This window comes from Macaca mulatta, chromosome 6, assembly GCF_049350105.2.
Source record: "Macaca mulatta isolate MMU2019108-1 chromosome 6, T2T-MMU8v2.0, whole genome shotgun sequence".
Classification (NCBI taxonomy): Eukaryota; Metazoa; Chordata; class Mammalia; order Primates; family Cercopithecidae; genus Macaca; species Macaca mulatta.
In genome coordinates this window covers 175,715,330-175,787,418 of record NC_133411.1, presented here as the reverse complement: position 1 = coordinate 175,787,418, position 72,089 = coordinate 175,715,330, and positions in this window count along the sequence as shown.

Genomic DNA, 72,089 nt, shown 5'->3' with positions numbered 1-72,089 from the left:
CTCCTTCCTTCCTCCCTCTCATTCTAACTTCCTTCCTCCCTCTCATTCTTCCTTCCTCCCTCATCTTTCCCTCCCTCCCTCATCTTTCCCTCCCTTCTTCTTTCCCTCCCTCCCTTCTTTCCTTCCTTCCTTCTTTCCTTCCTTCCTTCCTCCCTCCCTCCCTCCCTCCCTTCCTTCCTCCCTACCTTCCCTCCTTCCTTCTTTTCTACCAAGTACAAGTAGACATCTGTGCTCTCTGTCTTATAATGTGTACTTTATGATATTGATATTTGCTACATTTTAAAAGTAAGACCAGACTAATAAAAGAAATACCAAGCATTGTCCTATGATGTTATGTCAAACACTGTCTTGACACCAAGAATGGGATCATGTTGGAAGGGGTATTTCACTGAACTGGGCTGTGAACTGTTCTCCAGCTCACTGAAGTTGCCTCAAGTAGGTTCATGGACATTGCTGAGGACCTGCCTACTGTTTTCAGAGTTGCTTCCCAATGCCTCTCTTGTCACCATGCCCCTGGCTTCAGTAACTGCTGTTATGGAGCTGTGATTGCATCATTACAATAAACAGATCACATCCACGCAAAATGAAAAAATAGTTCAGATGCTGCCATTGTAAAGGGGATTTAATTTATGAAGGTGGCATTCAAGATTTAGTGCTTAACTAAAATGTTATTTTCTCAGGAAGTCTTTTCTCAATTCCCCCAACCAGGTTTTTCCTACAATTTGCTCCCCTCAAATGCTGTAAAACCTCCACTTTTTGCTGGGTGCGGTGGCTCATGCCTATAATCCCAGCACTCTGGGAGGCTGAGGTGGGAGGATCAAGAGGTCAGAAGATCGAGACCATCCCGGCTAACACGGTGAAACCCGGGCTCCACTAAACATACAATAAAATAAAATAAAATAAAAAATTAGCCAGGTGTGGTTGTGGGCGCCTGTAGTCCCAGCTACTCGGGAGGCTGAGGCAGGAGAATGGCGTGAACCCCGGAGGCAGAGCTTGCAGTGAGCCGAGATCGCGCCACTGCACTCCAGCCTGGGCAAGGGAGCGAGACTCCATCTCAAAACAACAACAACAACAACAAAAACTTCCACTTCTCTCCCTTAGTGCTGATCACAATTGTAAAATTTTTACAATTAATACCAATCTATAATTGGATTTAGAGATTTTGATTGCAAACTAGCTTGTCATACTTGCTGGGTGGTCTTGAGCAAGACACTTACATTCTCTGAGGCACAGCATCTTGATTGGACAAATAGGCATAAGAATACCTAATTTACAATAGGCCACTGGGATGATTGAGGAAAATACTGTTGGTTGCTCATCCCACAACCATTCCTTACTTTTTCCCAATCTTGATTTTGTTCACTCTCTTTTAAAGTGTTCTATTCTTCAGGGAGGCTAGACCTTCCTCAGTTTGGGGTGGAGAGCAAGGGGTGTAGAAAATGTTAAGTTTTTTAATTAAGTCATATCTCATTTCCTTTGCCAAGTGGTCTTTGATTTGACTTTAGCGTGCAATACAGTTCTGTCCAGTAAATTATGAAGGGAAGTCTGCCTGGGCTGGTATGAATTAGATAGGTTTCTTTATCCTTAAAAGAAAAATAAGATATTGACACGAATTTTTCTTCCCTCTGTACTTGATTTCTGGAATTTCTATAGCCATCTTATACAAATGTGGGGCAAGTCTTGCTGAGAATATCAAAACCTTGACATGATTAAGCAGGTAGATTATTCCTGCAACCACCTTCCCTCTGGGCTTCTTCTTACGTGAGATAATGGCTTCTTCATGTTGCTTAAGCCAGATTGAATTGAGTTTCCTATTACTTGCATCCAGATGCAAGAGATAATAAAGATAACATAAGATAATGTATGTGAATGTTCTCCAGAATATAGTGGGAGCTCATTAAATCTGTATTTTAAACTTAACCTGAACTTTATAAAAGGGTAGGTTAAAATAGCCAATGAAAATATTTTAAAATTCTACCTTTCAAAGTAAAATGAGGTATGACTTTCATGTATTTAATTAGCCAAAATTAAATAAATGATAACATTCAGTGTTGCTAAGAGTGTAGGGAAATTGGACTTTCATGTGTCACTATGAGTAGTAAAAGAACACAAGTTTCTTAGAAGAATTTACCAACAGATAAGATCCTCTGTTAATTAGTAAGTTCATATGCACAAATATTTACAATGGACCTTAATTATATAATTGTTTATAATAGTAAAAATCAGAAATAACTGATTGTTCATAAGATAGGATTGTTTAAATGCATTAGCTATGCAAAGAATCAGTATACAGCCATTTAAATATTTAGAAGAATAACTTTTAAATAAACTCTGTTTTTAAAAAGTTTTAGATTTACCAAAAAATAAAAAAATAAAAATAAAAAAAGGGAAGACAGTCCAGAGCGTTTCCCAGATATCCACATCCCGTTTTTCGTATTATCAACATCTTTTCATATTATCAACATCAACATTGGTAGGGTACATTTGTTACAATTAATAAACCAGTATTGACAAATTATTATTAACTAGTCTATACATTATTCAGTTTTCTTAGTTTTTAAAAGAAAATAATTACTGAGAGGATAGAAATACCTCATGACAAAGCCTCCTAGATACAATACTCCCAGTTATGAGTTGTGCAGTTAGATATATATTAAAAAATTTTTCCCAGAATAATGCTTATGTTTTGTATAGCTAATTATTGTAAGTCTGTAACTAAAACCAAGATTATAGAAGCTCAATGCATAGAAGTTAAAGATAAGTCAGTTTTGTAACCTCATCACTGGCTTTTTGTTTGTTGGCATTTTACTTAAAAAAAAAAAAAAATATATATATATATATATATATGTATATATGGGTTAATGAATGGTTGTCCACATCCATTTCTATCTGGCCTAGAACATTTAGTTTTCTATTAGTCTTTTGATTCTAAGTCCCTTGGCCCCAGGGAGTTTCACTGAGGAACAGGATGGACCCAGGGCAGGCAGCCCTGCCACCCCAACGGTGCTATGGGAAAAAATAAAAATCTGGTGGTCATTCATGTTGCCTCTAGAAAATCTTGGCCAGAAGGGGGAGAATGTAAATGAAAAATAAAATTCTAAGGTCCCCAACCATCTGAATGGACTCCTCCTCTCAGCCAAGGGCATTACAGAGTTACTTAAGAATCCAGTTCAGGTCATGATGGAGGAGAGGCTTGAACGTGCCTCATTCTACCCCACCATCATTAACATCAAGACAGACCTTAAGTCTGATAATAAACATCTACAGTCACTGGCACGGCATGGTGGCTCATGCCTGTAATGCCAGCACTTTGAGAAATCGAGATGGGAGGATCACTTGAGGTCAGGAGTTTGAGACCAGCCTGGCCAACATGGTGAAACCCAGTGTCTACTAAAAATACAAAAATTAGCTGGGTGTGGTGGTACGCGCCTGTAATCCCAGATGATACTCAAGACACTGAGGCAGGAGAATCACTTGAGCCTGGGAGGCAGAGGTTGCAATGAGCCGAGATCATGCCACTACACTCCAGCCTGGGTGACAGAGAGAGACTCCATCTCAAAAGAAAAAAAAAAAAAAAGAAAAGAAAAAAAAAGAAAAATATGCAGTATATTCTCTCTAAAGTGTACAACTTGGAGACTTAATCTGCATAATAAAACCTAGGTCTCCACAACCCCTTATCATAACTCAGACATTTCTTTCTACTGACATTAACTCAGTTGCCAATCAGAAAAATTTTTAATCTACCTATAACCTGGAAGCCCCTGCTTCAAGTTGTCCCATCCTTCCAGATCAAACCAATGTAAATCTTACATATATTGATTGATGTGCTATGTCTCCCTAAAATGTATAAAAGCAAGTTGTACCCCGACCACCTTGGGTACATATCCTCGGGACCTCCTGAGGCCGTGTTACAGGGAAATCCTTAACCTTGGCCAAATAAACTTTCTAAATTAACTGAGACCTGTCTCAGATATTTCAGGTCCACAAAGTCATAATTCAATTTATACATTATTTTATTTTACTGCTCAAGTTGTTTGAGCTTTGGCCATTGGGTGTTCTTTTAGTTGACTCCTGTGTCCCTTCAACATATCCCCATCACCGTGTCTGTTTGTTTGGGGCTTATCTGTTTGTTGGGCTGCTTTAGCGCTATACTTACTCTCTGACAATATAAGATGCTCCAAGTTCATCTTGCATATTTCCTTCCCCAGTCTTAGAACAAGTCCTTTCTCAAAGAGGTCTGGTTCCTTTTTACTGAAGAATGGTATTATAAACCAAAATATGTGGGCACTAGATTTGCTCATTGCTACCGACTGTCATTGCTACTGGGCCTGACAGAGTAATGAAATATGAGTATACTAAATACAGTGTATACATATACCTGTAAATATTTCCATATTTAACTGTCTATAACTACATTAATCTAAACATGAGTTTACACTGATGTCTCCAACTCTAACCCATTACTACGTGGATCATTCTATACCTCTCCCCTTGCTTGTCTCTAAACCCCCACTTCAACAGTAAGATTCCTGCCTCCTGCCATCTTACATCAATTTACTTAATGTTCCATTCCAGGATCCACATATAGTAATTCAGAATTGCTAACTTATACTCCTGTGAGTATCAGTTTTATCAGCTAGAGTACAGTGCTTAGGTGCAATCTGTTGTGACTTCAGTCTTATAGACCCTATTCCTTTCACATTCTTTAATCAGTTCCTTTTCTCCCACAGCCTTCTGTAAGGTTGTTTCATAGACTTGGAATACACTTATGTTGTTTAATCACAATGTATTCTGTCTTGGAATCCTTGGATTTCCTAAGTGATTTTTTTTAAAGTTGCACACATGAAGTTTGCTCTTTGTACTGTAAAGTTCTTTGGGTTTTCACTAATGTATAATGTCATCTGTCCATAATTACAGTACCTTACAAAATAATTACAAAATTGTCCTGAAAATGCCCCTGTGCTTCCCCTATTCAACACATTCCCACACCCAGAATTCTTAGCAAACACTGACCTTTATGTTGTTGCTCTAGTTTTGCCCATTACAAAATGTCATATGATTGGAGTCATATAATCTGTAGCCTTTTGAGACTGACTTCTTTCCCTTAGATCAAATAAGAAAATGGAAAATGGCTGGGCACAGTGGCTCATGCCAGTAATCCTAGTACTTTGGGAGATCAAGACAGGCAAATTGCCTGAGCTCAGAATTTTGAGACCAGCCTGGGCAAGATGGTGAAATCCCGTCTCTACTAAAAATACGAAAAGTCAGCTGGGCATGGTGGGGGGCACCTGTAATTCCAGCTACTCAGGAGATTGAGGCACGAGAATTACATGAACCCGGGAAGCAGAGGTTGCAGTGAGCCAAGATCATGCCACTGCACATCCAGCCTGGACAATAAAGCAAAACTCTATCTCAAAAAAAAAAAAAAAAAGAAAGAAAGAAAGAAAGAAAAAGAAAATGAAAAACAAGATATATTATTTTACCATCATTGGTTTGGTTTTTCCTTCAACACTCTTTCTTTCTTTATGTAGATCTGAGTTTCGGACCTATAACATACTTCTTCTACCCGAAAAACTCTTTTAACATTTCTTACAGAGAAGATCTCCTAGAGATGGACTCCCTCAATTTTTGTTTGACTGAGAAAACCTTTACTTCTCTTTCACTTTTGAAGACTATTTTGCTGGATATGGAATTTCATGTTGGTGATTTATTTCTTTCAGCACTTTAAATACTTCACCCTTGTCCATGTGTGGTGGCTCATGCCTGTAATCCCAGCACTTTGGGAGGCCGAGGCTGGCAGACCAGCTGAGGTCAGGGGTTTGAGACCAGCCTGGTCAACGTGGTGAAACCCCATCCCTACTAAAAATACAAAAACTAGCCGGGTGTGGTGGCAGGCACCTGTAATTCCAGCTTCTCAGGAGGCTGAGACAGGAGAATCACTTGAATCCGGGAGGCGGAGGTTGCAATGAGCCGAGATCATACCACTGCACCCCAGCCTGGGTGACAGAGCAAGACTCCATCTTAAATAAATAAATAGGCCAGGCACTGTGGGACACGCCTGTAGTCCCAGAAATTTGGGAGGCTGAGGCGGGCAGATCATCTGAGGTCAGGAGTTCGAGACTAGCCTGGCCAATATGGTGAAACCCTGTCTCTACTAAAAATCAAAAAAAAAAAAAAAAAAGTAGCCGGGCTTGGTGGTGTGCACCTATAATCCCAGCTACTCGGGGGCCTGAGACAGGATAATCGCTTGAACACAGGAGGCGGAGGTTGCAATAAAGCAAGATCACACCACTGCACTCCAGCCTGGGCAACAGAGTGAGATTCCATCTCAAAATAAATAAATAAATAAATAAAGGCTGGGCACGGAGGCTCATGCCTGTAATCCCAGCACTTTGGGAGGCCAAGGAGGGCGGATCATGAGGTCAGGAGATTGATACCATCCAGGCTAACACGCTGAAACCCCATCTATACTAAAAATACAAAAAATTAGCTGGGCATGGAGGTGGGCACCTGTAGTCCCAGCTACTCGGGAGGCTGAGGCAGGAGAGTTGCTTGAACCCGGGAGGCAGAGGTTGTCTCTAAACCCCCACTTCAACAGTAAGATTCCTGCCTCCTGCCATCTTACATCAATTTACTTAATGTTCCATTCCAGGATCCACATATAGTAATTCAGAATTGCTAACTTATACTCCTGTGAGTATCAGTTTTATCAGCTAGAGTACAGTGCTTAGGTGCAATCTGTTGTAACTTCAGTCTTTTTTTTTTTTTTTTTTTTTTTTTTTTTGAGACGGAGTCTCGCTCTGTCGCCCAGGCTGGAGTGCAGTGGCGCAATCTCGGCTCACTGCAAGCTCCGCCTCCCGGGTTCACGCCATTCGCCTGCCTCAGCCTCCCGAGTAGCTGGGACTACAGGCGCCCGCCCCTGCGCCCGGCTAATTTTTTCTATTTTTAGTAGAGACGGGGTTTCACCATGGTCTCGATCTCCTGACCTTGTGATCCGCCCACCTCGGCCTCCCAAAGTGCTGGGATTACAGGCGTGAGCCACCACGCCCGGCCTGTGACTTCAGTTTTATAGACCCTATTCCGAGATTGCACCACTGCACTCCAGCCTGGGTGACAGAGTGAAACTCCGTCTCAAAAGAATAAAAAATAAATAAAAATAGAAAAGTACTTCATCTTACTCTTTTCTTTCTTGGTGGCTCTGATAGAAAGTCCACTGAATTCTTATTGTCATAGGAAAGGTGTCTTTGTACTTCCCCCGTCCCCGAGGATCTTTCAAGATCTCTCTGTCTTTGACTTTCTGCAGTTTGAATATGATATGCCTAAATGTAGATTTTAGGTATTTATCTTGTCTGATGTCCTGAACTTTCTGCAACTGTGGTATGATGTCTTTTCTTAGTTTTGGAAAATTGCTGACCACTGTTAGCTCAAATATTTCTTGATCCATTTTCTCTGTCTTCTCTTTGGGTATTCTCATTATGCATATAAGCATCTTCAGAAGCTGTCCCAGTTTTGTGGTTTCTGTTCTGTTTTATTGTTTCAATATTTTTTCTCTTTCCATTTCAATTTGGAAACTTTCTGTTAACCTGCTTTTGAACTTACTGATTCTTTATTATTATTATATTTTTTTAAGGCCAGGTCTTGCCCTGTTGCCCTGACTGGAGGGCAGTGCCATGATCTCAGCTCACTGCAGCCTCTGCCTCCCTGGCTCAAGCAGTCCTCCCACCTCAGCCTCCCAAGTAGCTGAGACCACAGGCATAAGCCACCACGCCCAGATAATTTTTGTATTTTTTTGTAGAGATGGGGTTTCGCCATGTTGCCCAGGCTTGCCTCCAATTCCTGAGCTCAAGCAATCCACCTGCGTTGGCCTCCTAAAGTGCTGGGATTACAAGTATGAGCCACTGCACTCAGCCTAGCTTCCTGCTTGTTTCACTGGCCATGTTCAGCCACTGATGAGACTTTCAAATGCATCCTTCATTTCTTTACTATGGTGTTTTGTTTTTTTTTTAATTTCTAGCATTTTCTTTGGATACTTTCTTAGATTTTCTGTCTCTCTTAGTACATTGACCATCTGTTCTTGCATGTTGTCCACTTTTTCCATTAGAGCTCTTAACATAATGAACATAGTTACTTTATATGCCTTGTTTAGTAACTCCAAAATCTGTGTCATATCTGAGTCTGGTTTGGATGCTTTCTTTGTCTCTTCAAGCTGTATTTTTTCTCTTGCCTTTTAGTATGTTTTGTAATTTCTTGTTAAAAGCTGGGCATGATGTATAGTATAACAGGAACTGGGGTAAAACAGGCTTAAATAGTAAACTGGGGCAAAATAGGCCTAAAATAGTTTGGGGTTTTATGTTAAACTGGCTGGGAGTTGATCTTTGCTTAAGGTTTGCCATAGCTATAGGTACCAGAGCTTCAATTTTCTCTAGAATCATTATTTTAGACTCCCATGCTACCTTTAGACTTCCCTAAAAACTTCTCAGGTAAAAGCTGTGTCTTGTGGCTTTTTTTCTTCACCTTTAATACATTGTTATTATACTGGAGTCTTGTTCATGTGGTGATAAAGTATCAGACAGGGGGAGTATGCTATAATTACAGGATTAAATCTTAGTCTTTTAGTGGCCATGTATCCCTGGACTGTGACCTTCACAATGTATTCCTTAGAATCTTACCCTCTCACTCCTCCAAGGGCCTTAATTTGGGGAAGTTCTCTTTCCTCATGTGAGAGAAGTTTCTGATGAAATCTTTTCCCCTGAAGGGTAGACCTTCATAATGGAGAATGCACTGGGCATATTTCACAATGGTCACTCCTCCCCTCCCCTGCCAGAGCCATGAGAGACTCTTGTTTCTGCACTGTAAGAAGCTAGTAGGGTCCGTGGGGGTGAGTTTGTGTAGAGAGCCCCTAAGCCTATGGTCTCCAGGAGTTTCACTCTCTGGAGCTCATCTACATTAAATCTATAACAATTTGTTACAATTACCATTTATGTGTTCCTAGCACTTTATGGCTGCAGTAGGGTCTGCTCCAGTATATAGATCAGGCTATGACTCTCTGGATTTTGCACTAGGGTGTTTGCCCTGCAACACCAGTTCTCCGATGAATCCAAGAAAAGTCGGTGGGTTTTAGTTCATTCTGCTTTTGTCTGTTTTAAGGATGGAAGTGATAACCTCTGAGGTTTTTACATGTTGAAACTGAAACCCAAAGTTTAATAACATTTTATTGTTAAGTAAAATAGAAGTGCATCTTAAAACATGATATAAAATATAATCTATTTATATTTATATATGTGTTGGAAAACATACCAAAATATTAATAGTTCTTATTCAGGGTATTGAAATGGAAGGTTATTTTTATTTTCATCTACCAGTTTCATTGGGCCTTCTAAACTTTTTACAATGAACAATATCATTTTGAAAAGATACTATTTTAATCTTTTATTATGAAATATGTCATACTTATGACATATGTAAATAAAAGAATAAACACCTATTATTATTATTTTTGGAGTCTCGTTCTGTCACCCAGGCTGAAGTGCAATGGCATGATCTTGGCTCACTGCCACCTTTGCCTCCCAAGTTCAAGTGATTCTCTTGCCTCAGCCTCCTGAGTAGCTGGAATTACAGGCACATGCCACTGTGCCCAGCTAATTTTTGTATTTTTAGTAGAAACAGGGTTTCACGATGTTGCCTAGGCTGGTCTTGAACTCCTGACCTCAGGTGATCTACCCACATCGGCCTCCCAAAGTGCTGGGATTACAGGAGTGAGCTCCTGCTCCTGGCCTAATTCTCCTTCTTTAGAGTAACCATTGTCCTTGTATTTATTCTTGTACTTCCTGATCAAATTTTGTATCTTTAGTTGATATGCGAGTAATATGGTTTAGATGTTGTCCTCCCCAAATCTCATGTTAAAACATGATCTTCACTGTTGGAGGGGGACCTGGTGGGAGGCATTGGAGTAATGGGGCTGGATCCCTCATTAATGGCTCGGTGCCCTCCCCAGAGCACTGAGTTCATGTGAGATCTAATATTAAAAAGTCTGGGATTTCCCCCATCTCTCTCTTGTTCTCTTTCCTGCCATCTGGTATGCTAGTTCCCTGTTTGCCTGCCACCATGATTAAAAGCTTCCTGAGGCCTTACCAGAAGCAGATGCTAGTGCAGTGCTTCTTGTACAGTCTGCAGAACCATGAACCAAATAAACCTCTTTTCTTTACAAATTGCCAAAGTCTCAGGCATTTCTTTATAGCAATGCAAAATGGACCAACACAGAATGTATATAAAGTTTACATATTTTAAAAATTTACAAAAATGTCATTTACTCTATATATCATTCTGTAGCGTGCATATGCAAGTTGAAGATATATATGCCTCGAGCCTAGAATTTCCCTTTCACATAAATGCCCTAGAGATCTTTCCTCGTGTGTGCATACTATCATAAAACATGCTTTAAAATAAAATGTATATTTGCATTATTTTGTCAGAACAAAAAAATTGAAAACAACCATTAGTTAGAGAGTGGATAATAAATGAGAGCATTCATACAAATGAATACTGTAAAAATTTCAAATAAATAGATTATATCTACATGCTATCACTATCAACAAATCTCAAATAACATTGAGTAAACTAATTGTAAAAATTTAAATAAAAGTAACATTCACTGTTTACCCTTGTTCTTAAAATAATAGCAATATACTCTTTTTAATAAATTAACAGCTATCTGTGTGTCCTTTCTACCTCATCGCTTCCATCATCCTCTGTTATTTCAACATTTAAACTTATATCATCCAGTATTTGAGTTTCTTATGACTCACCCACATTTTAATGATAATTTTCACTCAATTTTTTACATCTTTAAGCACTTCTTGATTTTATCTTGAAGTAATATCAAAGATGACAATCTGCAAATTTCTGGAGTGCCAACTTCTTCCCTCTTTCATTCTTCTTGTCATTGTAGTCTTGCTAAAAATGTTCTTTTGTCCTCATTGTAACTTCAACTTCTTCATGTTTTCAACTTCTTACTATTTCTCCATTCTATGAGATTTTGGAGGGTCTCACTTGCCACTGTTCGTAGCCTTGATCTTAGGCTTAGCTATTTAATCGATGCTCTCCTGAACGCCATAGATTCATGGATTCACTATTCTTTTTGCTTTTATAATTCTGGTGATTTTCAATTCTAAATAAGCCCCTCTATCCATTTCCTATATTATTTGGCTACTGAGCACTTCTGGAAGAAGTTTAAAAATCAAGTACAGCATGAAAATCGGGTATAGTTAAAAACTCACTAATTTCTAACACAGTTGGGTTTATAAGGCTTGGGTTGCTGGTAACTCTCTTACTTACTTACTATAGACCTGCAGTGGTTTCTTATTACATACATACCTGCAGAGATTTCAAACTTTCTCTGGTCTCCTCAAATTATCAACTCTTTATTACCTTACTGGCTGAAAATAACCTTGATATCCCATTGTCTTCAACTTGACTGAGAATATTTAAATTTGCTAGAGTGCCCTTTATCTTTCTGTTCTGTATTTCAATATAACTCTGTACCTCCAACTAGTGTTTCCTTTTCTCTCCTCCTGTAGAAGAAATATGACTCTGTCTTGTCAAAACTAACAGCTACTTATGTGCCTTAGTTTTGACATCCTACACATGACATCAATATTTTACACTTTTACCTTTTCTCTTATATTGTCTTCGCTCACTGCAAGCTCCGCCTCCTGGGTTCGCGCCATCAGCCTCCCGAGTAGCTGCGACTACAGGCGCCCTTAGTCGAGATGGGGTTTCAGCCTGTTAGCGGGGATGATCTCAATCTCCTGACCTCGTGATCCACCCGCCTCGGCCTCCTAAAGTGCTGGGATTACAGGCGTGAGCCACCGTGCCCGGCCAGCTTCCCCCTTTTTCAAAGTCCCTTCTGCCCTGCCTACAAATATACTCAGATCTCACCTCTCCCAATAGCATTTTATATTTTCCTTGCTGCCCCCTTATGCTATCACCCAATCCTTCTTTGTATCTCCTTTTTACTCTTATTTGCCAAAATATTCATTTAAAATTTAAAAATTTTAAAATTTGGTATTACATCACAGAAAATACCATGATAGACTTCCACACTGAAATTGAACACATGGTGTTATCATATTTACCTTAAAAATCTTAACAGAAATTAATAAATCATAGTGCAAGAGCCCCATTGTCTAAACTCTTCCTTGTTTTCTCCCAAAAGTTATCACTGTCCTCAAGTACGTATTACCATTCCCATGCATTTTTTGCATTTTCATAAACACACATAAAGCCATATAGAACACAGATACTATTGTTGTGTCTTTAAAAAGTTCCAGGCTAGGCGCAGCGGCTCACTCTTGCAATTCCAGCACTCTGGGAGGCCAAGGCGGGCGGATTGTCTGAGGTCGGGAGTTCAAGACTAGCCTGGCCAGCATGGTGAAACCCCATCTCTACTAAAAATACAAAAATTAGCCGGGTGTGGTGGCAGGCGCCTGTAATCCCAGCTACTCAGGAAGCTGAGGTAGGAGAATCGCTTGAATCAGGGAGGCAGAAGTTACAGTGAGCTGAGATCGTGCCATTGCACTCCAGCCTGGGTGACAGAGTGAGACTCTGTCTCAAAAAAAAAAAAAAAAAAAAAAAATTCCAGTGGGGTTGCATATTGTACTAATTCTACTCCAAATTCTGTTTTAAATATGAATTCATGTTAATATATGTAGTTTTGGCTTATTAATTTTAAATTTGTATACAACTGCATTGTAGGAATAAACCAGTTTGTTCATATTTTTCCTATTGAAGGATTTGAGTAGCTTTTTCATTTTCTACTATTACAAAAGTGCTGCTAACCTCTTTTGTCCATGTAGGAGAGTTACCTGGGGAAATGTATCTAGAAGTGAGGTCGCTAGGCAGAAGAATATGGATAAATTTATTCAGAATTATAAAATGAACTTCAAAATATTCTTTCTAATTTATATTAAAAGCAGACAACGTATCACTACTTGCTTCTACAAACTCTTACCAACACTTCGTGTTATTAAACTTAATTTGTTTTGCCATTCAGATGAGAATAAGTGTTATCTTGAGTTAGTTTTTCATTATATTGATTATTACTAGATCGAGCAGCTTTTTCTGTGTTTAGTCATTTGGTTGTTCTGTTCAATGAATTGTCTGTTTATATATTACTTACCCACATTCTCTTTTTCTACCTTCTTATTGATTTTCCTTCATTCATTTGTTCATTCATTTAATCAACAAGTACTATTGAGCACCCACTATTTCTAGGCACTCTTTTATATGCTCAAAAAATGTCAATGAACAGCAGCAATGAAATACTGCTCTTGTGGAGCTCACTATCTTGCAAATTAAGAATATGAAAAATAAGTAAAATATATAGTGTTTTGCAAGGTGACATGCAAAATAAAAAAACAAGGGCCAGGCACGATGGCTCATGCCTGTAATCCCAGCACTTTGGGAGGCCGAGGCAGGCAGATCACGAGGTCAGGAGATCGAGACCATCCTGGGTAACACGGTGAAACCCTGTCTCTACTAAAAATACAAAAAAGAAAAAAAAATTAGCTGGGCGTGGTGGTGGGCGCCTATGGTCCCAGCTACTCGGGAGGCTGAGGCAAGAGAATGGCATGAACCTGGGAGGCGGAGCTTGCAGTGAGCCAAGTTTGCACCACTGCACTCCAGCCTGGGCCACAGAGCGAGACTCTGTCTCAAAAACAAATAATAATAATAAAAAATAAAATAAAATAAGAAAGGGCACAGTAAGGAGTATGGTACAAGTTGTATCATAAAACACTGTGGTGGCCAGGCATGGTGGCTCATGCCTGTAGTCCCAGCACTTTGGGAGGTTGAGGCTGGCGGATCACGAGATCAGGAGTTCGAGACTGTCTGGCCAGCATGGTGAAACCCCGTCTCTACTAAAAATACAAAAATTAGCTGGGCGTGGTGGTGCACACCTGTAATCCCAGCTACTCAAGAGGGAGGCTGAGGCAGGAGAATTGCTTGAACCCGGGAGTTGGAGGTTGCAGTGAGCCGAGATCGCACCATTGCACTCCAGCCTGGACGTCAGAGTGAGACTCCTTCTCAAAAAAAAAAAAAAAAAAAAAAAAAATTGTGGTCAGACTAGTCCTCATTAAGGGGAGATTTGATAGGACTTGAAATTGCCACGGGACTCAGCCAAGTAGTTTCTGGCAGTACAAAGCATTTCAGACAAAGGAAACAGCTAGAACCACGACTGTAAAGTGGGATCATGCCTTTCGTGTCTTAAGAACAGCAAGAAGGCTAGTGTGTGGCTGCACCCGAAAGAGCAAGGGAGAAAGAAGTTGGAGTGAAGATCAGAGAGTCACTTCAGGCTTCTGGGCTGTGATCTGACTTAAAATTTTAAAAGATCACTGAGGCTCCTATGAAAGATACACATAGAATAGAAGCACGGATGGATATTTAGTTGCTTCCATGTCTTGGTTATTATGAATAATGCTGTGATGAACAGGGAGTACAGAAAGATCTGTACCTTTTATAATTGACTCTGCCTTCAATTCCTTGGGACATGTACCCAGATGTGCTATTGCTAGGTGATTTGGTCTTTCTATTTTTAGTTTTTTGTAGAACTTCTATGCTGGTTCCTATAATGGCTGTATGAATTTACACTACACTAACAGTGTATAAGTGTTCCCTTTTCTCCACATCTTCACCAATATTTATCTTTTGTTTTTTTGATACTAGTCATTCTAACAGGTATGAGGTGATATCTCATGTGGTTTTGATTTGCATTTCCCTGATCATTAGTGGTTTTGAGTAAAAACGAGTTACATATATCCAATGAAATACTATTCAACCAAAGGGAATTTTGCCAGTTGTGACAATATGGATGAATCTAGAGGTCACTATGCTAGGTGAAATGAGACACAGAAGGACAAATACTACAAGATACACTATATGTGATAAATTTAAAATAATCAAATTCATAGAAGCAGAGAGTGAAATGGTGGTTTCTACAGGATGAGGAGAGAGAAAAATGTGATGTTCATCAGAGTACAAAGTTTTGGTTATAAATGAGAAATAAATCCTAGAGATCTATTGTATAGCATAGTGAATATAGTTAACAGTACTGTATTGTATACTTGACATTTTTCTAAGAGGGTAGAACTCATGTTAAGCATGCTTATCACAAAAATTTGTAATCATAACGTACAATAGATTGGGAGGAAGCTTTTAACAGTGATGAATAGGTCTATGGCACAGATAGTGGTGGTGGCTTCATGGCTGTATACTTATCTCCAAATTGATTAAGTTGTATACATTAATTATGCACAGGTTTTTATATGTTAAAAAATCAATTCTACCTCCCCACAAAAAAAAAAAAAAAAATAGAAGCAGGGAAACTTGGTAGAAAGCTATTGCTATAATACTGGCAATATACATGATGAAGAGTGGTTAGATTCTGGCTGGGCATGGTGGCTCACGCCTGTAATTCCAGTACTTTGGGAGGCCAAGGTGGGCAGATCACCTGAGGTCAGGAGTTCAAGACCAGCCTGGTCAACATGGTGAAATCCCGTCTCTACTAAAAAAAAAAAAAAAAGAAAAAATTAGCCAGACATGGCACACACCTGTAATCTCAACTACTCAGGAGGCTGAGGCACGAGGATTGCTTGAACCTGAGAGGTGAAGGTTGCAATGAGCCGAGATCGTGCCACTGCACTCTAGGCTGGGCGACAGAGCAAGACTGTTTCAAAAGAATAAAAATAAAAAAAGAAAGAGAAGAAAGAAATAGAGTGGACAAAAAAGAAAAAGTTAACCTTTTGTTTACTTCAAAATGAGTATTTCTAACTTTTATTATTAAGAGATTTGTTGCAAGTTTTTGCTAGAAACCTTCATCATATTAGCAATGTTTTCTTAGGTTCCCTGGATTCTTTTTTTTAAAAATCAGGAATGGACTTTAATTTTATCCAATTATTTTGTATCTTTTGGGATGACCATTTATTTCTTCCTCCTTTAACCTGTTTACATATTTAATTACATTAGTAGCTTTTTCTAATGTTAAACCATCCATGAATTCTTGAGGGAAACCTTTTCTGGTTCCAAAGTATTTTTAACACATTGCTTTATGTGGCATGCTAATATTTTAAATAGGATTTTTGCATGTGAAACTTTAATTGAGATTGGCTATAACTGTCTTATACTTTCCTTTGTTGGTTTGAGTATCAAGTTTATATTAGCTTTTAATAAAAGGTACAGAATATTCCATCTTTTCATCTCATCTTGAACTGTGTGTAAAAGCCAAAGATGTTATATCATGAATGATTTGGCTAAATTCACCTCTGAAATGATCATGATCCATTGTGGTCCGTACTGTCACTCACAGACTCTATATTTTTGCAGTGTACATGCTGAACCACTGCAGTAGCTTGTAATTGGTCACTTCCCATCCTCTGTTGCCTTTGATCTTTGCAAACTTGACACTGTATCATGTTCCTCTCTGAGTTTCTCATGGCCTGTAAAGTCCTGAGTGGTTTGACTCTGCCTGCCTTTCTGATCTCATCCACCACCATTCTCTTTCTAACCCAATATGTTTCTTTCTTCTTTTCTTTTTTTTTTTTTTTTTTTTTGGAGATGGAGTCTCTCGCCCAGGCTGGAGTGCAATGGTGCAATCTCAACTCATTGTAACCTCTGCATCCCAGGTTCAAGCGATTCTCCTGCCCCAGCCTCCCAAGTAGCTGAGATTACAGGCACATGCCACTATGCCCAGCTGATTTTTTTGTATATTTAGTAGACATGGGGTTTCACCATGTTGGCCAAACTGGTCTCGGACTCCTGACCTCATGATCCACCTGCCTCAGCCTCCCAAAGTGCTGGGATTACAGGTGTGAGCCACCGCGCCCGGCCAGTATGTTTCAAGAGTTGTGATCCTCATTCTGTTCTTCCAGCTCACCAAACTCAGTCCAACATCAGGGCCTTGCACTTTGCTGTTCTTTCTGCTTGAAATGGGCTTTCCTTAGATCTGAGTTTGGCAGACTTAATTGTGTCATTTATGTCTCAGTTCAAACATCAACTTTCAGAAAGGCTGTACCTGATTTCTGTATGTAAAAGATCAACTCCTCCTGTAGTCCCTCTCTATTCATTACCTTGTTGTGGTCTTAGTGTTTTACAAGCATTCCCAGTATCTAAACTTATTTTTTCTAACATATCAATATCTGAACTTACAGGTTTTATCTTTTGTGTTTGTTTGTTTTAGTTCACTGTTTTTCTCTCCTCTATTAAAATGTAAGCTCCATGAAGGTAAGGACTTTTCTCTTCTGTTTATTAAAATGTCTCCGACCGGATGTGGTGGTGCGCGCCTGTACTCCCAGCTGCTCAGGAGGCTGAGGCAGGAGAATCGCTTGAACCTGGGTGGTAGAGGCTGCAGTGAGTCGAGATCACGTCACTGCACTCCAGCCTGGGTGACAGAGCAAGACTCTGTCTCAATAATAATAATAATAATAATAATAATATAAAAGTCTCCAAGTCCTAGAACAGTGTGAGCACCTAGTACATATTTATTGAATGTCAAAATTAGTGAATGGATGAAAAGGCCAATCTCATCTTTCCCAAAAATTAACTGCCATAAAATCTTAATTTTTGAAATACTCATCAGTCATTCATTCGACATAAATATGTTAATCAACTGTGTCAGACTCTGTACAGGACACTAGATAAACAGTAGTGAACAAAACAGACTGTTTGCACTTGTTGAGCTTATACACTAGTGTTGACCAACAGTGTATATATAAGCACATAAATATTATGTCTTGTCATGTTCTAGTAAACCAGCTCTCCAAATAAAAGTCCTGACTGGTAGTATTGCCAGTTGCCACGGTGTAAATATTTGCAACATGACAAATTTCAAGTTTTAATATTTTTTAAAAAATCACCTGGCAAATTTTTGAGAAATTTAGTAATTGACTTCCATGAGCAGGTATGGCTATGTCAGATAGTGTTCAGTGCCATGGAGAAATATAAAGCAGGTGTGGATAAAGTGTGAAGAGACTTTTAAGGAAACCATGTTAGTTTGCGAATGACATGTGAGCAGATATTTGAAGGAACTGGGACACCAATTTTGTGAGTATCTTGAAGAAAATAATTTAAGACAAAATGAAGGTTGGGTGCGGTGGCTCACGCCTGTAATCCCAGCACTTTGGGAGGCCAAGGCGGGCAGATCACGAGGGCAGGAGTTTGAGACAAGCCTGACCAACATGGTGAAACCCCATCTCTAATAAAAATACAAAAATTAGCCTGGCCTGGTGGCAGACGCCTGTAATCCCAGCTACTCAGGAGGCTGAAGCAGCAGAATCGCTTGAACCCAGGAGGTGGAGGCTGCAGTGAGCCAAGATCGTGCCATTGCACTCCAACCTGGCAACAGAATGAGACTCTGTCTCAGGATAAAAAAAAAAAAAAAAAAGAAACAGAAATGCATAGGCCTGAGGTAGGAGCATGCCTGGAACAAGAAGAAGGGTGTGGTTATGGCAGAGTGAGCAAGTGGGGAGGAGAGGTGAGGTTGGATGAGATCGGAGAGCCTAGCAACCCCTTTCAAGAACTGCCATTGTTACTCTGAATGAGACGGAGCACCTATGGATTGGGGCAGAGGAATAAAAAGATTGATAATTATGGACACCCTAACACAATAACTGTTGTCATGTTCTGACTCCAAAACTAATAATAAACCTAATATATAGTATAGAAATCCTACTGCAGTCATTACGAACGCAAGTGCAAAATCTTTTTATAAGCCTACAGTGGGAATTTTCCTTTATAAATGTCAGTTACAGATGTACGAGCAGCAAATGTCTTTGTGGATAACTTAAAGTCCTTGTTTGTAGTTCCACCAACAACTCGCATATCTGGCAAACACAAATGTTTGTCTGGCAGTTGCTGGTCTATACTTATGGTAAACATCATTCCAGGTTGTTGTACTATAAATTTCCTTTGGGGATGATTTTATGAGACCCATTTTGGATTTTAAGGGGACATCCCTGCACAGGTTTAATAATAGCATAAGAGATATTCACAGATTTTTATAAAAAACTGATTTTTAATGTTAAGACTAGTTTTAATATAAGTGATTTTTGTGCTAATAGCTTTTCAAAGTGCCACTTAACTGCATATTATAGCTAAAGAAGAATGTGGGTAACATTGCAAGAAATAATTCTACATTCCTTCTCCATAAAACTCTGGTCTTGGTTTGTGAATTGCACTAATGAGGTCTATATATGAGGTAGTTAATACCCACTTGGCCTTCTTACAAATGCATGCCCTGACAAGAAGAGGGCTCTATAAGAGAATGTGAATGATTCTACAAAAACCCATGAGAAGCATCAGACAAAAAGAGAAAAATATAAAACAGGTGCCTCTTATTAAGCACTTAGTATTTGCCCAGCACAATGCTAAGCACTTTGTTTACATTAGCTCCATAATTTCCTTTGAGCTAAGTACTGTTTATAGGTCAGGTTCAAAGAATTTAAGTGTCATACAAAGTCACATGAGCGGTAAGTGGCAATGGTAGGACTTGACTCTGCAGCCTGTGCTCCTTCATGCCTGCCATGTGTTGCTGCCTACAGGTAGAGTCAGATGTAACTTTATCATATATAAGAGTAGCACACGGCTGGGTGCGGTGGCTCACGCCTGTAATCCCAACACTTTAGGGCAGATCCCCTGAGGTTAGGAGTTTGAGACCAACCTGGCCAACATGGTGAAATCCTGTCTCTACTAAAAATACAAGAATTAACCAGTCGTGGTGGTGGACATCTGTAATCCCAGCTACTCGGGAGGCTGAGAAAGGAGAATCACTTGAACCCAGGAGGCGGTGATTGCAGTGAGCCAAAATTGCGCCACTGCACTCCAGCCTGGGCAGCAGAGCGAAAAAAAAAAAAAAAGTAGCAGACATTACCCTAAAGATGTTTCCCATTTAAAATCTTACAAATTATCCCACAAGTCCCCACAAGTCCCTAGGGATTATGACAGCTATAGCCACACAGAAAATTTTGCTTTTCTACCCGTCATGAACCATTTAAATTTCCTAAGTCAGCATTTCCCAAAAGATATTCAGTGGACCACTAATCAATTACATGTCCTTTTTATGGTATACTGTGGCCAGATTGGTATGGGATATATTGGGTAAACAAAGTTATATAGATTATTGTTATTTATTTATTTGGTTTTTAGGACCTCTTCGATTCTTTAATAATGTTCTTTGAAAATTGCTAAGAGGTCAGATAATTCACTTTGTTTCCTAAACATATTTGATTGAAGAACATTTTCTTTCAATACAGTAACACGGGGAATGCTTTGCAAGAGCACTTTTTGGAGAGCTTCCTCTCACTTATGCTTAAGTTCAGGTTTATAACACAAATAGAAGCATCATCTCTTCAGGAGAGTACCCATCCAGGAGTTCAGTGTGATTTCAGAAGAGGATGAATCAGAGCCACACACTTACTTGTTTCTGTTTTAAAGACTCTGGCACTAGTTCAACTTCTGACAGAGATGTGTAGATCTCACTAAAATCAAAGAATGAAATTGTATTCCTTGAAGATAACTCTTATCACATTCTTAGACACCTTGGGGTTTTTATTTTATTTTTATGTTTTGGAAGGGGTAAGATAGTGAACATCACCCCCAAACAAGCTTGCTTAGTTATAGACACTGACTACAGGCAAGAGCTGAATCCTTGGATCCTTCCGTCTTCATGTGGCATTTTCTCACTCACAGAAAGTGTCTATGTATCTGTGTGTATGCCTGTGTGTGTACACATATGTATGTGTTCCTTGCAACGCCTTAGGGGAAATTTTTGGTCTTATCAAAATAACATTACTATCAGAATTTAGTCATTTAATCAGCCTGAATTCCTGAGTAGACATAGCAAATTGCTCCCCAGAACCAGAAAAATTAAGGGAGGAGATCCTCTGACAGAAATCCTCTAACTGCCTCATTGGACATGTTCCTTTTGCCTTTGAATAAACTATGCTCTGAACTGTATATCAGAATATCAAAATCATCATGTACTAAATGAGGAAGGCATTATTATATAGAATAGCATGGGCTTCTATGTCCATGAGGGCTGAATCCAATCATAGCTCTATCCACTAACTCCCAGGCTGTGTGACTTATTTACTTATGTATTCATTCACTTATTCCAATCATGCATGTATTAAGCAAATTCTTATGGATTGCCTTTTATATTTCTAAACTTGTTTTCATCACAAGTTCACAGTGCAAGGCAGATAAGCCTTTGAGCCTCACTTTCTTCATCTATAAATTGGGAATTTATGGGACTGGTAGTGAGAATTAAATGAAACTATGTATATAAAATATCTAGTGTAGTGCCTGGTGCACAACAGGGGCTTAATAAATCCTAGTGATCGTTAAACCAAGGGTGATAATAATACTTCCTGATTTCTAACCAGCTGAACTGAACAGTTCACACAAGTATATTCCTTTGCATGGGAGGGGAAAAAAGCAGCTGCTTATATTGTGGGTTTGTTTGGTATTTTTTTCCGTTAAATAGCTATAATTTCCAAAGTATTTACTCCTTGCAGTCTAGATAATAAAGGCTGTTTTATAGGAAAGATGCTATCTTAGGGGAATATCATTTTAAGTGACATTACCTATGAATGCTTTAATTCTTATTGGTTTATCAGATTAGTTTACAAATTGCCTGGCAAGTCCCTAAGAGAGTGGGAAGCTGGAAGGCATATTACATGAGAAAAGACCAAAAGAGATCTTTGGACAAGGGACTGACGGGAGAGCTGCAATATTAGGAGGCTCTCAGAAGCAAGGGAATGGAAGTTCTAAGACAGAAAGGAGAAAGAGGATAGATACTTACTAAAATTTTGCAATATTTTCTTCAGATTAAAACTACAGTTTTTATCATTGCCTATGAGAACTTACATGAGCCAAAAACCCATGCATCACTCTTTTCCTCATCTTATACTATTCTTTCTTTGTTAATTGCACTTTGGTCTCACAGAGCTTCTTTCTGGCCATCAAACTCCCAGCATTCCCCTGGTCTCAGTTCAACGGAATTGAGGTTTTTGTATTTGTCAAGGTTCTACTATTTGTAATGATTCCTTCCACATTTTCCACCATTTTGTAATAGTAATGGTTGGCTCCAAGGTCTCAGCTCATTGAAGAGGTCTTCTCTGACCACCACACCAAAGAAAGCCTCAGATAGGCCAGGCACAGTGGCTCACGCCTGAAATCCCAGCCCTCTGAGAGGCTGAGGTGGGTGGATCACGAGGTCAGGAGTTCGAGACCATCCTGACCAACATGGTGAAACCCTGTCTCTACTAAAAATACAAAAATTAGCCAGGTGTGGTGGCACATGCCTGTAATCCCAACTACTGGGAGGCCAAGGCAGGAGAATCTCTTGAACCTGGAAGGCGGAGGTTGCAGTGAGCCGAGATCACCACTGCACTCCAGCCTGGGCGACAAAGCGAGACTCTGGGTCAAAAAAGAAGAAAAAAAAAAAAACAGAAAGCCTCAGATAATCTCCAACATATCATTCTATTATTGTTATTACATTTACCATAATCTAAAAACTTCTTTTTAAGCTTAATTAGGCTTTGTTTTTTTTTTCGTTTTTCTTTTCTTCTTCTTCTTTTTTTTTTTTTTAAGATGATATCTTGCTCTGTTGCCCCAGCTGGAGTGCGATGGCGTGATCTGGGCTCACTGCAACCTCCACCTCCCGGGCTCAAGCAATTCTCCTGCCTCAGTCTCCTGAGTAGCTGGGGATTACAGGCATGCGCCACCACGTCTGGCTAATTTTTGTATTTTTAGTAGAGACGGGGTGTCACGATATTGGTCAGGCTGGTCTTGAACTCCTGACCTCATGATCCGCCCACCTCAGCCTCCCAAAGTGCTAGGATTACAGGCATGAGCCACCATGCCGAGCCTTAATTAGGTTTTTAATTATCTGATTCTACTCTGGTTTTCAGAATACAAGCTCTAGATACACAAAGTGTTTGTCTTTTTTGTTGCTGTATCTCTAGCACTAGGAATTATGACTACCATCTAGTAGAGTCTCAATAAAAAAACTGTTGAATGAATAAATGATTTAATACCAGCATAAATAAAATCCTTCAAAGGTATGTTGAGAAGTGGCAAAGAGTAACTTCACCAAATTGATAATTTTGCCTAGGGCCAAAGCTGAATGTAACATTAATAATGTTCATTGATATTTTCTGGACTAATTTTGACATCTCTAATGAAAGAATTATTCCTTCATGCATGCAATTCAGGGAAATCAGTTATTATTCTAATCAATGTCTTGCTACTTTGAGCAATGGTTATTTAAAATCACCATAACGGTGTGTTTGACCATGTGTCTTGAGAACAATTTTCCATCTTTACATTTTTATTTAGTATAGGGGAGAGGTGATTTTTTAATATGTGTATGGAGGATTAATAATTATGTAGATATTTGTTATGTAATAACATCATCAGAAAGAACAATAACAGCTTTTATTTTAACGGATTCTAGGCAAAATATCATTACCTTTATTCTCCCCTCAAAATAAATAACCAAATAATTACTTATCTTGTTTCATTTTCTTAGTGACAAGTTTCATTAGTTTAAGACATTTTTAGAATCTCACAATTTCCATATTTGCTATCATATTACTTCTAAGGATGTCAAATTCCTGCTAACCCACAAATAAGAGACTCAATGCCTGTATGTCAAACACAAGGTTTCTTCCAGAGCTCAAAAACATCTTGTGCTACAAACAGAATGGCAATTACTGATGCAAAAAACGTATAGCTCCCTCAAGGCTTTCAGAAATCTTGATTATTTAATCAGTGTTCTTGATTTGTAAGGCTAGGTAGTTGATGGCTCCCAAAATGTGTCACGTTGGACATTAGCCAGATGGAATGCCAGTTTTCATTTGAGATTAAAGAGGTAAAATCCAACAAGAAAGGTTTTCCACCACCTCGGACTATAGCTCAACTTATATCAGATGACAAAACTTGGCAGTCTGCTTTGCCCATGATTTTAAAACAGATACTTCATTGAACTGTCAGTTACCAAATGAGGTGATTAACTCTGATGTTGATTAAAATTTTATTCTATGTTTTTATAACTGACAAATCTCTCTTTTCTTTTTGGGGGGAATCTAGTTCTTTCCATTTAATTCTCACCTCTTGTTTAAGGTTTCATTATGCCATTTAGGTTTTGATATATACACTTACTGGTGCTATTTTCAAGGCTTTTCTATTGTATACTTGCAAAATTAATGTACAGTATGCATTACATGGCAGGAACCTAATTAATGTACAGTATGCATTACATAGCAGGAACCTAAATCACATGCATTTCTTTCATAGTTATACATAGGAATACCATAGTGATGTTTTACTTAACTGCTTGCAGATATGCTTCTTTCTCTCTTTTAGTTGTTTCATTTTATCTGTACAGAGTTTTGGTTTTTAGAACGTTGGGGCCCTAATTTACACCAACAGCATACTTGAGATTGACAGCTCTACTAAAAAAATAGGTGATAGCTACAAGGAAAGGGACGGGACAGCAGCAAGTAGTCAGACAAAAAGTGTTTACTAATATCAACACTAAGAAAATAAAGGGGCTGGGCACAGTAGCTCACACCTGTAATCTCAGCACTTTGGGAGGCCGAGGCGGGAGGATCACTTGAGGTCAGGAGTTCAAGACCAGCCTGGTCAACATGGTGAAACTCTGTCTCTACTAAAAATAAAAAAAAAATTAGCCTGGCATGGTGGCACGTGCCTATAATCCCAGCTGCTCGGGAGGCTAAAGCATGAGAATTGCTTGAACCTGGGAAGTGGAGGTTGCAGTGAGCTGAGGTGGTGCCACTACACTCCAGCCTGGGTGACAGTGAGACTCTGTCTCAAAAAAAAGAAAAAAAAAGAAAAGAAAGAAAGAAAGTAAAGGAAGGCCTGGGAGTCTGAAGTTCAAGAGTTCAGGAAGAAGTAGTCAGTTCAGATGTCCAGGCTGGAGAGAAGCCAGCATTCCAGGCCTGGAGGTACATTAAATAAAGGACACCAGTGACCAGGTCACTAGGCTGCGCCTGACCAACAGACACAATTATATTTGTTGGGAGTATCATTTCATATGACACTTTCCCTTTCTTTGGCTTCAATCCTATGAAACTTCTTTCAATTTTCTTACCAGACCTTACCCTCTCTCATTTTGGGGCTTGGATAATAAGTTCCCTCTCTGTAGGTCACTCTTTCCTGTTTCTCTACCCTTCCCCCAATATTTCCCTGGCTATAAGTTGCTTCCCTCCCAATTTTCAGTTCCATATCACCTCTGGCAGGAAGATGTTTCTGACTACATATGTGCAGGTGGAGCCCTAGGATTCTGTTATTCTGTATAGTAGGTGATATGTACCTTGAAGGTAAGGATTGTATTGATCCTCATCCATTCCTGTATCTCTAGCATCCAGCGTAGCACCATCCAATTGCTTAATAAATATTTGTTGAAGTAAAAAAGCATTGCCTATGGGTGTGGGTGGCTATGGGCACTTGAGTATAAGCAGGAAATTGATTGCAGCCTGTTGAAGAGCAAGCATTAAGGTGGTAGAAAAACTGATATCCGGAGGGCCAGGGCTAAAGGAACTGAGGTTCTTGACAGTGATATAGGATGAGGGTCTAACTCCATAGAACTCCGTTCAGCAGTCCCCAGAATGTTGGTTTAGTTATTAAGAAAGCAGCTAATACTAATAATGCTTTCCAATCTCACTGCACTTCATACTCAAAGGATTTATTGAGCTTTATAAACACTGATTAATCATCCTTGCCCCAGTGAGGGGGGTAAGAGTTATTATGCTCATATTATGGAGAGGAAAACCAAGGCAGAGAGAGAGAGATTAAGTGGTTAACCCAAGGTCAGGCAGTGAGTCATGGAGAGCTGGCACTTAGACATGCAGTTTTAAACTTGCAGCTCTGGCCTTAGTCTATTAAGCACAGAACTGGAAGTTGGATGGCTTCCCTGACCCCCTAGAAGGGATGAGCAGCTCCCTCTTCCATGCTTCCCCATCTCCATTGGCCCTACCATTGCCATTATCTTACTATCTGCCAGGTATTGTGCCTGGCATTTTTCATATATTTTCATGGAATCCTGAAGAGAAAAGGAACTACTGTTTTCTTTTTCTTTTCCTTCTTTCCTTCTCCCTCCTTCTTTCCTTCTCCTTCCTTCCTTCCTTCCTTCCTTCCTTCCTTCCTTCCTTCCTTCCTTCCTTCCTTCCTTCCTTCCTTCCTTCCTTCTTTCCTTCTCTCTCTCTCTCTCTCTCTCTTTCTTTCTTTTTTATGGAATCTTGCTCTGTCGCCCAGGCTGGAATGGAGTGGTGTGATCTCAGCTCACTGCAACCTCTGCCTCCTGGGTTCAAGTGATTCTCCTGCCTCAGCCTCCCGAGTAGCTGGGACTACAGGCATGCACCACCACACCTGGCTAATTTTTGTATATTTATTAGAGATGGGATTTTGCCATGCTGGCCAGGCTGGTCTCAAACTCCTGGCCTCAGGTGATCTGCACATGTCGGCCTCCCAAAGTGCTGGGATTACAAGTGTGAGCCACCGTGCCTAGCCTATTTCTACCATTTTCAAGATGAGAAAACTTTGTCTCAAAAATATTAATTAACTGTTAAGTAGAAGACTTGGGATTCAGGCCTGTGATTCTCAGAAGTGAAAGCCCATGCTGTTTTACATCCTGTCACTTAAACATTTTTGTACATGATAGTGCATGATGGGTAGGTAGTATAATTCACAGAGGATAGCAGAGTACTAGGATATAATTGATCTTCAATAAATATTTGTTAAAAAATAAAAGAAAGATCTAAAATCCCTCGCAAGATCCTAGGAAGCTGATGCTGGAGTCTAACATGTGAATGGCTCCAGGCCATAGAAGACAAGCTGACATGGAGTTCACGGCTATAATTGTGAGATGTGGACACCATGCGGGGATTCTCTGGGTCTCCTCCCATGAAGGGAGGCAGAGGTTTACTAGAGAGCTACCTTAACCATCCTTCACCTTCCTTTAATCTCAGCAAGATGCAAGAAATCTAGCTTTATCCTTTCTTATTTACATGTATCTGAAAAGCAGATGAAGAGGTTAACAAACAGAAATTCAATACAATTCTCCCTCAATTAGGGAAAATCTAATAACTACCTAAATATTCAGTGAATGAATATTAATTCAAATTATCACTATTTTACAACTTTGCAGCCATTCAACATAGTGCATCAGAAGTGATCTTCCAACACATCAGCAGTTCCGGTACATGAATAAATGAAAAAAGCAAGTTACAAAACGTTACAGAGGTAAGTCTTATTTTGTAAAATAAAATATATGTATCAACACAAGAAACTCTGGAAGGATATCTGTTACCAGATAGCAATGATGGTTATCTCTAGGAAGTAGGATTATGGGTGTCTTTATTTTATTGCTCTATATTTTCTGACTCTTTTGAAAAAATCATGTAGTGTTCTTATAATGAGAACCAAACTTTGTTTTAATTTTGAAAAAAAAAAAATAAACAGATGCCTCTTGAGAAAGAATGGATTTTGATCCACTGGAATCATAAACCAAGCACCAGCTGCCACCTGAAAATCTCAGCATTAAAGTAAGCCACAGACTCCTGAACATACTCAAGCTTGTGTTCGCCCTCTCCCTTCCTGACATGAGAAATCGAATGATTCATTCTGTTCTCCTCCACCTTACCCTGACATAGCAAAGATGGAATGTGCACTATTTCCAAATCAAAATAGGCACGGTGCAACAAGAAGCACTTCCAAATGATGAAATTAGATTAGAAGTTAAGACAAAATATGTTTAACTGGCTTTTAAAGAAATTTGGTGGAACACATTACTATAAACAGTACATTTGGGCAGCCAAACAAACTTTGCCCAGAGAAAATCAATTTTACTCCTCAAACAATGAGAAAAATTACTTTTGATTCGACATTAAATATTGTTGTAAGTATTTTTAAGAAGGATTTCTATAATTCTGTGTAGAAATAGGAGTCAAAGGATGCCTTTGTTTCCATGGTAACAGTCTCCCTTGGCAGAGCCAAGGATGAAGTAGCATACATTCGCCCTGCATATATTTGGCCAATCAATAAACAAAGGACTTAATCTGCATGCATCACATTAGGAAAGTGGTCAAGGTGTTGATGATTAGGAAAAGGGTGCAGAGGGGGTGTTTGAGAATTCTGGGTTCAATCATCCAGCCTAATTTTCAACTGAGTGTTGTTAACACTTTCTTCATTAGAAGCCCATTATGAAGATAAACTATTGCTGAAATGCCTGTAGATCCTTGAAAAATGGAAATCATCATTACAAAATGTTAACATGCCAGTGTGTATAAAGGTGATAAACTAGGATAGGAGTATGAAGACAATGTGTAATACCACGAAAAAAAGACACATACCTTGGAGTCCCAGAAATAATGATAATAATAACAGCTAATATTTCCTAAGCATTCACTATAGGACAAGCATAAGCTAAGTGCATTATGTGAATTATTTCATTGAATCTTTCAAACAACCTCAAGAATTACAACTATGAGTTTTGATTACCATTTTGCAAATGATGTGAGAACTATTATTACTCTAGTTTTGCTGATAAGAAACTTGCACTTAGATTCCAGTAAGTAGCCCAAGGTCTTCTGTCTTGGGAGTGTTGGAGGCAGTGGTCAAATCCAAGTTGGTGGGCAGACCCAGTGTTACAGTCAAACCCAAGCTTTGAGCTACAGGGGCATGTTCTATTCACCACCCCACATGGCCAGCTTTGCCAGCAATCAACAAGGTGACCAGGTGAAAAAGCTATTTTACCCCTTTGAGCCCCAGACTCTTCATGAGCACCTAAAAGCTTATAGGAGGTTACAACGAGATAATGCATGTATACTCTTTTCTTCCTCTTGAAAGCTGTCAATTCCTCAGAACTTACTTTAGTTATTGTGAATATTGACAGTTTTTAACTTATTTGGCATGAGAGAGAGCTAAGAATTAATTATTAGCATGCTAAAATACCATTTTACTTTTGAATGCAACTTCCTTCCCCTTGAACATTTGAACAAAATTACCAATAAATAACATGCACACATGTGTACTTGTACACACACACACACCCCCATGAGTTTTTTCACTTATTTTCTTGCCCTTGTCACATGAAATGGCCACAAGACATAGGGTTTCAGAAATGTCAGCAGAGGGAAATGTGATAAAGAAAACAGTCATCAGAAAACTAGCTCTGTGACTTTGGGGACATTTGTGGCATTACTTCCCTGGGCCTCAAATTCCTCTGCTGTAGCAGGAAAGAGTTGAAGCTTACTTCTTCCGAAGAACATTCCAGGGGTAACTATCCATGATACGACTGTGTCTGTGAACTGAGTGGCCTTGCTCATATGAGCCCTCTCTATTCCTTGTGTTTATTTATTTATTTTGGACTTTTATACCTGGCTAAAGAAAATGATCCTTTTCAAACCTCCTGAACCTGCCCTCCCTTCCAAGTGGCTTTCTGCACCTCCTAGAATCATCTTCATAACTGAGGCTTCTACGACGTAGCCCTGTGATGAAAACTTGATAAAATTCTTTTTCCAGTTTTTTCAATGAAATGTTTGTCCCTCAATCATGTCATTAGACAAATTATTACTCTGGGATAGAGACCGTAAAACGGGGAATGGGACAGCAAATAAGTGCCCCAAATAAGTATAAATAAGTGATCCAAATATCACCCAATATTCTGAAACATCAACCGAGGTATCAATAATAAGCAAAAATAGAGGCATTTTAGTAGATCGCTTATTGAGCAATCGAATTATGTAAGTGTTTCACTTGTCCAGTCTTTATCATCAAATAAAGTGTTTCTGTCACCTTTTGCCGGGTTCATTTTAAATGATTTCATAAGGCATTTTAATTAGCAACATCTACTCAGAAAAGCAGTATTGAGCATTTGTGTTTTACTTGGTGCATTTCCTTGGATAAAATCATAAATATAGTCCCTGAATTTCATAGCCACCTGAGCTTAACATGAAGCTTATATTAATGCCATCTATAGAGCATGTTTTCCTGAAAACTTGACAAGTGAGTACACAGAACCTCTCTTTCTTTGATCACGTGGAGATAGGAGTTTTGTGCCATAAAAGGCATAGCCCAAAGTGTCAATTGTTTAACTCCCTAAGAGGCAGGCCCATGGTTGTCTTAAATGCCAGCTTCAGGTTGAAGTCACCTGGAATGGTGTTTCAGAGAAATCCTCTTTAGTATAGGGGAGGCTTGTAGTCTCAGAAATCATTTCATGTTGGAATTGGGAATAAAGACAGTCCTCTCACCATCCTTCTAAAGTGGAATTTGCCAACTGCTGGCCCACAGGTTATCCCCAGAAGGGATTATATAGGCTGCAGTGGTAGCTAAATAGTGTTTTACATTTGAATTAATTGCCAATGTTTAAAAATCATTAGATTTCACTGCTTCTCTCAAAAAATCTGGCAACTCTCGAGCTGCGTTCCCACATGGCGACCATCTGCTGGGGCTGAGTAGGGGCTGCTCGCACTCACAGGGGCGTGTAGTATCAAGCGCCCTCTTCCCCCCTCGCCTGCGGTGTTTGCTCTTAAGTATGGCTCACCATCACCATCCGAATAGTTCTTTACAGCTGGGCCACTTCACCCAGGTTTACTTTACCCAGACTGTTAAGCACGTAGTAGTAAGCGTGGCTTGGACACCAACCAATAGTAATTATTACAGGCCCCACTTTGACAACCTAGGAGAAGGGTTCCTGGGCTCCCTGCTATGTTGTCAACCCCTTGGTTATAGGACTGTTCCCAGAGAGACTAGGAAATCACTCAGGGCACCTGGGGCAGTTTCGGGGTGCCTGGGGTGTTTGAGGCGGCAGGTATCTTCCAACTGATGTGGGAGTGACTGTAGCTAGTGCTGAATGCCAGCCTTGCCTTAGGCATTTAAATTTGTGATCCTAGGTCTAAAGTGAAGTTCTCTGTCCTTAGCAGATATAAATGGACCAAGTTAGAGGGTACCACTCCCAAGGTGAAAACTGTTCCAAACCTGCATTTAGTATTCCCTGTTATTACAACTTCACCCAGGTTGTTTTTTTTTTTTAAGTCAGTTTCTCAGAGAAAATGTTAAATGGCACGTGAATGACTTCAAATAGAATCGGTCCTATGAGCAGGGAAAAGCATGCTCATTGATAGAGAATCTGAAGCAACATAGTTTTTATATTTCTGTCTTCCATTTGAATTTCATGCAGCGTTTAATTCATGAATTGCTACACTTGATTATGTTTTAATTTAAAGTATTAAATGACTTTCTGTACATTGTAACTGCAAGTTTCAGAATCTCCTAAGAAGCTTCATATGTGGTCCATATAGACATTTCTCAGTATCTTCATTACTGCATTTTACACCAGAGACTTTTCTTTTTCTTTTTTCTTTTTTTTTTGAAACCAAGTCTTGCTCTGTCACCAGGCTGGAGTGTAGTGGTGTGATCTCAGCTCACTGCAACCTCTGCCTCCTGGGTTCAAGCAATTCCCCTGCCTCAGCCTCCCAAGTAGCTGGGATTACAGGCACGTGCCACCACGCCTGGCTAATTTTTTTGTCTTAGTAGAGGTGAGGTTTCACCATGTTGGCCAGGATGGTCTCAATCTCCTGACCTCGTGATCTGCCCACCTCAGCTTCCCAAAGTGCTGGGATTATAGGCATCATAGACCAGATACTTTTTTATTGGAGGTGAGCTGGGGCTGTCCTGTGCATGTAACATGTTTGCAGCATCCCTGGTCTCTACCTTGTTAATGCAAACAAGAATCCTCAGTTGTGACAACTAAAAATGGCCAAATGTCTCCTGGAAAGCAAATGCCTCTCAAGGAAGAGCCACTGAATTATGTATCCCACAATTCAAAAGATTCAAGTGGCCAATAATGGTTCTGTTTACAGTCCAAAGTGTAATAACATAGTGTATCAATAGGAACATAATTATGACATTTTTATATGACTACTATTAATAATACTAATTTGACGATTTGTGACTTTGTCTAAACTGACCTTCTAATTCCCTTTTTTCTTTTGGGAAGATTTGAAAAAGGATAGTTTTAGATAGTCATTTGGTTTCTCCAAACTTTTTGTTTTTTGGGAGTGTAAGAGAAAGTACATACAGCTTTGCTTTATGTCCCCCCATCTTATTAAAGTCCTAGCTAACTTTCATATTTTGGGAAACATTTGGTATGATTTCAAGGTCTTTCCTCAAGAATACTTCCTTTGACTGATTTTGAAAACACACATGTGCTTAATTAACTACTTTGTCTGCAAATAGCAGACTATAAAGAAGAATCAGAGAAGTTATGTTTTTTTTCCACAGCCAAAGGTTGTTTATGGCTTTAATCCTTACTGAGTTCTTCAGAGCTAAGGATTTTTGTGCCCGATTTGTAGAGGCAGTCTGTGAAATAGTTTTTCTTACTCTCTGTTCGGGGTGTTTTCCACAACATTACAATAAACTACTGCTCAAATAATTGACAGGGAACATTGCTAAACTCTGAAAGTGCTTTTGAAACCAGCAAAAATGATTACATTAAGTCCAGTGTTGTTTTAATATTTAATAAAACCAGCATTCACCTAGTTAGAGCTTTTATAGCTGTACTTGTCTCCTTTCTCCCATCACCTGCCTGTAATAAGCCCTGTAGAATCAGCCTCAGGAATAGCTTTGAAATCCTTTCCTCCTCCTCACCTACCCTTCAACATTTGCATGGACACTCATTTTGTCTCCCCTCATTTATTTGCAGTGGCCTCCAATTAGAGTCTGGCTTTCTCAAATCGTTCACCATTTTCATGCCACAATTATGGTGTGTAAAACCGAAATCTGACTTTGAATTTACCTAAAAACTTCCAATCATTTTCCATTGCTAACAAGACAAATGTCAAATTTTATAAGATATATACATATGTGTCATCCCCCATAAAGCTCCCAAGCATCTTTCTACCCACAGGTCCTGCCAATTCCCACTATGCACTAATTCTTAAGCTCACAGGCTACTAACAAAAGAGCCCACCCTATTTTTTCCTGTTTTGGGTCCCCTTGGTTTGTGACACCCCCTGCTATGCTACCTAGAAATGTTCTACTACTTCTGGCTGGGTGCAGTGGCTCACGCGTGTAATCCCAGCACTCTGGGAGGCAGAGGCAGGCAGATTACCTGAGACCAGGAGTTCGAGACCAGCCTGGGTAACATGGTGAAACCCTGTCTCTACTGAAAATACAAAAATTAGTCAGGTGTGGTGGTGAGCACCTGTAGTCACAGCTACTTGGGAGGCTGGGGCAGGATAATTGCCTGACCCCAGGAGGCGGATGTTGCAGTGAGCTGACATCATGCCACTGCACTCCAGCCTGGGAGACAGAGCAAGACACTGTCTAAAGAAGGGAGGGAGGGAGGGAGGAAGGGAAGGAAGGAAGGAAGGAAGGAAGGAAGGAAGGAAGGAAGGGAGGGAGGGAGGGAGGGAGGGAGGGAGGGAAAGGAAGGAGGAAAATGTTCTACTATGAAAAAGGAAGGAAGGAAGGAAGGAAAGAAGGAAGGAAGGAGGAAAATGTTCTACTACGAAACCCTTCTGTAGTATCCCCATTCCTGTATGTTCTACTGTCTCCTGGGGAACTGAGCCTGTTCTTGCCAGCTTTTCTGAATCTTCTACAGTTGCATTTTATAATGTGGTCTTAGAACAATCGATTTGAACATCTGTCTCCAACACTAGACTATGAGTCTCTACAAGACAAAGAACTGTGTGTGATTATTTTTTAATATGTATACTCTTCAATTGGTAAAGGTCTGTCATATAGAAAGACAGTTTTTTAAAATATTTATTTCATTTACTATAAAAAGGATCTGTCACATGGAATGTCGATATTTACTGAGTAAATGCCTTATTTGAAAACTTATAGTCTATTTAAATAGTTTCTTCAACAAATATTCATTGAATGATTTCTGTGCTGAAGCTCCTATTCTAGGTAATTAACGTATATTCATAGATATAGAAAATAATGGTATCAATAAACTTCCATAGAGTTTATAAATGAGAGATATTTCTTTGAATTAGAGAGGTTGCTTTTCAATGAGTTTTTTAATTCAGGCAGACCTAAGTTAGATACTATTATATAAAATATACAACACTGCACAGTGCCTAACACTTATAAAAAGCTAAATATAGTTTGGTTAACATTATCATTATTGTTGATAAGAGAGGAAATATCTCAAATTGAAAACATCCAGGTAATGTGAGATGACAAAGAATTGTAATTTAAAAAACCTATCATCTCTAACCAAAATATTTTTCTACAGTTCAATTTATTTTTTAAGTTCATAACTATATTTGTTGAGTCCAGGTAGACAAGAAAAATGCATAAGTAGAATCAGCTGGAGTGAAATGTGCCAAGTATGAAAATATGGACCTGCCACTATCCCTGAAACGCTAAGATTCCCACTTAATATGTAAAAATGTAAATGAAGCTAAGAAATAAAAGTAAATTATGAAATAAAAGATTCATTTTAAATGGTATATTTCTTCTTTCTTTCTCCTTCCTTCCTTCTTTCCTTCCTCTCTTTTTCTTTCCCTCCCTCCCTCCCTTCCCTCCCTCCGTTTTTCCCTTCCCTTCCCTCCCTCTTTTCCTTCCCTTCTCTCCCCTTCCCTTCCCTCCCTCCCTTCCTTCCTCCCTTCCTTTCTTCCTCCCTTCTTCTCTTCCTTTCTCCCTTCCTCTCTTCCTTCCTTCTTCCCTTCCTTCCTCCCTCCCTTCTCCTTCCTTCCTTCCTTCCTTCCTTCCCTCCTTCCTTCTTTCCTTCTTTCCTTCTTTTTTAGGGATAGGGTCTTGCTTTGTTGCCCAAGCTAGTCTTGTACTTTCAGCTTCAAGGGATCCTCCCACCTTAGTCTACCAAAGTTCTGGGATTACAGGCATGAGCCACTGCACCCAGCCATTAAATAGTATATTTCTTTTTTTTTTTTTTTTGAGACAGAGTCTTGCTCTGTTGCCCAGGCTGGAGTGCAGTGGCGCCATCTCGGCTCACTGCAAACTCCGCCTCCCAGGTTCATGCCATTCTTCTGCCTCAACCTCCCGAGTAGCTGGGACTACAGGCGCCCACCAACACGCCCAAATATAATCTTTTATATTTTTAGTAGAGATGGGATTTCACCGTGTTAGCCAAGATGTTCTCGATCTCCTGACCTCATGATCTGTCTGCTTCGGCCTCCCAAAGTGGTAGGATTACAGGCGTGAGCCACCGTGCCCGGCCTTAAATAGTATATTTCTTTATGGTATAGATAGCACCTTTCTATTTATCATAACATCTAATTCATTAGATGGTAGGTATCATTAACCACATATCTGAGTATCTTTTAAGCAAAGAATAGACAGTGGCCCTCATTTATGGTGGGGTATAAATAGGATATTGTCTCTGTAGCTGAACTTTTTTCATTTTATGCCACATAGTGGTAAAAAAATTTGTGTAATAGTGATTTTTTTATAAGATCATATTTATTCAGGTAAATTATATTGCCTATGGACAATCCGAGGTTATTTGTTTTTGAAATGGGGCAGCTAGCTATCTTGGGTTTAAAAATTGGTGAAAACATACATTTGATGACCAGGCATGGTGGGTCACACCTCTCATCCTAGCACTTTGGGAGGCCAAGATGGTTGGATCACCTGAAGTCAGGAGTTTGAGACCAGCCTGGCAAACACAGTGAAACCCCATCTCTACTAAAAATACAAAAAAATTAGCTGGCCGTGGTGGTGCATCCCTGTAATCCCGGCTACTTGGGAGGCTGAGGCACATGGATCGCTTGAGGGCAGGAGGCAGAGGTTGCAGTGAGCCAAGATTGTACCACTGCACTTCAGTCTTGGAGACAGATCTTAGAGCACTTAAGTCTTGGAGCCACTTGTGACTTTTGATCACTCAAAATGAGACTAGTCTAAATTGAAGTGTGCACTGCGATCTCAAAGACGTAGTACAGCAAATATTATAAAATAGGTAATATATATAAAATAGATCATATAACTACATATAATTACTTGTTGGAATGACATTTTAGATATGTTGAATGAAATGTTAAAATGTTAAAATTAATTCCACCTTTAAAAATGTGACTATTAGAGAATTTTAAATTATATATATGAATCATACAGATCATCTTATATTTCTTTTTTTTTTTTTTTTGAGATAGAGTCTCGCTGTCACCCAGCCTGGAGTGCAGTGGTTTGATCTCGGCTCACTGAAAGCTCCGTCTCCCGGGTTCAAGCGATTCTCCTGCCTCAGCCTCCCGAGTAGCTGGGACTATAGGTGCCTGCTACCATGCCCGGCTAATTTTTTTTTTTTGCATTTTTAGTAGAGACGGGGTTTCACCACGTTAGCCGGGATGGCCTCGATCTCCTGACCTCGTTGTCTGCCTGCCTCGGCCTCCCAAAGTGCTGGGATTACAGACGTGAGCCACCGCGCCCGGCCCTTATGTTTCTCTTAAGACAATGTTGGTTTCGACGCTTTGTTCCTAGAATGATTCATACCATTGTTGTCCGTTTGTACTGTGTTAAATACTATTGAAAAAGAATTAAGAGATCAACTGTTCCAGCAACCAGATTTTACAATGAGAAAACAGAGGTTCAGAGACATTTTTGCATAGGGTCAAGAGACTGACTAATTTGAGACACAGCAGAACTCAAGTATATAGCTCTAGATTTCCAGTCTTGAAATAAGTTACTGGCAAAGTAGTGGATATCAATGGACAGTTGTTAGTAGAACAAATGGATAAATACTGTCTTCATGCTGTGTTGCATTCATCTTTTTTCTACGAGATTTTGACATGAATCTTCTTTGTGTACACTGGGGAGAAAGGCAAAGCAATTGTGTTCAATAACAATAGTGGTAAAGTTAGCTTCATAAAACACCTAATACATTCCAATATGGAGCCTTTCGTAGTAAGAGATGTGACTGATCAAAGGAACATGTTAAAATATCTCTGACCATCCCAATACTCCAGTGACTTTGTTTACAAAGTAGGAAGAATGAGACTGTGTCGATGAATGAAAAATAAAACCTACATTTCTTGGGAAGGAGGCATCTATCTTTTTCTATTTGTAAATGCTGACGAGCAGAGTTTAAGGAGGGCTAATGTCACCCATTCATCTTAATTAAAGAGTTAATTGCTCGTGTATCCTGATTTAGTCGAGCCTGGGAGCATGGGAAGCCCTTGCCTCTATGTATTTTATTGACCAGTATAATGACATCATCAGTAAGTCTCAGGATTTATTCATGCTTCAGCCTATCCTCATAATGTTAATAGCCTTGTACATGATAAAACTTTCAACAGGAAGAGTCCTTGCGCCTGGCACGGAATACAAAGAGGACAGTGGCAGACGTTGCTAAATGTCTCGCCTCAGCTGTCATTGAAGCATTCCTTCAAAGTCTAGAGTCACAAAAATAGTAAAAAGTAATTTCAAATGCTAGTTTTTAGAAAATACTTGTGTGTGGAATCATGTAGCAAGTTTTTATGACATAGTAAATATCTGAAAGTTAGCAATTTTCATTGAATCTTACCTAACCAGGTAAGCATGTGTTACAGCGAGAATGAGAGTCTACTGTTAGTGTGTTCAAAACAAGTGTCTTAGAAATAGAGTTGGCTGGGCGGGCACGGTGGCTCACACCTGAAATCCCAGCACTTTGGGAGGCCAAGGCAGGTGGATCACCTCAGGTCAGGAGTGCGAGACCAGCCTGACCAATATGGTGAAACCCCATCTCTACTAAAAATACAAAAATTAGCCAAGCATGGTGGTCCGTGACTGTAATCCCAGCTACTTGGGAGACTGAGACAGGAGAATTGCTTGAACCCAGGAGGCGGAGATTGCAGTGAGCCAAGATCATGCCAACGCACTCCAGCCTGGGCAACAAAGTGAGACTCTGTCTGAAAAAAACAAAACAAACAAACAAAAAATGAGATAGAGTTGGCTAAGGAGAATGTCTTTAAAACACACACACACACACATACACACACACACACCCAGATTCAGAAAAAATTGAGACCGAATAATTTAGCCATGAATTAGATGAAGGGATTCCTAAAAAGAAAGGTTTTTAACCATTATAAAAGAATATTCCTCAAAGTTATCTACCATTTTCTCAGAAATAATGTGTTTAGGTGAACTAAAAGGCTATAGTAAATACATGACTAATTTTGCACTAACACCCTTTGCTAATACATTTTAAAAAATGAAAAAAAGAGGCAAAATCAAGGAACAGCAGGGAAAAAGTACTATCTTGAGGGCATACAGAGCAGAAACACGGAAATGATGTTCAGAGTTAATGGGCCTTTTTGTGTCTCTTTTCACATGGAGCTACAAGCGGTTCTAGTTAAAGTTAATTAAAGTTAGTGCCCTGCTTCTGCAAACAAAACTGGCTCAAGAATCATCCCAAATTTGAGTTGCTGATTACATATTAAATATCATGTTACAGCCAAGGTAAGTACACTGTGGTTATAAAAGGTACAAAGACAGAAGGTGAGAAGGTGGAAGTTAAATATACATCATTGTCCTACATAGATAAGTGTGTTCTTTTGTAGGCGGAGGCATCACAATAGCCTTGTGACCTTGGGCAGGTCACTTCCCTTGTCTGTTTCTCAGTTTGCACATTTGTAAAATAGTGACAGGTATAGGACTTTTCCCACAAAGTTATTGTGAAGGCTACATGAGTTAGTGAACTCAAAACACTGCCTAGCAGGTGGTAAGCATCATATATATATGTAAACCATAATCATTATTCTTTTTTTTGGAGATAGAGTCTCACTCTGTCACTCAGGCAGGAGTGCAGTGGCGGGATCTTGGCTCACTGCAACCTCTGCCTTCTGGGTTCAAGGGATTCTCCTGCCTCAGCCTCCCAAGTAGCTGAGATTACAGGTACCTGCCACCACATCTGGCTAATTTTGTATTTTTAGTAGAGATGGGGTTTCACCATGTTGGCAGGCTGATCTCAAACTCCTGACCTAAGGTGATCTGCCCGCCTTGGCCTCCCAAAGTGCTGGGATTACAGGCGTGAGCCACTGTACCTGGCCCATAATCGTTATTCTTGTGAATAATTTTGAGTCTGTCCTTTTAGAGGGGCACTTTACTATAGAATTTGGCTTTCAGTCTTAGAGATTTCATTTTTCCATTGTCTTCTTGAAGTTTTTATTTTTTTTATATATGAGAAAAAATAATTTTGTTGTAATTCTACCTAATAGCATACACATGCACACAAACACCCACACAGAGACACACATATAGGCAGCATTGTGTTGCAGTTAAGGCCCAGGACTAGGAAGTAAAACAAACGTGGACTCAACTGGTTTCTAGCTCTGTAGGTTTGTTTGTTACCTTGGGAAACTAGCCTAACATTCTAAGCTCGAGGTTTCTTTTCTTTTTCTTTCTTTCGTTTTTTTTTTTTTTCTTTTAAGACAGAGTCTCACTATGTTGCCCAGGCTGGAGTGCAGTGGCGTGATCTTGGCTCACTGCAACCTCTGCCTACCAGGTTCAAGCGATTCTCCGGCCTCAGCCTCCCAAGTAGCTGGGATTACAGGCGTGTGCCACCATGCACGGCTAATTTTTTTGTATTTTTAGTAGAGATGGGGTTTCATCATGTTGGTCAGGCTGGTCTTGAGTTTCTGACCTCAAATGATACGCTCACCTCTGCCTCCCAAAGTGCCGGGATTACAAGTGTGAGCCACCTCACTTGGCCTCTGGGTTTCTTTTTCTATCAAATGAAGATAAAAATAGGATACTCATATAGTAGTTGTGAATATAATGGTTGTGAAATCTTAACATAGTATCTGGCACCTAAGAAAATAATGATAACATTTTCTACTTTTCCTCTTTTAATTACGACAAGGAAGACAATGATGTATATAAAAAGAGGAAAAATCAAGAAAGGCATATTCTTGAACATTCATGGTGGTTGTCTCTGGGGGTGAGATAATGAGTCTTTTTTTTCTCTTTTTTATCCCTACCTTTCTTGTTTCTCTGCATTGCTCATTTTTCTACGGTGAACATGGTGGGGATAAGGGATAAAAGTGTGCTAGAAACCAAGTGTTACAGTTCAGAGGAAAGAGAGCCTATTTCCAGCTGTGGGTGATTAACTGAAAGTTACTAGATAGGTAGGATTTCTCTAGGTGGAAATGGAGGGAGATGATTGCAGATAAAGGGGATGGGGCCAAGTTTCAAAGCAGAAACACTGTCTGTAACACAGGAAAGTGAGCAGGCCCGATGCGCTGCACTTGAGGGTCCACGGAGAGATAAAAGATGAGGTTGAAGAATTGCATAAGAGATTTAGAAACTTGAGATTTATTCTTTAGTTAGTAAATGGCCACCTAAGTGGTTGAGAAATGGGACTATGGAGTCCCAAATTAAACAGTGCTTACCTTGTAAAGTAGCATGTAAGGCAGAAATCAAAGATAGGTGAAATTACCCACAAAAATCATTTAAATCTCTCATAATCTACCGAATGGGGGAGATGTATCTCATGTGATTGTTATATATACAAACCTGCAGAATAACTTTTTTTTTTTTTTGAGATGGAATCTCTCTCTCACCCAGGCTGGCATGCAGTGGTGTGATCTCAGCTCACTGCAACCTCCACCACCGGATTCAAACAATTCTCCTGCCTCAGCCTCCCGAGTACCTGAGATTACAGGCGCACGCCACCACACCTGGCTAATTTTTGTATTTTTAGTAGAGATGGGGTTTTACCACGTTGACCAGGCTGGTCTTGAACTCCTGACCTCAGGTGATCCACCTGCCTTGGCCTCCCAAAGTGCTAGGATTACAAAAATACAAATATTAGCCAGGCCTGGTGGCATGCGCCTGTAGTTCCAGCTACTTGGGAGTCTGAGGCGAGAGAATCACCTGAACCCGGGAGGCGGAGGTTGCAGTGAGCTGAGATCATGCCACTGCACTCAAGCCTGGGTGACATGGTGAGACTCTGTCTCAAAAAAAAAAAAGAAAAGAAAAAAAGAAACCAAGGCCAGAGACTGAATGATAGAACTCATGACTGAATAAATGATTGCATGATAGGGTATAGGATGGCTTGGGGACTTAGGAAAATAATGGGATCCATTGACATATATCAGGAAATGTAGTCGAGCATTGCTTTGGCTGGTGACTGACCTGAGATGTTTTGATGTGTGGAAGTTGAAGTCACTGCCTATGTAAAATTTCAGTTATCCAGAAAAACAGCAACTCTCAAGAGGGAGGCCAGGCTGAAAAATAAAGTTTTCGGATGTAGATGGAATTGACTAGGTGGGCAGATACTTCCAGAGTTAGAGTTCAATTTTCCTGAAGCCTTGATTTATGGTACTCTTGCTTGTGTAGTACTCTTAACTAGCTAATTTTAGCTAAAATTATTGAGGATGTCATCTGCAGAGGGCTCATATAAGGAATAAGGAATTGTGTCTTATCTCCATTAAATACTCCATGAAGTTAAGTAAACTCTTGGTCCAAATTAAAAACAAAAACAAAACTAGAAATAGTGACATTCTATATAAAATAGTAAAAACAATAGTTACGAGCTATCAAGAATGTACAGTGCGTTAGCTGCTGAATACAAATATTTATAGATGGTGTTATGGATTGAATTGTGTCCTCTCAAGTTCATATGTTGAAATCCTAACTCTCAGTACCTCATAATGTGATTGTGTTAGGAAACAGGGCCTTTAAAGAGGTGATGACTCTAAAATTAAAGTGTATTAGGGCGGGGCCTCATTCAATATGACCACGTCCGTATAAGTACAGGAGATTAGGATACAGATACACAGTCAGCGGGACTACCATGTGAAGACACTGGGAAAAGGTAGTTCTCTGCAAGTCAAAGAGAGAGGGAGGCCTCAGGAGAAAGCAAAGCTGTCCACATGTTGATCTTGGACTTTTGGCCTCTGGAACGGTGAGAGAATAAATTTCTATTGTTTAAGGCATCCAGCTTAAACACTTTATTATGGCAGCCCTAGAAGACTAATATAAGCTACTTAATTCTCCAACTATATCATAAAACAGATATAATTATCCCTATTTTTAAATTTTATTTTATTTTTTGCAATGGACTGTTGCTCTATCGCCCAGGCTGGAGTGCAATGGTGCGATCATGGCTCACTGCAACCTCCATCTCCCGGGTTCAAGTGATTCTCCTGCCTCAGCCTCCCTAGTAGCTGGAACTACAGGCACGCACCACCACACCCAGCTAATTTTTGTATTTTTAGTACAGACGGGATTTCACCATGTTGGCCAGGATGGTCTTGATCTCTTGACCTCATGATCCACCTGCCTCAGCCTCCCAAAGTGCTAGGGTTACAGGCGTAAGCCACTACACCCAACCCATTATCACGATTTTTAAGGAAAGAGGAACCTGAGACTGAAGAAAGTAAATTAATGTATCCGAAGATCACATGCTGGAAAAAGGTGAAACCAGGATTCAAACTCATTTCTACCTCAAAAGCTCAACTCTGCACACCATAGACAACTACTGCGCTAATTTTCTTGATACTATTAAGATGTTTACTGGATTCACTTATTATACTTTTAATTTTTAAAATATTAGTCAAAAGTTAAGGCCAGAGCAGTAGCTCATGCTTGTAATCCCAGCACTTTGGGAGGCCGAGGCAGGCAGATCACGAGGTCAGGGGATTGAGACCATCCTGGCTATCATGGTGAAACCCTGTCTCTACGAAAAATACAAAAAATTAGCCGGGCATGGTGGTGGGCGCCTGTAGTCCCCGCTACTCGGGAGGCTGAGGCAGGAGAATGGTGTGAACCCGGGAGGCGTAGCTTGCAGTGAGCCAAGGTCACGCCATTGCACTCCAGCTTGGGCAACAGAGGGAGACACCACCTCAAAAAAAAAAAAAAAAAAAAAAAAAAAGTGAAAACAGCTCTGTACAAAGCAATTACTCAGAAAAATATGGGTATGGGTTGTGGGTTGCAAACACCACTTGAATAGCAGCGAATAAACCTGCATCTTATTTTGAGATATAGTTTCTTTTAGATTGAAGTACTTTTCAAAAATAAATATAAGCTCTAGACAAGCAGAGTGTAAGACTGGAATCTCTTCCAATACTATCCGCTTACTAATAAACATGTGCAGAGAGCGGAACAGACCAGAGGAGTTGTAATTCTTTGCCTGTACCTGGTAGCAAAGATTTTTGATATTATCATGTAAAAAAATTGATGAATAAAACCTCCTAGGAAGCTGATGTAGGAAAACAGGGCAAACGAAAAGGTAGGTGGAGAGCAGGCCATGAAGAACTTTTAACAACATAGAGCCACAAAAACAAGAAAGAAAATAAAAATGACTGGGAGAGAATGTTCAACAGTCTTCAGAGCCAAAAAATAATGACGTTAATCTCATGATAAACATAACATGTTGAGGGAGAAAAAGCAAGTAAAATCTCATTCCTGGGAACTGAAAAGATTCAGTTGGGAGAAATAAATTTTTAAAGATTCAAAAGAAAAAGGACCAGAGAAATAAAGTGAAAGACAATCCAATACAACAATAAATGACAAAGCGGACAGAGAAATATGGTATTGACAAGAGAGATTGATTGTCTACATTAGAATGAGAGAACCTGAGTGAGGGGAGATAGTTCCTTGTTTCCAAACAAGAGTGGTTTCAGGGAAGGGAGAAAGCAATTAAGGGAAAAAAAGTCAAATAAAAATCAAGTGAAAAGTGAAAATTATTAGCAATTATGTGTTACTTGGGGAAAATGCTATCACAATTAGGATTTAAGTCAGGCAGAAATACATAAAGAGATACCATTAGATTGTCAAAGAAATCCAAATGTACAATCAATCAATATAGGTGTTTAGTACATTCACATATTTTCGTGATTGAAGGCAATCAATAAACTATAGAGACCCTTTCCAAAAGAATAAAGTCAAGATGTTTTCATTAAGACCAGCATTAGTTTTGCTAAACTCAGTTCCAAGTGGTGGCGAGAGCACTAAGTCACACTGAAACAGTGAGTTAAATCTCATCTACTTTTAGAGATTGTCCAGGTGGCAGAAAAAAAAAAAATAACCTTATTTAGCTTTAGTTTTCTCTCTCTCTTTTTTTTTTTTTTTTTTCTTGTTTTGAGACGGAGCCTCGCTCTGTCACCCAGGCTAGAGTGCAGTGGCCGGATCTCGGCTCACTGAAAGCTCCGCCTCCCAGGTTCACGCAATTCTCCTGCCTCAGCCTCCCGAGTAGCTGGGACTACAGGCACCCGCCACCTCGCCTGGCTAGTTTTTTTGTATGTTTAGTAGAGACGGGTTTTCACCATGTTAGCCAGGATGGTCTCCATCTCCTGACCTCGTGATTCGCCCACCTCGGCCTCCCAAAGTGCTGGGGATTCCAGGTGTGAGCCACCGCGCCCAGCCTCGTTTTCCTTTTTATTAAACAGGAATAAACCATCAGCCCTGCCTACTTAACAATGTTCCAGAAAAAAAAAAAAAAAATGAGGCTTTTTATGGAATGCTGAGCCTATTTTTGCTTTGGGAAGGCAATCTGGTAAAATGGAATGAAGCAAATCTGGTGCTCACCGTCTGTGTGACCTGGAAGAATGACTTTTCCCCTCTGACCCTGTTTCTTTATCTATAAAGTGAGAGCAGTAATACCACAGCTGAGCACGGTGGCTCACACCTGTAATCCTGCACTTTTAGAGGCCGAGGAGGGAAGATTGCTTGAGCTCAGAAGTTCAAGACAAGCCTTGGCAACATAGTGAGACCCCCATCTGTACAAACATTTTTTTGAAAACATTAGCCAGGCATGGTGGCACACGGCTGTAGTCCCAGCTACTCAGGAGGCTGAGGTTGAAAGATAACCTGAGCCTGGGAAGTGGAGGCTGCAGTGAGCCATAATTGTGCCATTACACTCCATCCTGGGTGACAGAGCAAGACCCTATCTCAAAATAATAATGATAAAATACACATTTCACAAAATGGTGTGAGAATTAAATGAGCTAACATAGTAAGCATTCATTAAAATGAATTATCCATTGTGACTACAAATCACTATTTGGCCCAGCACGGTGGCTCACGCCTGTAATCCGAGCACTTTAAGAGGCCGAGGTGGGCAGATCACAAGGTCAAGAGATCGAGACCATCCTGGCCAACACAGTGAAACCCTGTTTCTACTAAAAATAAAAAAATTAGCTGGGCACCGTGGCGCATGCCTGTAATCCCAGCTGCTTGGGAGGCTGAGGCAGGAGAATCGCTTGAGGCAGGAGAATCGCTTGAGCCAGGGAGTCCCAGGTTGCAGTGAGCCGAGGTCGCACCACTGCACTCCAGCCTGGCGACAGAGGAAGACTCCATCTCAAAAACAAAACAAAACAAAAAAAAACATTATCTGTCACATAGTAGGTGTCTGTTAAAAATGATCCCCTTTTCCTTCATTTGAAGTATTGTGATGAACATCATCATTCTCATTCTGTGGCTAAAGCTGACATACTGCTATTTTTCAAAATGGCTGTGTAATAATTGTAGGTCTTGTTTCTGATTATGTAGCATTTAAGCCTGGTTTCTAGTTTTCAAAAGAATATTCTAAGAGTTCCTCAATATATTTTTAAAATAATTTTTTTTTGCTGTTTTTCAGGGGGGTTGTTTGAAATAACCAGGGAGGGCCGGGCGCGGTGGCTCAAGCCTGTAATCCCAGCACTTTGGGAGGCCGAGACGGGCGGATCACGAGGTCAGGAGATCGAGACCATCCTGGCTAACATGTGAAACCCCATCTCTACTAAAAAATACAAAAAAAAAAAAAAACTAGCCGGGCGAGGTGGCGGGCGCCTGTACTCCCAGCTACTCAGGAGGCTGAGGCAGGAGAATGGCTAAACCCAGGAGGCGGAGCTTGCAGTGAGCTGAGATCCAGCCACTGCACTCCAGCCTGGGCGACAGAGCGAGACTCCGTCTCAAAAAAAAAAAAAAAAAAAAAAAAAAAAAAAAAAAAAAGAAATAACCAGGGAGACTTTCTGTTGATGACAAGTAAAAACTTTGATCTACAACACGGCTCTGGTGTTAAACAAACTAGGTTTCTTCCAATCTTACCTTTCTTGCATGTATTCATTTCTTAATTTACAGATCATTTAAAAGTGTCCACTAGGAATTAGACCTTCGCTCATTCCTGTGGAGGTTTCACCCAGGCCCGTGCTTTGGATACTGTCTTTTCACTAATGACACCATATTTATATCCCAAGCTCCAAACTAGAAGGCTCTGCTGTCTAATTACCAACCTAGGATCTCAGGTAGGGGTCTAATAGGCATCTCAAATGTGTCATACCCCAAACTCAACATTAGATGTTTCCCCCAAAACATATTGTGTTGCAGTTGATGGTGCCTCCATCTTTCCACTTTCTTAGGCCAAAAATCTCAGGTCGCCCCTGACTTGCCTAGCACACCCATGTCCTGCTTCAAACACCATGTTGTGAGCTTTATTTTCAGAATATATCCAGAAGCTCATTACTTCTTTCTTTCTTTTTTTTTTTTTTTTTGAGACATAGTCTCGCTCTGTTGCCAGGCTGGAGTGCAGTGGTGCAATCTCGGCTACTGCAACCTCTGCCTCCCGGGTTCAAGTGATTCTCCTGCCTCACCCTCCGGAGTAGCTGGGATTACAGGTGTGCACCACCACACCCAGTTAGTTTTTGTATTTTTAGTAGAGGCGGGGTTTCACCATGTTGGCCTTGATCTCTTGACCTCATGATTCACCCTCCTTGGCCTCCCAAAGTGCTGGGATTACAGGCGTGAGTCCAGCTCACTGCTTCCTACCACCTTCACTGTTTCTCCACCTCATTTAAGCTTAATATGATTATGTGTGTCTGAATTCTTTCAATACTTTCCAAACTTCCCTCCTCCTGCTTCTGTTTTTGACCTCTTTACATTTCTTCTCAATGTGGTGATGTGATCATCTTACAAAGATGTAAATCAAGTCATGTCATCGGTTTGTTCAAACTTCATTGGCTTCTCATCCCCCAAAGCCAGAGTCATATATTAGCCTATAAGGGCCTAGAAGGTCTTCTTCCCTCTCTTCCACCCACTACTTGTCTGATTGCAGACCCTACTACTCTCCTCTAATTCATTCCTCCCCAGCCACACCGGCTTCCTTGCTATACTTACACATGCCAGGTTCATTTCCACCTCATGCCTACAAACTGGCTGTGCCCTCTGCCTGGGTTGCTTTTCCCTTTGATCTATCCTCATAGCTCCCCACTTTACCTCCTTCTGCCAGGTCTTGGTTCCACTGCCACTTTCTCAGCAAGGACTCCCCTAGCCACTCTCTCCTTACCCCTTCCCTACTTTATTGTTTTCCACAGTGCCTTTCTCCATCTAACATTCTATACATTTTTACATTGTTTTTATCTTATTATTTGTCTTTCTCCACTACAGTATTGTTTGCTTTTAGTTTTTTTTTTTTTTTTTTTTTTTTTTTTTTTTTTTTTTTAGTGTTCAGCATATATTGTGCACTCAATAAATATTTGTTGAATAGATGTAATGAATGTACCAAGCTTTGGAAATAGAATAATTAATAATATAAACAAATTCCCAGTCCTCATGGAGCTTAAGTTCGAGGAGCGGGGATACAGTAAACCAGTGATTATATTACAGGGATACTCATCTCCAACTCTGATGGTGAAAGAAAGGCTTCCTAGCAGTAAATGTATTGGCAAGTCACTGAATCACTCTGAATTTTAGTTTCCTTGCCTGGAAACACGAGACAACCAGTTTACCTCAAAGGATGACTATAAGAGTTAAAGGACCTGAAAGATATAACATACCTAGGACCTGAAAGATATAACATACCTGCTAGAGGAATCAGCACTTCAAAGATACACAAAAGTGGGCCAGCCATGGTCCCTCATGCCTGTAATCCCAGCGCTTTGGGAGGCCGAGGCAGGTGGATCACGAGGTGAGGCATTCGAGACCAGCCTGGTCAACATAATGAAACCCCGTCTCTACTAAAAATACAAAAAAATTTGCCGGACGTGGTGGTGGGTGCCTGTAATGGCAGCTACTTGGGTGGCTGAGTCAGGAGAATTGTTTGAACCTGGAAGGCGGAGGTTGCAGCGAGCTGAGGTAGTGCCATTGTACTCCAACCTGGGCAACAGTGTGAGGCTCAATTTCAAAAAAAATAAAATAAAGATACACAAAATGTGTTCAGCATCATCGCCATCCTGCCTGAAGTGCCTTGATTGTGGGTCTTCATCTAATCCTACCTGTGAAATGTTCCACCTTTCATTCTTGATATTAAATTTTGAATGCAATAAGCAGGAGAATTCTGTGGACTACTGCAGGTCCAAGTAAACAATCACACTTCGTGGAATCTGTTGAAGAATCCCTGCCTGTATATTTCTCCTAATCATCTGATTACTGAAACCTAACCAAAATTAAAGCAAAATGGCCTAGTGGTTTACAATTTGTCTGTCTCACAAGTGTTATTAAAAAGATATTACTAGGATCCTGTCACCTCTTTAAAACTCTCAATTGCAGTGGGCTTTAAAAAACACCTTCTGGGGCACTGTTAGTGGAGGCCAGTGGCCATCTAACTTTTGGAATTACTGTTAGCTTTGCACTCAGATGATATCGAAATCCAGGAAGCCCAGCTGAGATGTGGTTATTGCTCATACCTAGATGTGTTTTTCTCCTCTGCCGTATATATATCCTCAGAAAAAGGTTAGAGCTAAGTTATCCATGCTTCCTGATGCCACAAGTGTTATTTGCACACATACACACACACACACACACACACACACACATCCTTTTAGTAAATGGAATACATACACGTGCTACATCTATCTACCTAATTGGAGTATGATATATGAGTACAATAATAAACATATGAATATGTGATAATGTCTTGACCAAGTAAGTCATTTTGTGCTAGCTTAAACATATATAATTGTAAATCTAAGCGCTCTTCCTATATTACTTATGTAGTATATATTAGTTGTTTATGATCAAAATATGAATATGTATCTTTAGTCATCCTATAAATACCTGCTTAGAATTTTTTATGTTGAGACGTTAAAAATTTTATGATAAGAGACATAAAAAATGTATTATGACACAATTTCCCATGGAAAACTTTCCAAGAATAAAAACAGTGAAGTTGCAAGTTAGCATTCCCTCCAAATGCTTCCTTACTAGCCACCTTCTTCCCCTTCTATGATTCACCTTTACCCTTAAGGAGGCAACTCAGGACTGTTTCTGTTTCTTAAACAGCATTAAGGTAATCTTACTTCAATTTGAAAAAGAGTTATCGAGTGTTTTTATGTATAGCCAATAAATTGAGAATAAAAAGAATAGGAAACATCTGCCCCAAGGAATCTGATCAACTAGGATATCATAAACTATTATTCACACCAGGTAAAATTAAAAGCCATAAGAAATATGCATGATTATGAAGAACAAAATGTGAAAACACAGTCAAAATTCAGTGAGGCATATACGCAACATATTGATGTAATTTGATTAGGAAAAAATTTCCATTTAATTATATTTATGTATATTATATATATTTTTTGAGATAGAGTCTTTTTTTTTTTTTTTGAGATGGAGTCTCGCACTGTCACCCAGGCTGGAGTGCAGTGGTGCGATTACTGCTCACTGCAGCCTCTGCCTCCCGGGTTCAAGTGATTCTCGTGCATCAGCCTCTTGAGTGGCTGGGACTACAGGCACGTGCCACCATGCCCAGCTTTTTTTTTTTTCTTTTTTGTATTTTTAGTAGAGATGAGGTTTTACCGTGTGAGCCAGGATGTCTTGATCTCTTGACCTCGTGATCCGCCCACCTCAGCCTCCCAAAGTGCTGGGATTACAGGCGTGAGCCACTGCAGCCAGCCTTATGTATACTTTTTAAATGCCCAGTGGACCAAAACATTACACTTAGACCTACACATCTAATTTTTGGAAAGTTCTAGAGTCAACTATAGCATTGTAATGTTAGAATCAAATGTGGGTTTGAAATGGATGAAATGAAGAAGAGTGGAACTCTAGGCCCTTCTTTAGGTAGAACATATGGTATCCACTTACAGGGCAGGAAAAACTTAGGCTTTCTCTTCACATGTTTGACAAGTGACAGAAACACTGAATGAAATCCTATGAAACAATTTTCACTTGAGGCCTCTTTTTATTTCTAGAAGTAGAGACTATTTTGTTAATGCTTCATTTTTAGATCTGTGAGGCTAATTTTCAGAAATTTCATTCTCTCACAGTAGCCCAATATATGTTTAGGGTCATAGCCTTCTGCAAAAAGTATTATGTAGAAAACAAAATCTATTAAGGTGAGGAAACTAACAAACAGAGTCTCAAGCTTGGGGACAAGAATAATTTATTTGTGGATGTGGGACAATGAGTTATTTGGTCCTTCTTCACAAATGAGATAACTGTCAAATCCCATCATATCCCACTACATGAATTATATATAACAACATTTGGTGAAATATGAAATTCTAAAAATACACTGAAATGCTAGAGTCATCTTAATGGTTTATTATGATAGGTGTTCCTGGTTTTGAAATATCTTCTTTCATAGAAGACAAATGGGGGCGACATTATTTTAGAAAGTCCACATCTTTTAAAAAGATGGATTAAAAGCTCTTTGAGACAGCTGTGCTGTTTTATTAGAAGAACAACATTTTCTTTCTAAATAGTTCTTGAGGGCAATTTCAAAATCAGAGGGTGCTTTGGGCTCCATTCAAAACTGAAGGAAAGGAAATGGTGCATTGGAGAAGATGGAGACATTAACTGTTTTTGTTGTGAATGTCAACATGTGAATAAGGACAATTTAAAAAATCACACTTAAAGCAATGATGCTATATTTTCATATCCAAAAGACATATCCTTTCTGTAGCACTGCTTCATTGTGATTAAGACCTGGGCTTTGGAGTCAGAGAAAACTAGATTTGAGAACCTTCTCTGTTCTGTAGTAGCATGTAACCTTGGTCAAGTTCATCATACTCTTATAGCATCTGTGTCTTGTTCTGTGAAATGGGGAAAGTAATTTGTAACTCTGTTGGTGGTTGTAAGAATTAAATGAGATAATACAAGTAATGGACTTATCAAAGTGACTGTGGCTCAGAGAGGTGAACAAATCTGCTCTTTTGGAGACTATATAGCTTAGTAGATAAGGCCCACGAGCTCTGATATTAGAGCCTCAAGACCTACTCTCTTACTTTCTGTGTAATTGTGACAGGTTGACTCTGTCTCTCTGAACATCAGTTGATGCATCTAAAAAACAGAGATGATGTAAGAAACCACCTCTAAAATTGCTTAATGCAGTGTTTGGCACATAAACATAGTAAGAGCTAACAGTGACAGGAATAGATGTAACCTAAAATAATAATACAATTAATATAGGCATAATATAATATTCACAACTTCCAAGCTATTTTTCTATCTTAAGAGTCTTTTGGTTTTGTTCCTTGTCTATTTTCGTATTGCTGAAGTGCCTCAGGGGAAAAATCCTAAATATATAACAGATACACAAGGGCACCGTGGAACATGGGCGCTGCACCTGTCAGCATGTCACTCATAATCACTTTTCTCTGCTCAAATGTGCACACCTGGGGAAGGTTGAAAACTCAGTCTCCTACATTATCCCCCATTACAGTTGGGTAGGGAACATCTGGCCAATTAATTTTCAGTAGTCTAGGAGGTTGGATCACCAATTACAGCATTCAAGGGTTCTTATTTTCATTACTTTCCTATCGTCGGCACACACTACACTCGGGTAGCTGCTTGCTGTGAGAGCTTGCATTGCTAACATTCTAGAGAAGAATATAAAAGACCACAAATCATACAAGGCAGGACTGTAATTGGATATGATATTCTCTTCAGGTTTCTCTTACAAATATCCAAAGTGCCTATACGTAAGCCAAGTTACCCAATTTATGAATTTAAATATTATGCCCAAGACAGAAATGCATTTCCACCAGAAAACACTAAGATTAACCATAAGGTCGGGCAATAGTTTTTCAAAACATTCTCACTCTTCTTTTTCCTAATAAAAAAAAACAAATGTAGTTTTCAAGATAAGTATTAAGAATCCCCGAAACTTATCCTGAAGAGGGTGGCTCATTCTTAAATAATACATTATCCTTTCCTAACACAAACAAAGAACGACTCTCTATTGGAATAATACTAAGTGTCTCAGTTTGGGCCCATCATGAAAGCAGAAATTTAGGGGTAGGAGATGTTGATGTAGCCTGTTTCTCTCTTAGGACTCTGTGTTCCATGTAACTACCATTTGTCTAATAAATACAGGTCTCTAACAGTTCTATGGTGAACTCAGCAGGATCCAGGCTATTATTTAAGGCTTTTTAAAGAATAAATATCAAATAATCTGAAAAGGCATCTTAAAGGGTGAAAGTGCAGCCATTTTTTTTTTAATGGTTCCTCGCTGCAGGGAGTTGAATGAGAATTTTCTTCCTCTGGAACACAGACTTCCACTCTGGCTGATGGAGAATCTGCACTTTAACAGTGCTTGGGTGCACAGAGCTTCACCGTGCCCATTCAACACCTGTAATCACGCTACAACAGGCAGGGAGCATGGGTGCTGGAATAGTGGAGGAAAATTTGATAACTACAATTTTGTAATGAAGTATACCTACATATCCATGTATAGGTTATATGTTATATGCATGTGTTTATACACATATATACTGCTTTAAAGCAGATCAAAATGTGCATCAGCCTCCTGAATTTTTTTACTTAAACCATTTCTCCCCCACTAAATATTGGTATGACTGAAGAATGTTACCTCCCTTGTCAATGAATGGTTGTATGAATCAAGCTAGACCAATCAGATCTGGGAGTTGGGGATTTCCATCTAAATAACAATAGGAAATAAAATGGTAAGTGCTGAGTCATTCTAGTGGCTGATGCCTCACGGGGATTCTCTACTGGTTTCTGCTTTCTAGATTTCAGAGCTGCGTTAATTCTTACCTTTATGTGAGGCCTGATTATTCAGCCATTCATGTGATTGTGAGGATAGCCAATATGTATTAAATTTATTCTTTTGGTTTTCTGATTTCCTTAGTATTTTTCTCTATGGCATGCAACCAATGGTTTTCTGATTCATGATGTATATACCTTCATATGGTTCCTGCAAGCACTCATTTTACAAAATTGGACACAGAATATGCACCTTCTCTTCCCCCGACAAGAAAGCAGACTATTTTGGATGAAACTTTTAAAACCTCTTTGTGAGTTAAAAATCACCATTTAGGTACATTAATGAAGCACTCCCCCTTTAAGATCAATAACAGTGATTTTAATATGTATTTCTTTAACTTTTCTGCAGACTAAGTTTTTTTAAAAAAAATTAACTTCATTGGTTTTGAAACATGACTCTTTTCTCAGCACTTGGACAGAACCTGACTGTATGCAAATAGGTTAGTTTCTGTATTTGGACGTTGGTAGCAATATTTTTCCAAGTTCTAAATCATCCACCTAGCATGTTAAATTATAGTGCCTCTGTTCTTGTCTGACAGATTCCAACCTTTTGATTCTCTGCCTTCTTTCTTTGCTACAGTAAATTGATCCTTTAAAACATCCAGGTGCAAATGAAGTAATGGTCCTTCTATTGTGAGTGAGAGTGATGGAGTTTCCTTCTCCCTCCTTTTCCACACTGAAGTCCTTTCCCCTTCTGAGAAATCCACATATCAATTAAACTCACCTGCTAATTAAAAGCTTGTTTGGAAAAATCCTTGCTAGTTAGAAGCAAAGGAAAGTGTAAAGGTGTCTAAAAATAGAGGCTTTGAATGTCAATTACTTCCTTCTTCCTCAGTTCCTGGTTCCTTCCTTTGAATTGGCTGGAAAGAGCTAGGGGAGGGGGGAGAAAATAAAGAAAAAATAGTAAGTATCTTTTCACGTACATTTCCCTGAGAGTATATCATTGGTTTAGTAACTTCAGCTCTTTGTCAGCAACATCAGGATACATAGTTTTTATTCATGAGAGGAAACACCATTTCTCACCCCTTCTCATACAGCCACGCTGATTTTCTGTATAAAGGCAGTAGAAACCACAGTTCTCACTCGTTGACTGTCAACAATCAAGCTAGAGCTTTTGCGAGCGGGAATATCAGAGGAATGAAAGTGAATGTGGAAATGATGCCCTGTTCTCGTTTTTATAATGACACCGCCTGCTCTTAGATCCTCAACCACTACTCATTCCTGTCTGCTTTTCCTGAGAAATAGGTCCTAAGGGCAGATTTATAACAATACTAGATTGTCTTCTCTTTCTTTTCTATCACAGACTTAAAAGCTATGTTGTTCTGAAGTAACATGCTAAGTATCAAACTATATAAAATAAAAGGGAGTCACAAAAATAGAACTCAGGAGACTGAGAAAGTCACAAATTATGAACAAAGCCCCCTTTTTAATATGCCAGATGATAAGAACAAATTACAATCTGCCTTGGAAAAATGACAGCTAATTTATTCATTTATTCATTCATTCAGTGTATTTTTATTAAGGGTCTATTATTGGGTAGTCATTGGGTTAAGAGGTAGGGTTGGAACTGTCCCAACTAGTCCCAGCCCTCAGGGAGTTGATAGTCTATAAAAGAAGTGGAGAATAAATAGAGAAATTACAATGGCATGTGATAATGCTGCTAATAGGAAAAACATAAGCAACTAACCAGATATGGGAGGTCAAAAAGAATTTTTAGAGATAAAGTTTAGTTGAGGTCTGAAAGTTGAAGACAAATTATCTAGGAGGGAAAAGAAGAAGATAGAAAAGACATTCCAATGTTGAATGGGTACCATGAAACAGACCATGGCACTTTCGGGGAACTCTTCATAGTTCTCCTGACCTGGAGAACAGAGAGTGAAGGAAAAGGCCAGCAAAAGATCAAATTACAACAGCATTTTAAACTGCCTTCTGCAATAACTGAAAAATAGTTTTATTTTTTCTTATAGGACATATAGCTGAAAATGGGAAAGGACAAAGGTTATCCATTTCATGACTTTCTGTATGATGTGCAAAAACAAAATAGGGCATACTTAGGTGACCGTGAAAATAAATTGTTTAGAAAAAAATTGTGGGTTTAACTGACTTCATATAATTTAAGTCCAAAATAGATACACGCCATAGAGAATTAAATTCTTTGCTTTGGGTATAATGCATAACACTGAATAAAGATAATGTAGTGATTAATATAGCAAAGCTCTAAAAAAAAAAAACAAAAAAACAAAAACAAAGTCTTTTTGGGAAAAAAATGGTATCCCAATATATCTATCAAAAATAGGACACAGGGTTTTTTTTTTTTTTAAGGAGATACATTCACAAAACAGAATATGGTGTATCAGTCAGATTAGAGCTAACATAATAATCTTTCCCAATTCGGTTTGAGAATTATTGAGTATCTACTATGTGTGAAGCATTTTACTAGGTTGTAGGGCTATCACAATTGATAAATAATGCTGACATGTCGTAAAGTTGAAATACTAGCAAGGACCATAGATTTTTGTTTTGCTTTGTTTTGTTTTTGTTTATTGAGCTGGAGACTCGCTCTGTCACTCAGGCTGGAGTGCAGTGGTGCGATCTCGGCTCACTGCAAACTCTGCCTCCCGGATTCTCTCTCTCAGCCTCTTGAGTGTCTGGGATTACAGGAGCTGGCCACAGCCCCCAGCAAATTTTTGTATTTTTAGTAGAGATGGGGTTTCACCATATTGGCCAGGCTGATCTCAAACTCCTGATCTCAGGTGATTTGCCCACTTCGGCCTCCCAAAGCACTGGGATTACAAGCGTGAGCCACCAGGCACAGACAGATTTTATTTATTTATTTATTTATTTATTTATTTGGACACAGAGTCTCGCTTTGTCGCCAGGCACAGACAGATTTTATTTATTTATTTACTTATTTATTTATTTATTTATTTGGACACAGAGTCTCGCTTTGTCGCCAGGCTGGAGTGCAGTGGCCCGATCTCGGCTCACTGTACCCTCTGCCTCCCAGGTTCAAGTGATTCTCCTGCCTCAGCCTCCTGAGTAGCTGGAATTACAGGCGCCCACCACCAGGCCCAGCTAATTTTTGTATTTTAGCAGAAACGGGGTTTCACCATGTTGTCCAGGCTAGTCTCAAACTCCTGACCTCAAATGATCCGCCTGCCGTGGCCTCCCAAAGTGCTGGGATTACAGGCATGAGTCACTGCACCTGGCCCAGATTATTTTTTTAAAACCCTGAATAACTGCTCAGTGTTACAGTATATTTATTTCCTTTATTCTTTAACCTAGAATTTAAAGCAAAAAACTTTTGTTCTTCATAGCTGTATCCCTGGTGCCTAAAACAGTGCATGTCACAATGATTGAGTTAATTGTAAATGTATCTTAATGAGTTAAATGTATAAAATGTATCTTAACAAGTGGAATCTGGATATGAGGGCTTAAGCTCTGGTTTCAACGTAGCTCTATGGCTCACAGCACTCCTAATGTTTTTTCTGTATCATGTTTTTGTTTGAGGCTTCCAGAAACTGTTCCAGCTGTGGCATCCAAAGTTCTTAGATAATTTATATAGCTCTAAATTAATCCTCCAAGTTGCAAATCACCCTCCAATGACTTCTTATTGCAATTAAAATAAAGTCTCAATTTTTTACCAAGACCTATCCCCCTGCCTCTATATACTTCCTCTCAACATTCATCTCACATTTTCTATGCTCTAGTTACGTTGGCTTGCTTTCTGTTCTTCAACATACCGAACTTGTTTTTATTTTATGGCCTTTGCCCTTGTTTTCTCTGCCCAGAATGCTCTTCCCCCAGAATTTTGCATGGCTCATTCTTTCTTATCATAAAGGTGTCAGATTGAATGTCACATCTTCAATGAGGCTTTCTCTAACCACCCTTTTTAAAATGGCCACATTCACCCATCAATTTTATTCTATCTTGTCACCTTGCTTTATATTTCTCATAGCAGTTCATATTATTTGAAATTTTCCTATTGTTTGTGTCTCTCCCTGTATCCACCCCAACTAGCCTGTAAGTTCCATGTATAAAAGAAAATTACATTGTTCATCACTAGAGGTGTGCCTTGTATACTCCCCACCCCGCCCCCACCCCCAATGAGACTGTAAACAGGTGCAGCGCCCATATTCCACAGTGCCCTTGTGTATCTGTTATATATTTTGGATTTTTCCCCTTAGGCATTTCAGAGGTATGAAAATAGACAATAAAACCAAAAGACCCTTGAAATAGAAAAAAAGGTTGTAAGTTGTACTATTGTATTATGTCTCTATTAATTGTACTATTACTTGAGGTTATAACTGTGCCTGTCATAGTTAGCTCTTGTTACAATTGTGATTAACCTTCCCAGAGTTAGAGGTGTGTATTTATGTCACCTCTACTCTTTTTTTTGTTTTGTTTTGAGACCGAGTTGCCCAGGCTGGAGTGCGGTGGCGCGATCTCGGCTCACCACAAGTTCCGCCTCCCGGGTTCACGCCATTCTGCTGCCTCGGCCTCCCGAGTAGTTGGGACTACAGGGGCCGCCACCTCGCCTGGCTAATTTTTTTGTGTTTTTAGTAGAGACGGGCTTTCACCGTGTTAGCCAGGATGGTCTCGATCTCATGACCTGATCTGCCCGCCTTGACCTCCCAAAGTGCTGGGATTACAGGCGTGAGCCACCGCACCCGGCCTCAAACCTCTACTTTTTAGATGAGTCTCATTGTGGTTTTGATTTGCATTTTCCTGATGGTTAATGATGTTGAGCATTTGTTCATATACTTGTAGTCATTTGTATGTCTTCCTTAAGAAATACCTATTCAGGTTCTTACCCTGTTTTTTAATTGGGTTATTTGTTTTCTTGCTATTGAGTTTCATATATATTTTGGATGTTAACTTCTGATTAGGTGTATGGTTTGCACATATTTTCTCCCATGCCATAGGCTGTCTCTTCAGTCTGTTGTTTTCTTTGCTGCTCAGAGGCTTTTTAGTTTGGTGCAATCCCATTTGTCTCTTTTTGCTTTTGTTGTCCGTGCTTTCGAGGTCATATCAAAAAAACAAAATCATTGTCAAAAAACAAGGTTAAGAAGCTTTTCCCCTATGTTTTCTTCCAAAAGCTTTATAGTTTCAGATCTTATGTTTAAATGTTTAATCCTTTGAGTTGATTTTTGTATATGGTATGAGATATGGGTTCAATTTTATTCTTCTGTATGTGGATATCCACTTTTCCCAACATCATTTATTGAAGAGACTGTCCTTTCTCCATTGTGTGTTCTTGGCATCTGTGTCAAATATTAATTGACTATAAATGTGTGAATTTATTTCTGTCCTCTCTATTCTATTCCATTAGTCTATATATTTATTTTTATGGTACTACTATGCTGTTTTGACATAATCTTATATATAGAAAATGCTAATCACTCCACCCAAAAAACTGTTAGAACTAATAAGTGAATTCAACAATATTTTGCATGGCATAAAATCAACATACAACATCAGTAGCATTTTTATATATTAACAACAAACTTTCCAAAAAAGAAATCAAGAAAACAATCTCATATGCAATTTTATGCATATATAAATAAATGTTTTATATATATGAATAAAACTTCAGAATAAATTCAACCAAAGCAGTAAAAGATTCATGTACTCACTGATGAAAGAAATGGAAGAAAACAACAAATAATTGGGAGGATATTCCATGTTCATGAATATGCATAAATAATATTTTTGAAATGTGCATACTACCCAAAGTGATATACAGATTTAATGTATTCACTATAAAATTTTCAATGATATTTTCACAAAAATAGAAAAATGAATTATAAAATTCATATGGAACCACAGAAGGCCCCAAATAGCCAAAGCAATCTTGAGCAAAAAGAACAAAGCTGGAGGCAACACACAAACCCCTATCAAAATATAACTGTACTATGAAGCTATAGTAATCTGAACAGCATGGTATTGGCTCACTTAAGTTGAGAAAAACACACACATTACTGTCTACAATAGAAAATTAAGGGCAATAGTTATAATATTACAACCTATCCCATTTTTACTGGTATAGCTATAAATTATAAGGCTGCTATTGAATAGATCTATTATTAAAAGGTATTTAAAAATTCATAAACTTTGTTCTGCAGCTCTCAAATAAAAGTGTTTACTTTTAAAATGAATTTATTCTGAAAAACACTTTTGACCTAACAAATGACCCAACGGGCACAAGGCTATAAAGGATGAAAACTCCACTGTAATTTTCCTCAATGTTTTAAACTTCAAGTAGCTTTTAAAAAAAAATGAGCATAAAATGCCTTTATTCATATTGGCTATAAAGAAAAATATAGTGTGAAAAGTGTCATTATGTAAGATCCATGAGTTACTGTCTTATTTTTTTAGATAAGTACTAAAGCCTAGATTATACCAGTTACTAAATCATTGTAGGACAACCCTGACACAGAAGAAGACAAAATATAGAATTATTTGTGTATATAGCATCATGGTTTGGGGCAAACAGAATTCTGATATGGACAAAAAGAAAGACACTCAAACCACTTTATCAAATTTAATCATATAAAATTTCAAGCAATACATTATGGATGACTGCAGCCCCTTACAAGTGGATTCATATGAGCAAATGTTATATTAATCAGTTGTTTATTTTGTTTTCATGGAAAAAGGACAATTTAGGTTAGAGAGATAGCAGAGGGCAGTAGTTAAAGATACGGATGTTGGAGGAAGAAACCGTTAGACTGATGATTCATCCTCTATCTATCTATGAGTTCTCTAGTCAACTTACTACAATTTTGTGACACAGTTTCTTCATGAAACTGTGGAGTCATGAGCTTAAATGGAATAATGCACATGTTTAGCATAGTGTCTGACACAGTGAAAGCTCAGTGTTAGTTGTTATTATTATCCTATTATTACTTTTAGAAAAAAATTTAATAACGTGACATTGTAAAACATGTAAAATTAAACCTTAACTTGAATCACTGTAATTGACCTTTGAAGTTTAGATATCTAAAAACAGGCTTTGTTATATTCTCTTTTTGTGAACATTTTCTCTAATTTCCAGATTATGCATTTGCCTGCTCCATGTCTCAGCGTTTAAATATGCTCACATTTCATGATGACTTCCCAATTCTTTTTTGTGCAATAGTAAAAAGTCAAGCTTCATTTTATTTTTTATTTTCTGTGCAGAAGCGATACCTCTAAAATTTCTCTAGCATTCACACAGTGTTCTCTCATATCGCAAGTCTCTCTTAGGAGTTTCCTAACATGTTTTTTCATCTATTTATTAGATATGTAAGTAATTTTTGTGGATGTCATCGTTTTCTTTTTATAGCAAATTTCAGGTTTATCTAAGTTGTATTCTAGTGTGTTGACTTATATTTGGTGGTATTCCGTAGTTTTAGGAAGCAGTCAATAAGGCAGATGTAGTTATAAAACTTACATATGATATTGTTTTCACCTTTTCTTCTACTCATTTCATTCATGTGGTATAGCTCTAAAAGGGCCACATCAGGCTATGTGCAATGCTTAAAAATGAAATGCAAAACTTCTTTCATCCCTTGCTACATTAATTCTTTATTCTCTTTGAAAAACAGAATCACCTTTTTTCTCTTGTGTAGTAAGAACATTTCTGTTTTTGCAGAAATCTGTAATGTTTTCTTACCCTTGAAGCTCGTATATGGAAGACCAATAAGAGCAGGTTTTGTTTTGTTTTGTTATTTGTACATTATTCAGTATAAAACTTTTTTTTAATCCACCATCAGCTAGAGTCCCAGAGATCTGAATTATGTGCTAACTACTCTGGTTAATTAGAGTGCTATTTAATTTTTGTAATTCAGCTTGAGCCTGAATAGTGCAAAATCCATTTGACCTATATCTTATAGTCATCTGCTTACCACAAGTCTCAGACCTTTTTAATGATGAACTGCTCTGACTGGTAATCACCTTTGGGCCTCCTATTCCTCTCTTTACAAATTAAAAAGAAGCCAGCAAAAAACATCCTGGTGCAAGGTGCACAGGCAATGCAGTGAGGTTGTAAGAGTAGAAAACTAACAGCAATTCTGAATACTGATGACTAGAAAATGCAGCAGAACCATCTTCAGCCCTCCTCTACTCTTTATGGACATAGAATTAAGAAAAAAAAAAAAAAAAGACAAGAGGCACATTGAGCTGAGGGGAGAGCAACAGCTCGGACTGCTAAAGATGTAAATGTGGGCTGGGCGCAGTGGCTCACGCCTGTAATCCCAGCACTTGGGAGGCTGAGGTGGGCAGATCACTTGAGGTCAAGAGTTTGAGACCAGCCTGACCAACACGGTACCCTGTCTCTACTAAAAATACAAAAATTAGCCAGGCATGGTGGCAGGCACCTGTAATCCAAGCTATTCAGGAGGCTGAGGCACAAGAATCGCTTGAAGCAGAGAGGTGTAAGTTGTAGTGAGCCAAGATCATGCCACTGCACTCCAGCCTGGGCAACAGAGCAAGAGTCCATCTCAAACAAAAAAAGAAAAGAAAACGAAAGAAAGAAAAAATATTTTGTGATTCAGGCAGAGTTGCAAGGGACTTCAGATTGGGACATAAGAAAGGAAGTGGTCTCTGAGAAGATGAGATTAAAACAAAGCTTGTTCCTAAGAACAAGCCCATCACAAAAGCAGGAATGAGCTTGATATATTCAAGGAAAGGAAAGTTGAGGTGATAAGAGCCGAATGGGAGAAGTTAAGATAGAAGTTTATGCAGCCGGATAAATAGGACTTTTAAAGTTGGATAAGCGTTTGGATGTTAAGCAAATTCTTTTATGAAAGCAAATTACGTGTTTGGAATTAAGTTTTAAACAGATAGCTCTGGTTCCTGTGTGGTCAGTGGGTTGTAGAAAGCAAGGGGACACATAGATAGACCAGTTTATAATTTTTTACTTTGGCCCAAGTAAGGATGATGGACCCAGGGTAGGAGCAGTAGAGATAGAGAGCAGAAGCAAGATTTGGGAGATTTGGGAGGTAACATTGACAGTTCTTAGTAATAACCTTAATATGGAGTTGGGAGAGAGAGACAAATCAAGGAAAAATCCTAGGTCTTGGTTCTGGCAGTTAAGTGAATATGGTGCCATTTATAAGATGGAGGAACTCAGAAAAGATCAGGTAAGTAGAGGAAACGTATGGCTAAGATGTTACTACCATGTTGCCTATCACAACATCAATGTGGATATGTCAGATTGGAGGAAAGTGATGTGACCCTGGAGTTTGAAATAAGTTCAACAAAAAAAGATATAAATGTGATACTCAGTGGAAAACTGTTGTTGCTCTAAGTCATGGAATTAGAAGAGTATGTAGATAGAAGTCTCCTTAGGTAAGCAGAGCAGAAGACACCAGGGAGAATGGAAAGGGGGATGCATGTGGCTGGAGGAAAACCGGAATGTGTCATGCACCTCAAGAAAAGGAAGAATTTCAAGAAGCAGGAAGCGCTCCACTGTGAGAAACGCTGCTGATGGCTCAACGAAGGCAATGGATTTGCAGTTCATCTTCTCCCCAAGTTGATGTGGTTTTCCCTTTCAGAGTACGTAGAAAACATTACTGGACTGAGAACAAAAGAACCTGATTTCAGAAAGACAAGAGGCATTGAACTTCATTATTATCAACTTCTGTGTTGGTAGTAATGGCCTATTTTCCTTCCAAATCAATCAAGATTTACATCTTTAGTCTATGTTCTAGAGAGGCGGGAAAGAGGGTCTTCAACTTCCCATGACCATAAATACCTTGAATAGAGATCTGCTTATAAAGATGTTTCATTTAAGTACCAGAATCCAACCTACATGTTTGCCCAGAGCGTGATGAATGAGGCTGAAGCTGACAGCTTGAAAATGGAGAACAAAATCAAAGTAGCCCTCAGACCACTGGACAGCAGGAGGAGAGGACTTAGGGAGCACTTGCCTAGGAATTCCTTGGAACAGCACAGTATGAAAAGCTGCTGGGTTTTGCCAATTTCCTATTGCTCAATGAAAGGAGGTTTTATTTATAATTATGGGTGAACTGTTTTTGTCATATTCCTCTACAGGGTCACTGCTTCCAATACTGCACTTATTAATTTGGGAAACATTTTGGAAAATAGCTGAGATTAAGACTGATGGGTTCTATTTTTAACTATATTCCAAAGAAAGAAGCTGAAATAAGCAAGTCAGTGCATCCTTTGGTACATTGACAGGTGGTGAACTGTAGCAAAAAGGAATTAAGCTCTAGGCCAAAATTAAGTCTCATAAAACATCCTAGCTTTATAACCATTTCTATAGCTGTGAAACCTGGTTCTGTTAGCACAAGGATATTTAGTTTCTAAAGAAATTCTATGTGAATGTCTCTGAATTAGGATACCAGTCAGCAAAGAGCTGTAATAACTTGTCACTTTTTTGTAAAAGCAGTTAGATTTGTCTTTTCCTTTCCCAGGTCTGGGTCTTCATCACCTCATACCTACGTTACAATAGTCTTTGAGCTAGCCTCTTTGCTCTTCTTTTCTATATCTACCCCATTCTGCAAGCTGAGACCAACTGATTCTTTCTAAAACATCACTTGTACTATGTTACTCACTAGTCTCCATTGCTAAAGAATCTACAATGTCTCCCTACTGTCCATTGAATAAATGCCACGCAATTCAACTGGCCCTACCCTATGTATTCAACTTGAAGGTAAATCATTTTAGTCCTGCTGATTTCAGATTTCTCCTCGTCACACAGACATATAAGCTCAGCTTTACCTCTTTTTTTTTTTTTTCCTCTGAGACGAAGTTTTGCTCTGTTGCCCAGGCTGGAGTGCAGTGGCACGTTCTCAGCTCACTGCAACCTCTGCTTCCCGGGTTCAAGCGATTCTCCTGCCTTGGCCTCCTGAGTAGCTGGGATTACAGCCATGCACCACCATGTCCAGTTAATTTTTTGTATTTTTAGTAGAGATGGGGTTTCATCATGTTAGGCTGGTCTTGAATTCCTGACCTCAGGTGATCCACCTGCCTTGGCCTCCCAAAGTACAGGGATTACAGGCATGAGTCACCGCGCCTGGTCAGCTTTACCTCTTATCTGCTCTTTCTGAGTCCAAAATTTTCATTTGTTATGTCTAGCGCAAAAGTCACCTCCTCAATGAATCTTCCAAATAACTCCATACTCCTTCATTTAAATATCTATTAATTCAATGCCTGTATTCAATGTGGCACAGAATACATGTTTCTAACATCCCTGATTTATTGCCTTACAATTGCGCTTACCTTTTTTTCCCATGTACAGGTACTGTAGTCCCAATTAAATCATTAGTCCCTTGAGGAAACACATGAATTGTTTCTGTATATTATATGATTGCCTACATCCTAATACAGAGGTGGGCCAATAGCAGGTATTCAATAAATACATGTTGAAGGAAGTGAAAAATTTTCTATGTGGTAGAGTAGAAAGTGCACTGGATTAGGAAATTATAAAGCAGCTTCTGGTCTTGACTGCAGCACTTAAAAACTGTGGTGTTCAGCAAATCACTGAATTCCTCTGAGACCAAGTTTGCACATTTGTAAACTAAGAGTAATAATAGTATCTTTCCTATTTCTTTTAAAGTCTTGATGTGAAGGAGGAAGGAAACAAAGCATATAAAAATGCTTTATGTTCAAATAAAGACATTTCTGTATTTGTATATATTTCCACATTCAGCATGAAAACCTATTTTTCTCCGTTGCGGACATATTTTTAAAATAGATTTTTTACTTGGTTGATAGAGTGAACAAGGGTGAAAAATGACTTAAATGACATAAAAAAGTGAATTATGATATGACCAAAAGAAAGGCTGATATGCAGGAGTTCATGGTAACTTTATTTATAATAACTCAAAACTGGAAATAAATCTCTATTAACAGGTTAACTAATAAGCACGTTTTTGGGATATTCATCCAATGAAATAGTACTCAGGAATGGAAAAAAAGAATGAGCTAACAGAAGTGAAATCCAAAAGTATCATGCTAACAAAAAGAAGCCAGACCCAAAAGAATAGGTGTTGTATGCTTCCATTTAGACAAACTCTAGAAAAGGCAAATCTAATCTATGGGGTCAGACAAGCAAATCAGGAGTTGTCTGATACTAAAGTACAAATGGGGATTGGCTGGGATAGGGCAAAAAGAAACTCCTTGGGGTGACTGAAATGTTCCCTATCTTGATTACATGGGTATATATATTTGTCAAAACTCACTTATATATGTTATTTTTATATATATATGATATATATGTATGCATTTTATTGTACGTAAATTTTACCTCAATATACATTGTTTTTGAAAACAAACTACATTGATATGTAACTTCACTATAATTCCTGCAGAAATATAAAGCTTGGTATGAGTTTTATATATGGCCTTATTTACAATTGGGAGAAAAAACAGAATTACCTTCCCTGAGGAGGATCACCAAAGATATCAACCAATAAGGTTTCCACTTTGGCAGTAAAGAAAGTAAAGTAAGATGGAATTTGTTCATAGGACTTTGAGATCTAATACATCTGCCAAAATCATATGCATTACTTTCTTCTTATTGATGAATTAAAATCAAAATCCTTTTTTCCCCAAGATTAAAAGAAAAATATCTCATTAAAAACAGTAGTGTTTATTTTAGGTGAGATTTCAACAGTCCATAAAATGGCCAACCCCCGCATTGTAGAATCTACGTTTCTAAACTCTTGGAAAATCAGCAAAAGCTGATAACTGTACAGCTTCTGCACTCTCCAATTATCTCCTTTCAGAGCCAGAACACACAAACACTTTTTTGCATTTAATTAAGTATTGCAATTCCAGATTATCTTTGATTAATGAAGAGCGATACAGCGTATAGCTAGCATTATGTGATTATTTCACAATTGATCTTTAATTATTCCATCTGATAATAATTTCACTAATTTTTCATAATGTTCTCATCTAGATTCTTATAAATGAGCTATAACAATTAATAATTTTCATTAATTTTCCTTGAAAATGATGTGAAGTTTTCGATAGAACTCTTAACCTTCAAAAACTGTTTCAAAAATTTTGATTAAAGGATAAGCTGTACTGTCATATGGAAAAACTGTGTGACTTCTTCAGATATAGCAAATCAGGTAAACATTCAAAAATGTTTCTCTTTTTGTTGAGTTTGGGACTTGCTGCTTGGGTGTACCTAAATCTTCTGCCTCTCCCTCTGCATGTTTAGCTCGGACTTCAGTGTCAGATAAACGTAGGTTTTAAGCCAGCTTGACTACATTATATGTGACTGTGTCCAACTTCACCCCTTTCAATTATTGTGGCAGTGTTAATAAGTTGGAGGTGAGAGTTCTCATTAGGAAATAGGCGGCATGGTATTGCAGGAGGCCACAAAGCTCACGAGAGTACATGCAGCCACCTAGGGAGACTGGGTAGACAGAGAAGAGAAGCACCAAGGTCAGAATATTTAGGCACTGTCGGCTGGATGCAGTGGCTCATGCCTGTAATCCCAGCACTTTGGGAGGTCGAGACGGACAGATCACAAGGTCAGGAGTTCAAGACCTGCCTGAACAACAGGATGAAACCACATCTGTACTAAAAATACAAAAATTAGCAAGGCGTGGTGGCGGGTGCCTGTAATCCCAGCTACTCAGGAGTCTGAGGCAGGAGAATTGCTTGAACCGGGGAGGCGGAGGTTGTAGTGAGCGGAGATAGCACCATTGCACTCCAGCTTGGGTAACAGAATGAGACTCCATCTCAAAAAAAAAAGAATATTTAGGCACTTTCTTTCCAGTGAATCATAGCAGAAGACTGCCAGGGATCCTGAGAAGGGGCAGCCCACATGGCTGGAGGAAAACTGGAGGTAGTCATAGGAGCTAGAAGAGAGTCCAAGAAGAAGCTTACAATATGCTAAATACTACTGTAATGACTTAACATTCATTATTCTACTTACACCTCACAGCAGGCCTCTGAGGCAAATATATCATCATCAATATTTTAAAACTGAGGAAAAGAAAGCATCCCAAGGTCATCCAGCTAACGAGGGGCAGAGCCAAGACTTTAACCTGACATGATCAGCTTTAAAACCCATTTTCACAAACACCATGCTCAACGAGCTCCTACGCACATAACGGTCATCCTAGAGCCTGGTGCATAGCATGTATTCGGTAAAAGCAATCTTTCTATGGTGGTACTGGTTATAAACACATCAGGTCCCTTTGGCTGTCATCGGATCGAAGTTGTGCATGCACTAACTGATGCAACCTTAGGCAGAGAACAATGAGGTGACCCCAACACGACTTGACTACAGTGTCTCATCTAGCCTTGGGATTTCTGAAGGCTGTTTGAACTGCTGGAGATCATGAAGGACACAGCAGGACTAATGACTATCGATGAACTTACACCTTCGTGTTGAGTTTCATGCTAATTATATTTAGAGGGCATGACTTCAAAGTTTTTGGAAAATAGATTGCCATTAATTACTGTTTAGAAACTCATAGATTGTCACTAAATACTGTAATTCTTCATGTAAAGTAAAGATGTGCACCATTTCTTAAGTCTGCCCACTGCGCCAGACGCTGTGTGGTGTATTCAATTTATACTTCACAACACTGTGAGATAAGCATTATTATCCCCCCATTTCTACCTGAGAAAATTGAGATTTCCAGAGTTTAAGTGAAATGTTAAAGGTCACAAAACTCGTGAATGGCAAACCAGGACTGAAACTCTGAAATTTAATTTCAGAATTAATTCTGTACAGCTTCCCTGGAATAGATTAATTACTTGGGGAGTAATATGTTTGTTTATTGGGCATTGAACATTGTCGTAGATAATTATATCTTCTCCAGTAGTTAATGTAACACTTCAAAGAATCAAATATTAAAACTGTTCATTGCTGGGGAGCAGAACGCTTTCTAAAATTGTTGAATGCCTTTCTGCCTTCTATAGTATAAAACACTAGATAACACAGAATGGTGAACATTTTCTTGATAGTATAAGGTATTCTTTATGTTCATCAGTCATGGTACTATTCACAGGTGTGAGGCCCAGTGGGTTGCAGATTAAATGAATACAGCTCCTATACCAAAAATTTATTTTCTTGAAAAAAGTCTTTTAGTGTTAGCTGGCTTTATTTGGAACATTAGGATCTTTCTTTAAAAATGGAGAAAAGGGGCTGGGCGCAGTGGCTTACACCTGTAATCCCAGCACTTTGGGAGGCTGAGGTGGGCGGATCACGAGGTCAAGAGATGGAGGCCATCCTGGCCAACACGGTGAAACCCCATCTCTACTAAAAATACAAAAAATTAGCCAGGTGTGGTGGCAGGCGCCTGTAATCCCGGCTACTTGGGAGGCTGAGGCAAGAGAATCACTTGAACCTGGGAGGCGGAGGTTGCAGTGAGCCGAGATCGTGCCATTGCACTCCAGCCTGGGCAAAAAGAGTGAACTCCAACTCAAAAAAAAAAAAAAAAAAAAAATGGAGAGAATAATATTTATGTGTCAGACTTCTGGAAAGACAAAACAAAGCAAACCATCTACAAATTATATTAGAGAATCAAACCTCAAAATCTCACTCTTTCAAGCAATTTCCTCTTCCTCTGTCTTGTCAACAAGAATCAGAACATAGGATAGTACTCCTACATTAGTAACATAAGGACTAAAATCTTCACCTTGTAAGTCTACATCTACAGGTTTGTTTGACTCACTCACCATGTGTTCACTGATAGGGACGGATCTTGAAGAATACACAATTTCAAGAGAGCTTTAAAGAGAGAGGATACTTTGAACCTCGCATAGTGTTTATAACCAGAAGTTGACAGCATAGAGATGGGATGTACATTCATGGTTTTGACAAAAGACTCTTGAATACTCAAAGAAATTAAGATATAAGAAACATAAACATTTGATCTCTAAAGTTATAATGGAATTGAATAATCTTTCTATATAGTACCTTAAGGTTCTGATTAAGATTCTGGTGCTATTGTAAAGCGATATTAACACCTATTAAGAAAGTTAAAAACAAAAGAGTGCATGGCACCATGTCTGTCCCTACAGGGTAAACTCCATTTTGTCACACAATAGATTAGCTTAACTTTCCTCAGATAAGTCTGCCATTCTGAAGGGATCATTCATTGAATGGACCAAAAGGTCAATGAACTGACCAGGGAAGTATATTCTAACTCATTCTGTCAAATTTTGGCATATTAGAAAGCTGAGGAATAATGATAACTCCCAATTACTTATCATTTTTATGAAAATCTAGGGTGAATGGAAGATTAACTGAGGTTCAATTTGACTAATTTAAAATAAAACATATGGATTTAATCAGCCATTTAAAACTGTTGGAAGTATTGGCTGTGTTTAAAAGTCTTTTCTCTGAACTAACCGTAAAATAGTTTTGTGGCTCTGTGAGTTACTGGCTGATTGCTGCCAGTTGTATTAACTTTCTATCCTGTGTTATTTAAAAGCACCAAAGTTAACAAGAATACAATGCTCACCTAATTACAGTTGTTCATACATATTTTCCATCCTGTTTTCTTCTCCCGCCCCTCTCTCTTCCTTTCCATCTCTCTTCCCACTTTTGTTTCTCTTTATTTTCTTCCCTCTTTGTCAATTATATGCCAGGTAAGTACACTGCCCAGGTTCGTTCAAAGAGAAAATTAGAATTTCCCTAGAGGTATACGCTAAGATTTTCCTTCAATTTAAACTGCACATTTGGGGATGCATTTTAAACTTCAGCTTTTATGCTACATATTTTCAGTTATAGCTCGTATATTCTACTATAATGTAGTTTAGTTTTCCATTGCAGTAGAATGAATGGCTTCATGTCATTCCCAATTAAGCCCTCCATCATCTGTCCTCTTTAGCATAAAGTAGGATTAGGTGACAATGATGATGCATGCTCTCAGAGGCTACAGCAGAAAACAGGACCTGGCAGGCCAGTTCACCAGATGCCCCAGTGCCTGCCTCCACTGCAGATCTGTCCAATGATGGATGTGCCTTTAATGTGGCATCCAGGTGCCCGGAGGGGCGACAGAGATTTAAGCGGCTTGTTGAAGAGACCTCCTCTCTTCTTTCTCCTTGGAGCTAGCATTCTTCTCTGCACTTCAAACCCGCAAGCTCCTTCGTCTCTCCATGGCTATTTCTGTTATCAGGAGCCTCACTTTTCTATCCCTTGTTAGCCTTCTCCCTTCTTAGAGTTTACCTGCGTCTCCCCTGACTCTCAACTTTCTGGCTGAGCAAGTTGACTTTCATAGCAGCCAAAGGATGCTTCCATGCTTTCCTTTGAGTCGTGTAAGCAACAACATTTTACTTCTAACAGTTGGCTATTAGGACCTCTGACCTATTGACTTGCCCAGTTGGGAAGCTATACCACGTAGTGATAATGAGCCCAGGCTATGAATCAGACTAAATCTTGACTCCACCATTTCTAGCAGAATGATTTGGGATACGTTGCTCAAACATCTCTGAGACTCAGGTTTTTTCATCTGAGAGATGGAAAAAATAGCAATAATAGCACCTACCTCATAGGTTAGCCATGATGATTAAATAAAATACCACACATGAAATCATTATTAATACAGCAGTAACTGTGACATGGCAAGCATTCAATCACTCTTAATTTAAAAAGAAAAAAAACTTTTATTGCATGCTGCTGAAGACTTGTTTCTTTTTTTTCTTGATGCAAAAGATAATTTTCAAAAGACAAACATTTGTAGGTTTTGATTTCCTGATGATGCTTGATATCAAACCCTCAGATACTTGGGATGTCTGTTGTAATTTTCACAATGATTTAATAGTATGTGTCATATTTAATCTTTAGTTTTTCCCCCAAAAACAAGGGGTGTGTACATACACATACACACACACACACATACACAAACACACTCTTTCTCTCTCTTGTCTCTCTCATTGCTAAGCAGATGCTACTCTGCTACTTTAAATTAAAATGGGCACATTCACTGGTTGACATACTAAGAAAGAGGTTCCTTTAGATTAATGTTTGGAAGCACAGTCAACTTGAATTCACTTTTTCTTTTCAATGCCATAAAAATTTTATCTGCCACTTATTAACATTGAGAAATTTGATCACAACTTACACTTGGTTTAGATCAATGCTTATTTAAAGCATACAATCTTTTATAAGTGCTAAAAAGGAACTAGGGGCAACGACATACCAAGAAAGAAAGCAGCATGGGGGTAGTTCTGTTAAGAGTGGTTTAAAAGCTTGTATTGTACTACTGCCACGTAAGTAGAGGAAGGCTACTGTCAAACACATTGCTGAAATGAGAATTGTTTAAAATACAAAAAGCAAGACGGCTCCATGTGAGTATCTTAAAGTCCCAAGGTCACTTACAAAGGAGAACCAGGTGGTGAAACACTCGAGAGACAAACATCATAGCCATATCTTGACACTAGTGACCCCCCAAGAGGAGGAATACTAAATATTTTCAAAGATAGATTTTCTTCTGCCTCTGGATTAATGTAAAACTTCAAGAAGTGAAATATGAAGAGCAATTGTTGGTTAGTATAACTTTTTTACCTGATTACTTTTTAGGAGCTTTGCGTCAGAATAACTATTGCATCAAAATAACTCAGATTTTAGGACCCTCAATAAATACCATAAAAACAGAAGCTTCATAATGCTGGGTCCGGCCTCGAGCAGGTTAAAAAAAAATTCCCCAGGTGTGTCGAATGTGTGTCTCTTTTAAGACTCACTCATCTATTCACATAAATTTTATACATGAGATAAATAAAGGCCCAGAAATCTGGGAGCAAAGGAAAATGAATTAAAATTCTTTGGCTATCTATTTACTACACCGAAAGCCAAAATGGAGTAGTCACTAAAAGCACAGGTTCAAATAACACTGCGAAGAAGTATTCCCCTTGCAGCCTTGGGGAAGTTAATGCTTTTTTCTGCCTTAATTTCCCCATCTAAGCAGGGGATAGCCATATTACTTGACATACAAGGTTATTTTTAAAATTAGCTAAGACCCAAAAAGTCCAAAAACCCTAGCCAAAAGAAAATACTCAATAAACAATAGCTGACTGTATTAGGTGGCAACCCTTGGCTAATATTTTACATATTATTAGGCTGGTGCAAAAGTAAAATTGCAGTTTTTTCCATTACATTCAGTGGCAAAAACTGCAGTTACTTCTACACCAACCTAATACATGCTTAATCACCACATCGA